This window comes from Engraulis encrasicolus, unplaced genomic scaffold (assembly GCF_034702125.1).
Source record: "Engraulis encrasicolus isolate BLACKSEA-1 unplaced genomic scaffold, IST_EnEncr_1.0 scaffold_28_np1212, whole genome shotgun sequence".
NCBI classification, from domain to species: domain Eukaryota; kingdom Metazoa; phylum Chordata; class Actinopteri; order Clupeiformes; family Engraulidae; genus Engraulis; species Engraulis encrasicolus.
Genome location: NW_026945577.1, coordinates 1,735,948 through 1,807,721, shown reverse-complemented (window position 1 = coordinate 1,807,721; position 71,774 = coordinate 1,735,948). Strand labels below are relative to the sequence as shown.

Genomic DNA, 71,774 nt, shown 5'->3' with positions numbered 1-71,774 from the left:
GACATAACAACGCCTTCGGGGTTACCGGACAGACCTCTTGGCGTGTCTTTGGGGGTCAGAGTTTCAGCTGCGTCCGGCTTGTGGGCTGGCGTCTCAGCAGCATCAGGGTCTGGGTCTGGGTGAGATGGGTTGGCCAAGGCTGCTCTCTCTTCCACTGCCAGCAGAAGTTGTAATTGCTTCTCATGAAGCTGCATGCTGTCCCTTTCGTCAGTGAGGCCAAACTCTAGGAGCCATGGCCTCTGCTGCAGGGTGTCGGTGAGAATTCTCACAGCCACCAGCTGCCTCTTTGTGTTCATCACAGAGTTGAGGGCTGGAGTCAACTTCTTCCTCAGGATGTAATAGTCCTCCACATGTTGGAGGCAGGTAGCTATGTTAGGCTGCTGGGTTGGAAGGACAGATGAACAGGGTTGAGTGGACGGGGCTGGACTGGCAGGCAGAGTGGACGGGGCTGGACCGGCAGGCAGAGTGGACGGGGCTGGACTGGCAGGCAGAGTGGACGGGGCTGGACCGGCAGGCAGAGTGGACGCGGCTGGACTGGCGGGCAGAGGCAAAGCATTCCGGAGGGCAAGCAGTTCCGTGAGCTTGTCAAGTTGTTGTTGGTTCTCTCGGAGTTGCTGTTGTTGTTGTTGCCATTGGATCAACTGCATGGCTGTAGGTGATTGGGGAGTCTGGCTGGTTGAGACGTGCGCTGGGTCCATGTTGGTCGGATCGTACTGTCACGGATGGAAAGATGAGGACCCAGTTGCGTCACGTTTCGTGCTTTTATTTTAAGGTTTGTTGGGGAATTGTGAGTGATGGAGTCCAGGTGCCCAGGGACCTGTGTGTGTGTGTCCCCCAGTGGCAGAGACGCGTCCTTTGGAGCTGGTGATGGAGGTGCCAGAAGTCCTGGGGGGGAACACACACACAACAGGCAAATTAAAAGACAGAAGTACCATTCAGGGGAATTTCGGAAAGCGTAGTCAAAAGGCAGAAGGCAGATCAGGTTTACCGGGGCAGGAGAGCAGAGGATGTCAGACGGGTCCAGGTCAAGATCGGGAAGTCAGGCAGAACAGGTTCGGGTTCAGGTATGGGTCGGGATCAGGTGCAGGATAACGGAGGAGGTCAGGAACGCAGACAAACCGGAACAGAGAGACAGAGAGACAGAGATACAGAGATACAGAGATACACAGGAACACAGGAGCCAGGTAGGCAGACGATCCGACAAGGACAGACACAAAGACAGGACTAGATATACACAGAGGAATCACGAGGGAGATGGGATACAGCTGGGAGGTTAACGAGACACAATAAGTAGAGACAGGTGAGGACAATCAGACAGAGCAGAGACAGAACAGAGAGTAGAGTGGCAGATGATAGAAAGTAATTAAGGTAGTTAACAGGTAGAGGGAATCAGGTAGACAGAGACAACCAGATAGACAGACAGAGACAGACCAGACTGACAGAGAGAGAGACAAGACAGGCAGACAAGACAGGCAGACAGAGAGAGCAAGGCAGACGGAGAGAGAGAGAGAGAGAGCAAGAGAGAGAGACGGCTTCAGAGAGAGAGAGAGAGAGAGAGAGACGGGGTCAGAGAGAGAGACGGGGTCAGAGAGAGAGAGAGAGAGAGACGGGGTCAGAGAGAGAGAGAGACAGACAGACAGACAGAGAGACGGGGTCAGAGAGAGAGAGAGACAGACAGAGAGACGGGGTCAGAGAGAGAGAGAGAGAGAGACGGGGTCAGAGAGAGAGAGAGAGACGGGGTCAGAGAGAGAGAGAGAGAGAGAGAGAGACGGGGTCAGAGAGAGAGAGAGAGAGACGGGGTCAGAGAGAGAGAGAGAGAGAGAGAGAGAGAGAGAGACGGGGTCAGAGAGAGAGAGAGAGAGACAGAGAGAGAGAGAGACAGAGAGAGAGAGAGAGACAGAGAGAGATAAGAGCCAAGAGCTCAAAGAAGGATGCCAAGGAGCGAGCTCATGACACTGGAGTGTTTTGGTGTAATAGATGAGGAGTTTAGGAGCTGCTCCAGGTTTCTGTTGGTACCAGGCTAAACAAGGACTTGATGATCCAGCATTATATACATTACTGCTGGTTCTACAGTTCAGAGTGACTGATCCTCCCTGTTGAACAGCTTTCACTGCAGGAGTCTGAGTCACAGTGACCTGTCCATATGACTCTGTAGAGAAGACAGAAACATCATCAACTTCAGACATGTCCACATGAAATATTACTAGCTAAATTCTAAATGTGAATATAAAATGAGTAATGTTTCACCTGTAAAGGAGGATATAAATATCCAGAAGACCATGAAGATGGGAGTCATGTTGTGTGATTATTTCTCCTCAATGATGACAAACACAGTCACTGTAGAGTTTGCTGAAAACACAAACACACTCATGCAAATCAGCATTGTCAAGTTCTGGTGTGTTCTTGATTTGGTTCCCTCAGTTATGCTTGAACTTGAAAAAAGCCCAGTCGTGCAAGGAACAACTCGAACAAGATGGTTCCCCTTTTTGTTTTTTATTAAAGTTCTTTTGTGTTGTTTTGTCGTTGCAGGGGTTCAATCATGCAGATAGGTTGAAAGTGTAGGGGTAGTTGCGTTTGGATTTACTCCTAATGCGACTATACCAGGAATTGAAGGCAAAATATCTCGTTTGGGAATTTAATTAATGATGAATTAATTATAATTAATAAACCAATTAATTAAAAGGTAATTAAAGGACCGTCTCATAAAATCCTTAAGATTATCAATCACAATATTCAACAATAAATTGCTAAACACAGAATTAATAACAAGTTTGTACTGGGATACTCAACAGGGCACAGTGAACAGTAAGGCCTATTCTCTGTGATCAGCTGGGTATGCAAGCACAAAGGCAGATCTGAAGGCAAAATTCTGATAATAGGTTGGTTGGTTGTACAAAGCAACAAGGACAACAAAATGCAATCAAATGATTTACTTTTATTAACTACTAGGATAACTAATAAAACATTACATTCAAAGTCGGATCAATGGGTAAACACAATAAGGCACAAGTATAAAAACAAGAAAGAAATAAAAGGGGAATTGTGCGTGTAGGGGAAGTGTGTGTGTGTGTGTGTGTGTGTGTGTGTGTGTGTGTGTGTAGGTGCGTGAGCGTGAACAAAGGAGGAGCGTTAGCCCCGGTTGCTATGGTAGCAAGATGGCGTCCACCACGTGGACTAGGTTGCTATAGCAATGTAAACAACACGGTGATATTAGCGTTAGCCTCAGAACCAAGAACAATGGGGGTAGCTAGCAGCTACTTAGCAAATAACCGGCGGGGGTTTTCAAGCATTAAAAGTCCCGTGAAGGGCACAAACATGTATCAAAGGTTCTGGAATTAACACTAACAGTTCCGGGTATGATGTGAATGGAATGTGAGCACAAAAGAAATAAAAGAGAGAGAATAGAGTACGAATGAAACGGCGAGCTTGAATGTTTGTCACTACAAAGATGGCCGTACACTCGTGTACTCAAAGCAATTAGATTCAGCGTGGCTACAGCTGAGCAGCAGTATTAGCTAGCAGAAATGTCCGGACAAAGGAGGCTATTCAATGAACAGTCTATTATCAGTTATGTGCAAAGTTGTACCGGAAAGGTACCAAAAGGTCCGGAGAAATCTACAAGTCTAACACTCAGAGAGAGAGATAGAGAGAGAGAGAGAGACCAGAGAGAGAGAGAGAGAGAGATGTGGGTGTAACGTGTGTGTGTGTGTGTGTGTGTCGTGCGTCTTGGCTAGCAGGCCGCTGTTACACAGGGGCTACTAGCGATTGTCCTTAGCTAACCCGTTAGCAAAGAGAATCTTTCGAATACGGGCGATACTGTATGAACGCTTGCGAATGCGGTTCACACAAATAATCGCGGCGTACAGAAGGGATTCACGTTGTTAAGGAGTATGCGAGGTAGAAGTTAGAAGCATGCAAACTAACTAAGCAAGAGAGAGAGAGAAGAGTTCAAAACAATGTCTACAGAAATTAAAGAACAACACATGTGCACATGAAATAAAGCTTCGAGCTAGATTCAAAGAAACACATCTACTAAACTCTACTCAGAATTAACTAGTCATTTGCCCATGAAAAGTGTCCTACTGATTTTGTAGAGGGGTCCCACGGGAAACGGGTTGTGCCGGCCAGCGACACTGCTTTCGGTTCCAGGGGAAAAAGTTCAACACAGACTCCTGTCTGGGTTGGATCAGGGAGGATTCTTGAAGTCGTCTGCTTCTTTTGTCCTCGAGAGCCGGTGGGCTCGGTCCGACGGAAAAATGTTCAAGATAGAAACGTTCAGATCTCGAACATGGAAAAACACTGTTCCTACAGTGTTGCTTGCAAGGCGGGATGGTTACAGCTGTGATCGGACTAAGGGGGTCTTTCACGAGTTTAAGTCGGCCAAACTAAAACTGGAGCGAAAAGTCTTTGTCCAAGGAGGGAAAGGGTTGCGCAGTTGAAATCTTCTTTGTCTTATCCGGGATAGGTACAGTCTTACAGAGGTTTGTCCTCTTCAAAGAGCAAGTTTCAGAGAGTGAGGGGTACCTGTGCGGCACTCTTTATAGGGATAACAGCAGGGGGTAACAGGAAACAACATACTTCAGTAGTACATTGCAAACAGTCTCTTTGGGTTCAGCGCCCTCTAGAGGCGCGGGGAGAAATGGCGAAAACACAGGGGAATATCACCTACAGTCCCCCCTTGAGGCACATTGGTGAGCGGATTGGTCCCGATGTGGCTCACGGTGTCCCTGTCATGAGACATTGTCCTTTGTAACCCACAAGAAAGTAGTCCACAGGAAAGTAATCCACAAGAAAGTAGTCCACAGGAAAGTAGTCCACAGGAAAGTAGTCCACAGGAAAGTAGTCCGATAAGTCCTTTCTGGAAAAAGTCTTTCAGACACAGTTCATGCAGTGAAAAGTTCAAACACAGTACACAATTCATGGGCAATGACTTAGGCACTTGGGCAATGACTAAGGCACTTGGGCAATGACTAGTAAAAGTTCTAAAGCTATCTGTCTAACTACATATGACATTTCACACAGCAAACATAATCAAAGAAAAAATCAATGAAAGGAAGGAAAAGAGGTTAGTTAGCGTTAGCAAGCCTACTCTCCAGGAAAGTTAATGTTGGCACTCTGTCCAACGGAGTACCGGACACGGGTGCGATCATAGTTCTCTGGCACATAGATCGCGTGGTGCAGTTTGCGGTGCATTGTCAGTATGTACCTGTGTAGTGTGATGGCTATGAAAACAGTGATAACCCAGCCACTAACGAGAAGTCCCAGAGAAATTTGGTAGATTAGGGAGCCTTGATCAGAAGAGGGGGTAGAACGATAGCGCAAAAACATAGTATCAATACCAGTGGGGTGAAGACTGAATTGTACAGTTTTGGTCCCTTCCAGAAGCAATTGCTCTTGGAGGGTGGCGTTTATCTCAAGTTCATGGCCAGGGAATGCGTTGGGCATTTCCACTTCGGTTTCGTACTGATCAGAGCTAAGGTGGTGTAGAGTGATGTCACCTACATGAACAGTGGCCCCTTCCACTAAGGAGGGAAGTCTGGTTGGGGAGCTTCATTCTAGTGGCTGTGTTATGCTGGTCGTATGATATCAGAATGTCAGTCTGGGGTGTGTTGATTAGCCAGCGATTACCGGCTCTCTCTACTCTAGTTTCCGTAACCTCGTCCTTTGTGGACAGTTGGGCGGCACACTTCTGGTCTGGGACCTTTGACAGTCCGCAGAGGCGATCAGTAGTGTCTCTGATAAAGGGATTACTGGGGCAGACCCAGTGAATATCTTTGGTTGAGGTGCACATGTCTAGGTTGGGAATAAGGTAGATAGAGGGGTTGTCATCGTGATAGGCTATAGTAGGGGGTGTTTGGAGACGTACGTGTACGCCGTTATTCCAAAAGCCTACATTAAGGACCGACTTAATTCTGTAAATGTTTTGTCGCTCAATGATGGGAAGATTAAGAATGAATCCTATCTCTAGGTTCTTAGGATCAACAAAAATGGGAATAGCACTGCCAAGACTATAGGCCAGGTGGATTTGCGATGAGTAAACTTTAGTGGTAGTCGTAGCTCGCAGTATATTGTCAACCATGCTAAGGGGTATTAGATATGGTGGAATTTTACCTCCACCCAGAGTACTGAGGGAGCTGCTTACTTCTCGCATCAGATCTTGCATTAAGTCTCTAATTACTCGAACGTACTTCACTTCGCTTCTCATGATAGTGGCTAAACGGTCTACGGCATGCACAGTATTGTTAATGAGAGTTGAATGCATATTAACAGCGAGTATGGTTCCCTGCAGGGTTTTGCCTAGGTCCTGCAGCGTCTCCTGTTGGGTTAGCAGCCTACTCTGAATTTCTGGCATTTCCTCTTTAAGTGTGCTAATTTCGCGCTTGACGGCAGTCAGGCTAACAGTATTAACGGCGGAGAGGCCTACTGAGAATAGGGAGCCGATAGCAGAAGCAGCGGTAAGAAGTCCACCTAGGAAACGCTTGGGGCGGGCTTTGCCGCTCAGTTCCTCTTCTGTGACGATGAATTTCTGCAGCTGTTCGAGCATGTGGCTAGTGGTACGCTTGGCGTGTTCGATGTTGGATCCTATCTCGGAAGTAGGGCCAGTTTCCAGGTTCATCTGAGAGGGTGACCTGAAATGCTTGCGGTACACGTCCCACGGGTCAAGGCGGGCATATACACGTTGAGTGTGGACGCGGCAATTGGTGAGAAGCAGGCCGGGTGCATCCTGGAGTACGATGCCACTCTGAGGGCCGGGTTCCACTATGTCGCTGGCCAGTGTGGTCTGAAGGGCAAGGAAGATGCAGAGGATCCAGAGAGGGGCCATTTCTGTAACACATAGGAGTTTTGGTTACTAGAGTTTGATGAGGGGAGTTACTTAGGAATGCATACTTATAGTGTTAAGAGGCATGCAGCTAAGTTAGGCAGACTACTGACTACTGCTCTTCCACCCCCCTATGGAGTGTGGACTGCTCGAAGAGCTTAATCTGGTTGCTATGGATCCATCTGTAAGAGGGCGTTTGGCTAAGCTTTGAGGTCTTAATACGATAGGGGACTGGGGACAGCTTGTCTGTGATTTCGAATGGCCCTGACCAGCGGGGTAAGAATTTCTTGGACACGCCTACCGGCTTTGTGAAGTTGAAGTAGAGGACTTTGTCGCCTATTTCGTACTCACGGCTCGTCGCTTTCCTGTCGTAGTAAGCTTTCTGGCCTTTTGCACTCTTTTCAAGATGTTCCTGGGCCCAAGCAAATGTAGTCTGTAGGTGGCGTTGCAAATCGGAAACGTACTGGTGTGCCGTGTACGCAGTGGTAACGCTCATGTCTTCTGGTTGATAGAGGAGGTGCAGCGGGAGAGTCATTTCACGGCCAGTCATCATTTCGAAGGGAGTGACTCCCGTCGAGCGATGGGGAGTGGCCCTGATGGCCATTAGCACCAGAGGGAGCTTGATATCCCAATCCTTTCCATGTCCCTGGACATACTTCCGGAGCATGCTCACGATGGTTTGGTTGGCGCGTTCGACCTGGCCGGATGATTGAGGGTGGTACGCAATGTGGAACTTCGCTTCGACGCCTAGCATTTCCCACAAGGCTTTCATGACATCCGCGGTGAAGTGCGTTCCTCGGTCTGAATCAATGGAGAGAGGCAGGCCCCAACGGCTGAACACGTGGTTCATGAGGAGGAGAGCGGTGGTCTCGGCGGTGTCGTTGGGAGCAGGGAGGCACTCTATCCATTTGGTGAAGGCACAGGTGACGGTCAGGAGGTATTTGTTACCTCGAGATGATTTTGGGACTGGTCCAATCCAGTCGATCTGGAGGTTAGACCAGGGGAACGAGATTCCTCTGCGCTGCAGGGGAGCTCGGTTCAGGGGTTGCGCAGGACGGAATTGGCAGCAAGTGAGACAGCCTTTGACGTACTCTGTTACATCTGTGATCATGAAGGGCCAGTAGACAACCGACTGCAGCGTGCTGAAAGTCGCGTTGGTGCTACGGTGTCCTCCGCATGGGCTGTCGTGGGCGTACTGTAGTATGACCCCCCTATGGTCCGTGGGCACGACCCACCGAGGAGGTCCTTTACGGCTTGTTGAGTACACCAAGAGTCCCTTTTCAAGTTTCAGGCTGTGCTTGAGATTGTAAAGGTGACGTAGATCTGGAGATTGTTCCAATTCTTCTTCGGAGATTGGGGAGGTGTCAGGGTTGGCAAGGAACTTTCGGATCCGGTGGATTGGAGGGTCCCTTTCCTGCATGGCTGCCAAGTCTGCGTCCTCTGGCTTTCGGCCGAGTCGCAGTGTTTCCGCCTGGGGCGTAGTGTCAGTTTGTCCTTCCTTAGCCTGTCGACGGGTGATCGCGTTCACTGTCTGTTCTGCTTTCGGGGGAAGCCAGGAGTCCTGGAATTCCCAAAGAGGGCCGTCCACAGCTCCGGCCTTTGCGAGGCTGTCCGCTGTGTCGTTGCCGTCCTTATCCGGGCCTGGGACCAGAGAGTGTGCTTTCACCTTTCTCCAGTAGACGGACATTCCCTGCTGGGTCACGAGCTGGTCACAAGCGAGGAAGAGTTCGGAGTGCTTCACATCCTTGTTCCTGGCATTCTTCATGCCTTGGGCCTTCCACGCCGGGAAGTGTGAGACGAAGCTATGTCTGGCATAATTCGAATCAGAACAAAGGACCAGCTGTTTGAGGTTCTCGTTGCTAGCTTGCTGCAGTGTGATGAGGGCGGCGGCGATCTCTGCATACTGGCTAGTTTTAGCGCCGATCCGGTGTTGGTATTCTCCACGTAGCGGGCCGTTAACCCACACAACACCGACGCCAGCTCTGACTTCGCTCTCGTGATGGAATGAGCACCCATCGATGTAAGCAGTGGGCAGATTGTTGCAGACATTCTCATCATAGTAGTGATGGTCAGACGGAAGAGATAGCGCTGTTGAGGTCTCCACTTGGATTGGTCCATCTTCGCATTCGCAATGTTGGCACTCCGCAAGGCCACGGCCTAGCGCCATCTTGTGGTTTTGGGCGTACTTCACCTCAATGTCGTAGCAATTCTGGCTGATGGCTGATTTCTCTGCCCAAAGTGCTAGCCTGACGGCTGACACGGTTACGCTGTTTACAGCGAACTTGCCAGACAATTGGGGGTAGTACCTCTCTGGTGGGGACTCACCCAGGGAGCATAGGAAAGCAGGGTGTTTGGAGAACACGGTGCGATTGGAAGAGATGCTGGGCGGATCTGGAGTCTCTCGTCCAGACTCTGTGTAGAGGGAAGTGAACTCGAGCTCCTCTGAAGGAGGACTCTGGGAGGACGGGCTCTGAGAGGGCGGGCTCTGGGAGGACGGACTCTGGGAGGGCGGGCTCTGAGAGGGCGGGCTCCCTTCGGACGTCGTTGAGGCGACTTCCGTGCTGATCTTATCGCAAAGAGCTTGGTCTTGGCGAGGGGGCATGATTGGAGTGGGGGTGACTTGGGCCCAGAGTTGACCTTTGCGGCAATCGATGAGTGGTGCAAGCCTGTCAAGCAGGTCTTGGCCAATGAGGAGGGGCTCGGCACCAATAGAACAGATGTAAGTGGGATGAATGATGGTCATGCCTTGGAACGTTAGTTCCAACCATGCGATGGTGGTCACGGGGGCTTGATTCTGAGTGAAGCTAACTAAGTTAACGTCACAGTCCTGAGTTCTAATGGGCTTTCCCTGCTTGCGCCGTGCGGCCGCCACTCTGGAGAAGATCTCGGAACACATCAGGGTTATCTCAGACCCAGTATCCAGGAGGGCTTGGAGGGAAACGTCACCTTCTACAACCACCGGGGTGTAGATACGCTTGGCGTTACCTTTCCGCACCAAGTCTCCTAGAAACTGTGTGAGAGGCGCATCCTGAGGATCCGGTTTCACCACCGGAGGGGGCTGCATGGCCCTATCGCCGTCTGACTGCAAGGGACGATCTCCCCACCCCACAAGGTAAACTCGCGGTGGCGGTGGGGAGGGATCCCGGCCTAGTCATGCCGACGAGTCCTTCCCTTTCTTGACTTTCATCTGATGCTGCAGGTCCTTTGTGAATAATTTCACATTATCACTTTAACAATTTCACTGTATTACCTTATCAAATTTACCTGAAAGAACACACAGGAAACAGAGGTAGCATTTAAAATCTGCGAGCAGATTTTATTGTTTAACGGCCGGAGGAGTTACTGCGTGGGGAAAAACCCAGCAAGTCCTGAAGTGTATACAGAAACAAACTTATTTAAAACAGTCCCAGTCCCCCCAGTCCATGACGTCATCTTTCCTATCATGAATATGTAAAACATAATATGAGGAACATATATGGTCTCGTCTCCCCCTGGTTCCGTGATGGGCTCTTAGTGGCGTCTGTTATGTGATTGATAGTCTTTACCAGCCTAAACAAAGTTCAGCAAAGTCGTCTGGGACAGACTGGGAGGGGAGAGATGTCTCTGAGACGTCACATAAATCAATGAGCAAGGGAGAGAGAGAATAACAGAATACCAAAGTATAACCAATAAACTCCTAACGAAAGGTTACACTTTTATCACATTGCATATTTTCAATAATACATGTATAAATTTATTAACATAATTCCCTCCTCTTGAAAATATAATCATTATCACTAAACAATCACCATGGCTTTTACGCATGGTGTGTAGAATGAAAATATTCAAATATAACGGTCAGAGTTATTCAGTTATTCAGAACCATTACACTGCGTTAGTCTGCTCCATATTAGTTATTAACAGTTCCAAATTGTCTCAGTTCTTAAACAAGGCTGTACCCATGCTTGTCCAGGAAACGTCTTTCTCAAAATCAGCAGTTTTCTTTTTTTTCATCCATTGGAATCACACGTGCATCTGCGTAGACAACGCAGAGTGTCACTTTGAATCAGACACTATAAAGATCTGTCATTCAGACAGGAGCACAAATACCTCCCCAACCTCGTTGTGGGCAAAGGTTTCAACTTGTCCAACCAGTAGACTCCTTTAATAACCAGGGTTACTGCTGAGAGAGAGAGCAGTGTCGATTTCCTGCCAATCACCTAGGTCAACATAAATATTTAAGTTCTGGACCAGCAGCTTTCACATGAGCATAGGGAGCAACTAAGGCATTCCTAAAAGATTTTAAATTGGTATAGCGTAGTCAAAACATCTATGGTGTCATTCTAATCACGTAAAATTAGGAAGAAATCATACCTATGTTTCGAATATACACAATGTTAAAACAAAATCATTATTTCTTGTTCTCTCAATGAAGTCTTAAACACACATAAGCCATGTATGACAGGTACAGGTACACGTAATATTCACTTCATCATCAGTGTCTATCAATCATCTTTGGATTTGTATCCACTCTCAAAGTCCATGTTCATAGAAAATGTCCAACTTGTAAGGAAAAACACAGTCTCACACTTGCATTCTCCATTGGCTCCTTGCTCACCAGTACTGAGACGGACGGTATGTAAACATGCAGTCCCTTTTGATGCAACCAGTCAGCTCTCTCCACTCCAAGTCTTAACGTGCAACCAAGGAAGCTGACAAGGGGGACAAAGGGAACAGTTGCCCCGGGCCCTGGGAGAAGGGGGGGCAGAATTGGGTCCTCTCTACATTGCATGTATTGGGTGAGGGGGGCCTTTCAGATGACTTTGTCCGGGGCCCAGCCAAATCTGTCAGCGGCCCTGCGTGCAACTTGGAACTTTTCCTGCTGAAAATGAAGAACAGCGAAAAGCATTCTACTCTAAACATTTATCATTCTCAATGTGTTTCTAAATATGGTTAGTGAAATCAACATTGTAAGTAAATGTGTTAGGTTTGGTTAGGGGTGAAGTTTCAGAACAAGATCTCATTTAACATGCATTTGTTTTATGCACTATTCATTAATTTGAGGAGTAGCACATTTCAAAAACAGTCATTATTCCATGTGCTTTAAAGAATTACCAAACAAAATAAAACATGATGCATAAAACATCTGTAAATATCCTAAAATGTCTCTCCTGTTTGAGGCATGTGTCATCCACATGACTCAATAACACTGAAGTCATACCTAAACAGGCTTTGAGCACAGTAAACGAGGAGGATAATTGTTAACACAAATCAAACCAAGTTGGAGAGAAAATAAAAACAAAATACAGCATAACCCAGAAAGTTGTAAACCAAATAAAAAATTAAAAAAGTAAAACACAAACACTTCCAAACACCCTGCACCCTCCATCACAGAGGTGCATACATCAATACAGGAAAAGGCAAACACAGTCAGCAATGTGCCGCACAGAAAGAAGCGCTCAGTGGGCATCTTAACCACACACAGACAGTAACCAGGAGACGGGTGCAGCTGGAACAGAGAAGAGAGCTATAAAATAAAAACAAACAAAAACCCATGTCACCAGTGCCGACAAAACAAAACCCAAACATTGTCGCATAACCAATACTTGAAATAAAATAGACAGCACTATTACATGAGGACAACATTTATCAAAAGTACAACAAAATGATGAAAAACAACTTTACTACATCCAGTAAAGCCCTGAAAATACTCCATGCATAGCAGAGTGGACCTGACGTCAATTAGTCAAGAAATGAATTATCAACTGTGGACTGCAATTGCATAACTACACCACTGGGAGAACCTCCCCAGAGGTAATAACCAGTACACCAAGGCACAACAGGTTCGGATAGATATGCACAGAGACGTTCCCTTTTGTTGACATAAAAAAAGTATTCGATGTACTGACACAAAACATAAAACAAATCACAAAATACTCTGAACTGGCCGTGCCGCTGAAATAAAAAGGAAGGGGGAAATCCAGAGTGTCTGCCCTAAATATTGCAGGAGTGCGTAAACACTCCGGACAGCCATCTAAATAGACGGGAAGGGAGGAGGCGGCCAGCACGACACAAACCAAAGAAAACAAACAAACAGAAAAGAATGTAAAAAAATATATATATGTTTGGGCAAAACAGCGATGGGCCAACTGCCCATGGTGAATTGAAATGATCAGACCCTCGGCGACACTCTCCTCACAACATGACAGGGCGAGAGGAGGTAGAACAGTTCGGATAACAGGGTCTGTCCAACCTAAACACAGACAAAAGGGACGTGGCCAGGGTGCTTGTCCGCGCGTAACCGGACCTCAGCACAGACCACAAAGGCAGAGGTTAAACCCCCCATAGACACTCAAACACCGGGAGAGCTCTAAAAGCCTTCTATTTCGGGGGTTTGTTAAAAAAAACCTTGGCCTAGTCGCCACTAACTAATTAGGCACTCAGTGGCCAAGCGTACAGCGTACTACAGCAAGACTGGGGGACACATTGTCTGGTGAACTGCACGGTTCAACCCGTTACACACAAATGGACAGAATCGGCACATGGAAAACAACAAGCATGCAACATAAAATGTAAAAATATAAAGCGACCTTGGGTTCCTTGAAAGGCGCTATATAAAACCAAGTTATTATTATTATTATTATTATAAAATTACTACAGCCACAGACATAGTTGGCTAGTAGTTAGGTCTGCATTAAACACTTCGCAACAGAACCAAACATATTGGCATGCAGTTCTCTGTCGGTGTTCATGAGGTCATGGTAGATGTAGGGGCTTAGCTCAACTCCCGTCAGTGAGGACAGCGCACTTAAAACAGGGAGAGAAAAAACAAAGTACGGGAACACGCCATCAAAACACAACACACAATACATCAAACTGGCAACACAAACCACCTTGCTGTCCACATCGTTACAACTAATAAGATAGGATGAGATTTGTCCTCACATAAACCTGTGGCACATAACCACTTTTAAAAGCAATAAAATTAAGTCATAACTGCGTCTCATAATATTTTGAAACAAGTAGGCTTAGGCCTATATAAAATGTAAGGTAAAATCTCACCCAACTTGTACATTTAGACATAACCAACCATAAACCATCCTTAAAGCAAAATAAAACCCAGACAGAGTCAAACAAAACTGACAAATAAAATAAAGAAATAAATCACAGTTGGGAGATAGCAAAAACAAACCAACTGCTTTAATGACCAGACAAGTGAGTCCAGTTAGGTAAACCCAACTTACGGCACAGTCGAGGTAGAACCCAGTGTGAAGAAGCGCCTTCATGCACACCGGACCTCCAGCGACATCCAGTAACAGTCATTGAAAAGTTAAGTACCACAGTACTGCAGGATAATGACATAACACAGTGTCGTGATCAATGCATCACAAAGTCAGTAGTGTCATTCAGGTAACAGGAAATTCATGACACTATGTCTGAACGGATTAAAAGAAAAGGGGAAAGAAAACAGAATAATCCCTCAGAAAAGCATAGACCTACGTTCAAACCAGTATAAAAACTCCAAAATAACCACACAAAAAAACAAACAGATTCATTAGGGCTTATGAAACATGTGAAAGTTTCAAAGACTACTCAAAATTAAATGGTCTTGGCTTCTAGAAAGTTGCAGGTTCACAATGAAAGTTCACAAACAAAAACAAATACATTGTGGAAAAAATGTATAAAAACAAAATGAAAAGAACAGAATGACAAACCACCATGGCGTCACAGCCTATCATATGCGACAGAACAAAAATGGTCCCCAAAAATAACTTTGCAGTAAATAAAAACACATACCCATTGTTTTGCTGTTTATACTCAGGAAAGTCAAATGTCTCTCGGACATTCTGGAGGATCACACCAACACGGACCAGACCGTCCTTCACTAGACGTCACAATCACTCATTCTTTACGTGCACTCAGTGAGGCAAATCACTCACATACCCAACCCGGGGAGTGACACACACCCACACACACAGCATTCACACAGCCGGCATTCAAACATAAACAAACATGGACATGGACATGGACACAAACATGAACATGGGCCCATTGAGACAAACAGAGACATACAGACAGGTAGCCTAACCTATCAATTTAGAAAAAGTGTTAAGTTATGTCACACTCACTGCTCATTGACGAAGTGGAAGGGATATTTCGCAAGTTATCGCCATTGCCAGCTAACTTCCACTGCGACAAGAGCAAGTTGGGTGTGCACACTAGACATTGAACAAATCAGTTCTTCTAGGTATATTTGTCATCTCCACTCGAGTTCTTCTTGTCTAGGGAACAATGTCGAGCCCAATGACCCGTCATACCACATGCAAAGCACAAATTATATTTTCGTCTCTCACCCATACACCCTAAGTGTCCTCTACCCCTCCCCCTCCTCTGGGCACGGCTGCCACGCACTGGATTCTCAGTCTTTGGGAAAGAGAGTGCTCGAAAATCATCCAATAAGTCCCAATCTGCAGTCTGGGAATAATTTTCCACTACTGAGGATTGGGAGCGAGTATTTGTTCTACTCATTGTAGGGGTGGCAGAATTGACCTCGAGGGTCATCACCCCCTTTAACACATTGTGTGAGTAGAGAGGAAATGGGACAGGCGTCCGTTCAACTCGTGCTACGGCAAGAGCGTCAGGCGGAGCAGGGGGAACAACTAGGCCTATAGTAGACCTACAAGGTGTTGTGAGTGGAGCTGGGTGGTCCTGATATTGACCTCCTTCCTCACACCTTGTAACAGTCAACACATGGTCATCAGACACATACACAACAGTATCATCGTCATGTACTTTGTCAATTAGCATATGCGTCATTTGCCTATTCCTAAGTTTTGCTTCAGCAAGCCACAATTCACACACTCTGGCTTCTTCTTCATACTCAGCCATTTTTTCTTTGTGGCGAAGAAGCACATGTTCTAATAAGGCCTCACAATTTTCAATTGTAAGGCTTCCATTAAAGCCATATTTTACATTCCATCGCCTCACATAAGCTGAGGAGCCAGAATGCCGTTTTTCCATAAATTCAATATCACCACCATGATCAGGCTTTGGATTTGTGGTACCCATGACATAAAATGAGCTCGCTTCAAGAGATATAACGTGGTGTGACAAATCACCAGTTAGACTCTCAAAACAAAATATCACAAAGAAAGAGTACCTCAGCGTCCTGCCAAGGTTGAAATGTCACCATATGTCACCGGCTGAGGCAACACAAGTGGCTAAAAATAATTTAGAAAAAAAACTTTCATCAATTTTGACAAAACAAAACAGAAAGATGTCCAACAATTACTGTACGACCTGCAGTCCTAAATTAATCACAGAGAAGTAAAATAGCACCGCATTTCGGGGAAGCATCCTCTGTCTCAACTATGACAAAATTTTGAAAAGTTAAATTCTAATTGCAGAGGTTTAAAATTGCCATAAACAGAATTTGTTCAGTATCCAACTATTACTTTACACATTCAGCTAACAGCCAACTGCGGGGAAGTACTGCTCATTCTCTGATATGCAATAAATTAAACCGTTCGTATGATGAGAACCCATTGTCTTGTAACAAAACAAGGACAGAATTCGGACAGGCTACCTACAGGTTCCAAATACAGGTAATTTCCCATGCCACATGGCAAAATTCCCGGAGACAACGCTCTATAAACAGGACATTTCCCATGCTACATGGCAAAATTCCCGGAGACAACGCTCTATAAACAGGACATTTCCCATGCTACATGGCAAAATTCCCGGAGACAACGCTCTATATACCGGTATGCTTGCCTGAAAAGGACTCACGTATATTACAGCCTGAAAAGGACTCACGTATGTTACAGCCTACAGGGCTTACAGCGTCAAGCCTAGGTCTTGATGCCCAACCAGCCACTAGCCAGGACTTAAGTAGTTCAAACTACTTACGCACGTCTGCGGAATGCCGTCAAGCCCCGGTCCTGGAGGAAAGATCAGAGCTCAGCCTTCGAGATCCACGGCTCTAACGTGGTGCGCACACTCTTCAGCATCAACAATGACCTGTCACCCCAGGAACGAGCTATCCTGGCAAAAATTTAGAAATAAAAAATCCAAATCCATACTACCTCTATCCTGCGGCTCCCAGTTGGTTCTTTACTCAGTCAGTCGTCGCTGAATATGAAGGCGCAGTGAGGCAAAGTCACCTACTTCAGGATCCCAGTGAAAACTTGGTGTCCAGGCATCCTTACGTCTCCATATATCAGGGAGGACAATTATTTGAGGTTGGCTATCGAAGGACCAAAACATGTGAATAATTTCACATTATCACTTTAACAATTTCACTGTATTACCTTATCAAATTTACCTGAAAGAACACACAGGAAACAGAGGTAGCATTTAAAATCTGCGAGCAGATTTTATTGTTTAACGGCCGGAGGAGTTACTGCGTGGGGAAAAACCCAGCAAGTCCTGAAGTGTATACAGAAACAAACTTATTTAAAACAGTCCCAGTCCCCCCAGTCCATGACGTCATCTTTCCTATCATGAATATGTAAAACATAATATGAGGAACATATATGGTCTCGTCTCCCCCTGGTTCTGTGATGGGCTCTTAGTGGCTCCTGGTCTGTGATGGATAGTCTTTACCAGCCTAAACAAAGTTCAGCAAAGTAGTCTGGGACAGACTGGGAGGGGAGAGATGTCTCTGAGACGTCACATAAATCAATGAGCAAGGGAGAGAGAGAATAACAGAATACCAAAGTATAACCAATAAACTCCTAACGAAAGGTTACACTTTTATCACATTGCATATTTTCAATAATACATGTATAAATTTATTAACATCCTTCATCATCTTCTCCATTTTGGCCATTGAAGCTCTCATCTCGGCTAACTGGCTATCTTGCTTAGCTGGGTTAGCGTTGGCCTGTCTGGAGTCCGGCCCCCCTCGAGGGCCCTTTGGATGAAACTCTGACCTATCACCCTGCTGGCCACCAGGGGCATGTCCAGGGGCTTGATTACCGTTTTTGCGATAGCCTTGCCCCTTGACGTTTTGCCCTGGCCCCCCTTTCGCTCCAGCCTGTTTACCTTTCCAGCTAGCCTGGTGTTGGTTTGAAGACTGGTAGTTGGGGCTCGGATGGTGCCAGTTGGGTCCCGTTTCCGGGGTTTCTCCTCCTTCTAGTCGCAGCTGTTGGTCTCCTTGTCCATGCAGCGCGTAGACACGAGGTTCTTCATCGACTTTCTGCTTCGGTTTGACGAGAGTTTGCCACGTCATGGTGGCGACGGCACGTATCTCCTTCATCGTGTGGAACTTCTGTCTACATATGATGTTCGTTTGATCCTTGATGGAGGGGTGGAGGTTGTTCAGGAAGAAGGACTTGAAGATCCGATCTTCTTCCAGTCCAGGGGCATGGGAGCCCTGGAAATACGCCTCCCGAAGGCGTGTGAAGTATGTTCGAGGGTGCTCGTGCTTCTGGTGCTTCACCTGAAGGGCCTCCATTGTGGCCGCGGTCTCGTCCGTGTATGTCGAATACTCATCGATCATGTGCTTTCGGAGTTTCTTGTAGTTGTCTAACTCATGTGGTGGGAAACCTCGAAGAAATCCGCGCACAGTAGTTGAGGAAGTCTTCCAGATTAGCCTTGCCTTCTCTAGGGAGGTGGCCCCTGGAAGCTCAAGGAGAGCTCGCTCGAGCTCGCAGAAGTAGTCGTTGACGTTACGTTCTCTCTTCTCGGGCTCGAAACGGTCAACATCTTTTGCTAGAATGTCTAGTTGGCGGACTCTGCATGGGACTCTGGGTGCGGCGGCGCCGGCGGCTCCTGTCCTCGGCTGGTACGGCGGCTCCTCTTCCTCGCTGTCGGAGCTGGACTCGTACGCCCTAGGGTCGTGCCATGAGCGTATGGGGTTCTCCACTGCGGTGGTTCGCTTTTTCGACTTGCCGGGAGGTCCAACACTTGACATTGCTGCGAAACTCGGGTAGAGTTTCTTTGGCTGATTTGGGTCCGTAGCTGGATGGGTGTGGCTAGGGGTCCCATGTGACACAGGTTGCAAACCTGCGTTGGCGGAGGGTGCTGCGCTCGTCGGGTGCGAGGCAGTCGTCCTAGTGGCGAGGTAGGGCGTGTTCGACATCGCCGGCTGGCTACCTTGAGCGCCGGTGAAGGGGATTAGAGGAGTTTGGATATCCGGGAAAGTGTGGCTGGGTGACCAGTCCAACAAGCTGGGTTCCTCCTTTTTCTCCTCTTCCTCTTCTTCGTTTCCCCGATGGGGATGATGGGCTGACACTGGTTCGGAACGCTGAGGCGCTTCCTGCTCATATTGTTCCACCCGGTATCGGAGGGATCTCATCTCCCGCTGGAGTGTCTGGTAGGCGGGGCCTATCTGATTCAGTTCACTTTCCAGGGCGTTCCCTCGTTCTTGTTCTCTACCTAGGTCTAGAAACAACTGTTGGTGTTTCCTCGTTAGGTCATGAATTTCTACTGCCATTGCTGCTTTCTCTTGATGCTCCTCTTCTTTAGCATATTCATATTCGCGGTGTAAGAGCATGAAGAGTCGGCTGAACCCGACTGGGGTTGTGATCTCCCTTGTGCCGAGTTTCTCGACCGTTTCGGTCATTTTCTGTCTGCAGGCTCTTCGGCTTAGCTCTCTGATCTGCGTCCTGTCGTCAGCACTCACGGTCGCTAAATCGCCTACGAGGTCGAAAAGAGATTGCTTGGTGTCTTTCTTGACTCCGGCCGCTGCTCCGCTACCGGCGGCTCCTGCTTCAGGCACTTCTTTAGCATCCATTGTCTTGCACGAATTAGTACGGGCTGTTAATTGGTTACGCTTAGAGTGTTATCCGATTACGCAATTAATTAAATGGGAGAGTAATTGTTTTCGCAAGGAATTTAATACTAACCTTTAAATAATTCGATCAGAATGTTATCTAGCGCGGTAATCAATTGGGCCTCGAGTATCAGATCCGCGTGTTAAGACTCAAGATACCGATTTGTCAATCAATTAAGTTAGAAAATTAACTCTACTTTTAAATCAATCAATTAAAATTTCAATTCGCTATACTGTAATCAATACCGGATGTCTATCAGTTAAAAGTAGAATTTAATCTAATTAATAACTAATTAACATGCGAGTATTAAGCAGTTCTATAGGAATTATCGCTTGTAATTAATTAATTTTAGCAGTTATTAATTTACTTTGATAATTAATTAACAAGGACGCATTTACTAATTACAATCGGACGCAAAATTTCAGTACGAAATACGGTTGACACAATTTCAGTACGAAATACGATTGACACACTGTTGTTCACTCACCGTTAAATCCACCTGTAGATTATAACTTGGCCGAGCTTGTGTTATTTTAAAACAGTTTGTTAATCATTGCAGTTTGTACACCAACCATTAAACCATTATCCTCACACGGGGCACCAGTAATGTAGGGGTAGTTGCGTTTGGATTTACTCCTAATGCGACTATACCAGGAATTGAAGGCAAAATATCTCGTTTGGGAATTTAATTAATGATGAATTAATTATAATTAATAAACCAATTAATTAAAAGGTAATTAAAGGACCGTCTCATAAAATCCTTAAGATTATCAATCACAATATTCAACAATAAATTGCTAAACACAGAATTAATAACAAGTTTGTACTGGGATACTCAACAGGGCACAGTGAACAGTAAGGCCTATTCTCTGTGATCAGCTGGGTATGCAAGCACAAAGGTAGATCTGAAGGCAAAATTCTGATAATAGGTTGGTTGGTTGTACAAAGCAACAAGGACAACAAAATGCAATCAAATGATTTACTTTTATTAACTACTAGGATAACTAATAAAACATTACATTCAAAGTCGGATCAATGGGTAAACACAATAAGGCACAAGTATAAAAACAAGAAAGAAATAAAAGGGGAATTGTGCGTGTAGGGGAAGTGTGTGTGTGTGTGTGTGTGTGTGTGTGTGTGTGTGTGTAGGTGCGTGAGCGTGAACAAAGGAGGAGCGTTAGCCCCGGTTGCTATGGTAGCAAGATGGCGTCCACCACGTGGACTAGGTTGCTATAGCAATGTAAACAACACGGTGATATTAGCGTTAGCCTCAGAACCAAGAACAATGGGGGTAGCTAGCAGCTACTTAGCAAATAACCGGCGGGGGTTTTCAAGCATTAAAAGTCCCGTGAAGGGCACAAACATGTATCAAAGGTTCTGGAATTAACACTAACAGTTCCGGGTATGATGTGAATGGAATGTGAGCACAAAAGAAATAAAAGAGAGAGAATAGAGTACGAATGAAACGGCGAGCTTGAATGTTTGTCACTACAAAGATGGCCGTACGCCCGTGTACTCAAAGCAATTAGATTCAGCGTGGCTACAGCTGAGCAGCAGTATTAGCTAGCAGAAATGTCCGGACAAAGGAGGCTATTCAATGAACAGTCTACTACCAGACAAAGTTGTACCGAAAAGGTACCATAAAGTCCGGAGAAATCTACAAGTCTAACACTCAGGGAGAGATAGAGGGAGAGAGAGAGAGAGAGAGAGAGAGAGATGGGGGTGTAACGTGTGTGTGTGGGTGTGTGTGTCGTGCGTCTTGGCTAGCAGGCCGCTGTTACACAGGGGCTACTAGCGATTGTCCTTAGCTAACCCGTTAGCAAAGAGAATCTTTCGAATACGGGCGATACTGTATGAACGCTTGCGAATGCGGTTCACACAAATAATCGCGGCGTACAGAAGGGATTCACGTTGTTAAGGAGTATGCGAGGTAGAAGTTAGAAGCATGCAAACTAACTAAGCAAGAGAGAGAGAGAAGAGTTCAAAACAATGTCTAAAGAAATTAAAGAACAACACATGTGCACATGAAATAAAGCTTCGAGCTAGATTCAAAGAAACACATCTACTAAACTCTACTCAGAATTAACTAGTCATTTGCCCATGAAAAGTGTCCTACTGATTTTGTAGAGGGGTCCCACGGGAAACGGGTTGTGCCGGCCAGCGACACTGCTTTCGGTTCCAGGGGAAAAAGTTCAACACAGACTCCTGTCTGGGTTGGATCAGGGAGGATTCTTGAAGTCGTCTGCTTCTTTTGTCCTCGAGAGCCGGTGGGCTCGGTCCGACGGAAAAATGTTCAAGATAGAAACGTTCAGATCTCGAACATGGAAAAACACTGTTCCTACAGTGTTGCTTGCAAGGCGGGATGGTTACAGCTGTGATCGGACTAAAGGGGGTCTTTCACGAGTTTAAGTCGGCCAAACTAAAACTGGAGCGAAAAGTCTTTGTCCAAGGAAAAGGGTTGCGCAGTTGATATCTTCTTTGTCTTATCCGGGATAGGTACAGTCTTACAGAGGCTTGTCCTCTTCAAAGAGTAAGTTTTCAGAGAGTGAGGGGTACCTGTGCGGCACTCTTTATAGTGAAAACAGCAGGGGGTAACAGGAAACAACATACTTCAGTAGTACATTGCAAACAGTCTCTTTGGGTTCAGCGCCCTCTAGAGGCGCGGGGAGAAATGGCGAAAACACAGGGGAATATCACCTACAAAAACCTTAAACATAAGAATAACGGAGACATCGTGTTATTTTCAAATAAACATAAATCACTGCATTAAGTTTGAAAACAAAATTAAGTATTTGGAATATAATGACTACGTAAGTGCAACTGTTGGCTTTGCAGAGCACCTTAGCATTTACAGTGACATGAAACTTCTAGTTTGCCTTTCCAAACAATTGCAATGCTTTGAGCCTTTAATCAATGCATTTCACAAAATGAGTTTTAGCTCTTCAAATTTAACATTCATGGTAATTCCACAGTACAAACTAAGGTACAACATTTAACTTTGCATTTAAGTCTTTAACTATTAAATTAAGTAAGTTGCCAACCTAGACCAAACATTTCACACGATGGATAAAAGTTCATCTTTCACCACATTCAAACAGGTAAGTAAAGAAAGTCAATTCTCCTACCAGTTGCGTCTGACCGGTTAACCGAGGGATTCTTTAGTTTTCTTTTCTAGTAAGTTTTGTTTGTTTCATCAGCTTTGCTTTCAACAAACTTTTGATCCTTTTGTCTTCAGCAGCATGGGTTGAAATGCCTTTAAAGATGGCCGTCCTAAAGGAAGTGGCTCTGATCAGACAGGAAGTCTGTTGAGGTGCTGCCTGCAGATGGTCTGCCCCCTGTAGGTCCGGCTGAAGTTGAGGTTGATGAGATTGTTGTTGTGAAGGTGATGTTTTGGATGTGCCGTTTTGAATTTTGGATGCTTGAACGGTTTGGATGTTTTGGTTTTCCGATAGTTGACGAAACACCTCCCACTTGACTTCTCGGTTCTGGAACCCAGAGAAGTCACAAGAGTTGGTGATGGTCATTGGTTTTTTTGTTTTTTTTTCCTTTGGTCAGATTTCAGGATGGGGACGGGTCTGATGTCAGTTTCTGCATCTTTTTCCACATCCAGACTGTGGGCGGTGGTGTGTTGGACTGATGCAGCCAGTTTGGACTTCGGCTGAATCTCAAATGGTGGAAGCCCCTCCCACTTTGGCCCACTTCTGGCTGGGGTTTTTGCCAGTAATCCTTTCCATATCTTTGCAGCTCTCCACGCCCAGGCAATGACTTTGGTCACCTTCGTGAGGCTGCTGAATTCTCCGTTATTAGACAGTTTTTTTCACTACGGGACCAGTTGGTGATCTTCGGAATTGAGTCTTTGGCTCATTTCGATCTATGGCGTCTTGGGGAGCATTGTAGTTTCTTTTGCCTGTGAACTTCACTGGGCTGCTTGCACCATTAGATGGCGCTTTGTGTCTGACTGCCTTGAGCTGTGCTCTGGTCAGTGCTGCGGACAAGAGCTTTGTCCTGACTAGAATGGCACCTTTCTGTTTGACAGGAGTGCTAAGTCCTATTGGGTCAGACAAGGTAGCCATTTGGCTCAGGAGCTGCTTTCTGGTCAGTGGTTTGGGTTTGAGAGTTTTCTCTCTCACCTCTTCCAGGAGACTTTGACCCGCTCTCATCTTTTCCCTCCTCATTGAGTTGGCTGAGATGCTTGGGTGCGGTTTGTCATTTTCGACAATGTAGATGACTCCCAAGGCTTTGTCATCCTCTTCTTTCTTTTGTTTTGGGAGAGGAAGCACTTTGTTTGATGCTGCTGCTGCTGGCGCTGGCGCATGCATGTCCCTCCCACTTTGACCTGACTGGATCCAGAGCTTCGGGATTTCTTCTCCTCCTCTGGTTTTCTTGTCCAGTTTTTCCATTTTTTTGTGTGAGGTGAGCACAAAATCAACACAAGAGTCTTCTTTGTGTTCTCTTTTTGATTCATGGAAGCTGGGCAGGCTGGTGGGCTTTATTTTGACGATCGGCTGCTGGACTGACTCGGCCTGAAGAGTTGTTTCCTGCCTCTCCTCCTCTGCAGTTCTCTGCACGGTCAGGAATTCGCCCTTCTTTGCCTCAAGGTTGTTCTTCAGCTTTCGTACGCCCTTTATCCTACCATCCAACTCAGTCTTCTCCTCTTTGGGAATCCACTCTTGCCATTCTTGAAATACATTCATTGCTTCTGCGACACGTTGCTTTGCTCTTCCCACCTGTCGCTCATATCCATCATGGTTGACCAGGGACACAGGGATTGCACCAGCTTGTTCGCATGCCGACTGCCTCTTCAACAGCGAAGGTCAGCTCCCCCTCAGCGTACCTTGACCAGAGACTGGACTGCACATGGTCCCTGGCTTCTTCCAGTTGGTTCATGCAGTCCTCCATGGTCTTTGAAAGGTCTTCTTGCTCCTTGGGGTTCAGCTTCTCCTCACCTTCCTCTTCGTCATTCTCCGCTAGCAGACCAAGCATGTACTCATCGTTTGCGTAGTTGACTTCTCTGAAGAGTGAGCAGAGTTTCCAGAATTCTTTTTGGATCTCTGGCTTCGTCAGGTGTACGATTTCTCTTGAGAGGTAGTTTGCCTGCTCTCTGAAGGCTGTCTCTGCTGAAGTCCTCTCCGTCTTCAGCTGTTTAATGGACTTTCCGGTGGCTTCTTCCGCCATTCTTGCAGTTGCTCTTTGCGTAGACAAGGTTTCACTGTAGGCCGTTTATCCTTTGTGTCTTGCCACGTTGGTTTTCAACTGTCAAGTTCTGGTGTGTTTTTTGATTTGGTTCCCTCAGTTATGCTTGAACTTGAAAAAAGCCCAGTCGTGCAAGGAACAACTCGAACAAGATGGTTCCCCTTTTTGTTGTTTTTTATTAAAGTTCTTTTGTGTTTTGTTGTTGCAGGGGTTCAATCATGCAGATAGTTAGGTTGAAAACCTTAAACATAAGAATAACGGAGACATCGTGTTATTTTCAAATAAACATAAATCACTGCATTAAGTTTGAAAACAAAATTAAGTATTTGGAATATAATGACTACGTAAGTGCAACTGTTGGCTTTGCAGAGCACCTTAGCATTTACAGTGACATGAAACTTCTAGTTTGCCTTTCCAAACAATTGCAATGCTTTGAGCCTTTAATCAATGCATTTCACAAAATGAGTTTTAGCTCTTCAAATTTAACATTCATGGTAATTCCACAGTACAAACTAAGGTACAACATTTAACTTTGCATTTAAGTCTTTAACTATTAAATTAAGTAAGTTGCCAACCTAGACCAAACATTTCACACGATGGATAAAAGTTCATCTTTCACCACATTCAAACAGGTAAGTAAAGAAAGTCAATTCTCCTACCAGTTGCGTCTGACCGGTTAACCGAGGGATTCTTTAGTTTTCTTTTCTAGTAAGTTTTGTTTGTTTCATCAGCTTTGCTTTCAACAAACTTTTGATCCTTTTGTCTTCAGCAGCATGGGTTGAACTGCCTTTAAAGATGGCCGTCCTAAAGGAAGTGGCTCTGATCAGACAGGAAGTCTGTTGAGGTGCTGCCTGCAGATGGTCTGCCCCCTGCAGGTCTGGCTGAAGACTGGTTGTTTGGATTGTTGTTGTGAAGGTGATGTTTTGGATGTGCCGTTTTGAATTTTGGATGCTTGAACTGTTTGGATGTTTTGGTTTTCCGATAGTTGACGAAACAAGCATCTACATGCAAATACTTCACCAGAGCAGCATTCACAGTGTTAGCATTAATGCCAATTAATGTAATGCACAATACAAATGGTTAGAATTAATACTATTGTTTTACAATAAACTTTTTTTTGCTGAATATAAAGTCCAATGCTGTCTAACACTGAACACTCAGCATGCCCTACATTTTAATATCTGAGTGTGTCTCAATAAGACTTGCAATTTTCAATAGAAATAAAAATGAATAATTGCCATTCAATAACAAAAGATGAGGATGTCAACCCATAAATCCATGAGCATCCAAAGTTTGAAATGTTTTGGTAAGCTGCTGTATGTTCCCCTCCCTGTAACGGCACAGTCACACAGTCAGGCCCAGTGTAGCGTGAAGAGGTTTTTGTACGGCGCCTCTATGAGTCTGTATCACTGTGGTGGACTTTCGGAGGAGGCAGCAGACTTGACGTGGGAAGTAAGTAAAACATTTAAAACAGTATTCAATTACAGGTCTCAGCTTCAAGTTGTAATAGTGTGTGATTTATGCTGTGAGAAAATGATGTAATTGAATAAGCTCATTTTAGCCCAATTTAAGGGGTTTTTTTTATTTATGAAAACTGGACTACAGTTTGCTTTTCTCAGATTTGTTTGTACTTTTAAGGGTATACAGTGACTTGTGTGCTTTAATAGTTGGTGTTAGTGAAATCATGTCTTTTCAAATGTAAGGGTAATTTACTGTAGCCCATACTGTGATGGTTTTGGTATGGGTGCAAATACTGTAGTGTCTGCTGCACTGGTACATATTTAGATGCAGCACTGATGTGAGAAGCAACTAAAAGACTATAGTTTATACATAACTTGGTGTGTGTGAGTTGGGGATTTGATGATATAAGGATATATTCATTATATTAATGATGTAACAGCTATTCTGTGCAAAAATCACACCATACTTGTGAGTAGAGCACTTTATAATGGTACTCCTAACATGGAGAAATCAAACTTGGAGCAGCGTTATGTTTTACGATATTGCGCATAGTAGTGTGACATTTATGCATCATAAGGAAGTTTCAAATTTTGCAGGCCCATTGCAAAACGTTTTAATTTTGTTTAACTTTATTAGCTGCAGTTTGTGGCTAGTGTTTGTCCTGTTGCTTGTTGGGCTTCTTCTTCAAAGTATTTGAGGTCGTATTGCATTGTATTGTATGAGCATTTATACAGATATAGAAATCTTGACATTTCTGTAGAGTGAGACCAAAGGCTAAACCATGCAACCTAAAACTCACTGTTGTTACAAGTCAGTGTGGAGCTCAGTCCCTTGAGATAAGAAAATATTAAACCAAAAATTACATTGGACAAGATGAAAAGAAGAACTTTTCTTGATCAAGGCACTCAATGAAAAAAGTTATTGAAAATTAAACAATATTTAATAATTCACCCACTCTCAGGGCTGGTCTGGGACCGGAAAATGTTCCGAGCATGTTTGGTACAGACAGGCCCCCAATACATACACAGGCCATTTTCATACTACATCTTGACTGGCTGAATACACTGTCTAAATTTAGGATGGAACATTGGGCCTCCCCCTCTAAATTGTGGACAATCCCCAGGAAAACAACAACAGTTTCGGCCCCTAGGGACTTCTTGCCCACCGGGAAAATGCCCTGTATGCCAGATTACCACTCCAGCCGTGCTCACTCTAGACACGAGGCCAATTTTTTATGTTTTTTTTCTTTATAAATAAAGACATTTTAACTTCATGTAGTGCCTTGATCGAGAAGAGTCCTTGTTTTCAGCTTTTGAACTAAACTTCACTGTGTTCTCTAAAATACATGTAATCTACATACTGTATACTACTAAATGTGTTTTTTCAGATTACAAAGTAACCAGTGAACAACACTATAATATAGTGATCTGTTATATTGGAAGAGGAATTTCCCCTTGTACTGATCATTATGACTCTCATGACTAGTTTGATTTCATCATCTCGTCATTTCTCTCGTTTCATCCCTGTTGTCTTTATTCCCCTGGTGACACCTTGTCTTTCATCTTACACGTAAACCCTAATTTGTCCCTCTTGTCTTTATTACCCAGGTGACACCACTCCCAAACTGACAGTGCTGCCCCCCCTGGACACCAGCGGGAGTTCGGCCACACTCATGTGCCTGGCTAACGGAGGCTTCCCGTCCGACTGGAGTCTGAGCTGGTCTGTAGCGGGGAGCAGCAGGAGCGGGGAGACCAGTCTCTGGGGCCCACAGAAGGACGGCCTGTACAGCTGGAGCAGCACCCTGACCCTCCCTCTCCAGGAGTGGACCCAGGACGTCCCAGTGACCTGCCAGGCAACACGGGGCTCCCAGACTGTCACCAAGATCCTGAAGAAATCAGACTGCTCCTAGGCTCTGCTTTAATGTCTGCCATTATTCTGATTTAGAGTGTGTCTGATAGGGACTCTTCCTCTCTTCCTCTCTTTCTCTCTCTATGTGGGTGCTGCTCTGAGTGACATTTTTAATCATCCCTTTGTTGTTCTTTCATATCATTTCAGAATTTGAAGTGCTTGTTACTTTGCGGTTTCCTTGCATTTTGACTATTTCTACAAATAAAGAATATTAATCAGATTTTAGAGTTGTTGTTATCATTGTTTTTGTCTTTCAAATGGTTATACAGAAGGCCTATTGGTTGTATTTCACTGCTACTCAATGATGAAAGAACAAAAAATTGGCAAAATAAATAAATGATTTAAAAAAGTACCAAGGGCTTGGCTTTTCACATACTCAAAATCTTGAAAAGGATCGGTTTAACAATTACAGACATATAAAAAAAAAACCTTCAGTCATGTCCTCTCCACTACCTCATTCAAATGTGTATCTTGTCCTTCATTAAGTTAATTTAATATTTACATTTACATTACATTGATATGATGTAGGCCCACTTCCATTCTAGATGAGTTCCTTATAAAATATAAGTTTTACTTCAACATATTTCCATCATACACAAGTTGTCCGCCCGTTTGAAATCTGGTGGGAACTCTTGAACATCTGGCAGTAGTGCTGCTCTATTCTGGGACTAGCAGACCCACTCAAGCCTGGCAATGCAAATACTAGTTTCCCCCACAGAGTGCACTGTTTCCTGGGTTACACCTAACTCCCCTGAGACATCTGTGCTTAGTCACACTCTTTCACTTTCACACAGGTTAACTCCACATGCACACACACACATGTACACATACACAAATGCACACAACCACACAGTGTCCTGTCTAAAAGCTCCCTCTAATGTCCCTTCCCTGTAGGTGAGTTCAAGTTTAATCGGTATCAGGGATGAACATTTAAAAATTGTTCCAGTATTGCTTTATATATTAACTTTGTTACAGATGCATACAAGTGCGCTTCCCAGTTCACTAATTTAATATGATTTAGGAATGATTATTACCATATTTTCAATCATTTCATAACGGGTGCATACTCTATATTTCTCCACTTATGCATGTTGCTGATTGCAATATGTCCTCTTCCCTGTCACCTCCATGGTTGTACAAGTGCAGGGCCCATACAAGAGGTGGCATGTTATTCCTGATATCCTCCACTAGGGGGAGATGCTTGATCAGGACCAGACTGTACCAGGCACCATGTGTCATGCTGTGTGACTGTGTAAGCTTATATTTGTGGTAAGAAATCTAGGCCTGACTACAGACCTTAATCCTGCATGTCTCCAGGTGTGTCAGGTCTTAAGACATTGAACCCACTCCTCTGAGAAATGCTCACTTCATCTGGTCAGTCCTTAGTGTGTGGATTACCCAGCTATTATCATGCTATATTTTCTGTCCCCTAAAAAGTTGTAATTTGCTGAATGTCTTTTTTAAAGGTAATGTTCAGCTAGTACTTATCAATGATATCATATCCTTTGCAGTGATATAATTCCTTTTTGTAGACATCTTCCACTTTGTGTCCACAGAGTGCATAATGGAGTTAAGTAGTCCACATTTCACAGCACATCGTGTAAACTGTGCATATGACTACAATAACCAGAGACCAAACTCATCCCCTCTACACACACTTCACATTACTCCCATCTGGCCGCAGGTATAGATCCATCAGATGGCGGCGAGCACGCTTCAACAAAAGCTTTGTTCCATATGCCATCACTGCACTAAACAACATCCCATAGCCACCCCTGCAATTGACCCTCCTGGAGTGTGTATATATAGTGTCTGTCATCGTGTTGTGTTCTGTGCTGTCTGTCAATGTCTGAGTGGGTATGTATCTAGTAGGCCTATCTGACTTGTCATCTATGGCTAGTATGTCAATGTTCAATTGGGTTAAATGTCTTGTGTTTAATGTCTTGACAAGACTGCTATGATGGCGAGAAAAAAATTCCCATTGGGGCCAATAAAAGTCTACCTATCATCTATCTGACAAAAATAAAATGTATTTGTATTAATTCTCTCTACTCTCCTTTCCCATGTTCCCCAAATGCAGAGAGTGGGGCTCTAACTAGTAGCTTCTGTACCCCCACTGTCTCCAGAGAGCCAATAGGAAGCTGCCTGCCTTTATCTGCACATGTAGCAGAGAGAAGCAACACGTCAGTGGAACACAGTCATTGGGAGTGGCCTACCACAGCTGCCAAGGAGAGGGATATAGATGATATTTTATTTAGTTATGTTGAAGGCCACTTACTTATCTGCCTGTGTTGGGGGTAAGGAGTAATCTGACTCTCTCCAGATGAATGTAGTGAGATTACATTCATTTGATGAGAGTCAGGTTGGGTAAAGACAGCCTGGAGTTATCATAACAATAGGAGTTTGGGGAGCTGTAATAGTAGGGTTTGTGCTTTGACATGTATTCCTCTCTCTGCTGCTCCAAATGAGTCCATCCTCCACACTGCTGTCCTGGGATCAGCACTGCCCCCTTTGGCTCCTCTTGGTAGTGTCCGCTCTACTCTACCTGCCCTCTCTCTAGTACTGCTGTCCATGGTGCTGAAGCTCCTGCAGATCACTCACGCTGATTCCACTCCATGACATTACCATACATTACATTTATTACAGGGTGTTGGATAAAGTCCCTAGAACAATGTGGGGTAAGGTACCTTGTTCTAGGGCACTTCAGCCATGGATGGAGGTATAGAAGTAAGGGTGGGATTTGAACCTGAAACCCTCTGATCTTAAGTTTAACTCCCTTATCATTAGGGCATGACTGCCCATATGGCCTGTAAGCTGCTTGTGAACACATGTGAACACATACAAAAGGTGTTGCACTTTGTCATCTCATTTGTATCTAAATTTGTGGTTTAAATTAGCAAAATTGAATATACATCTGAAATGCGATGTAATAATTAGCCCTACATTTGGTACACACACACACACACACACACACACACACACACACACACACACACACACACACACACACACACACACACACACACACACACACACACACACACACACACACACACACACACACACACACACCACAGCACCTGCAGTGAGCTCCAGCAGCAGCAGTGCAGTCATGTGGAGCCTGACTGAGGGAGGTTTTTGTACGGCGCTTTATCACTGTGTGAACACATTGCCCCTATGGCGACTCTGACAGTAGTAAACTCCTGCATCCTCAGCCTGGACATCACTGATGGTCAGAGTGAAGTCACTACCTTTAGAGGATCCTCCACCAACAAAGCGACTGGGGGTTGATCCATAGCGGTTGCTTATTCGATACATTAACAGTTTAGTAGCTTCTCCAGGTTTCTGAAGGTACCAGGAGAAGCTATCAGCAGTGAGGGGGCTGCTGGTCCTGCAGTTGAGTGTGATGGTTTGTCCCACAAGAGAAGCTTTCACTGCTGGAGTCTGAGTCAGAGTATACTGGCCTCGGCATACTGCAATAAATTACAAAAAATGCAGATTAATAATACATTTTGCTGTATGATGTATATTACATGTACAGTATATACCTACTATTTAATGTATTTGTTTTGAAACCACGGCTTTATAAATTAGCTGTTACCAGAATGGTAATGTCCAAGTCGTAATGTATTACTAAAGGCCCCGTGCACTGTCATAGTAGTGTAGTACTATAGTAGTTAACTTTCAATGTCTATTACAGCGTGCCACAGGAGGTACGGCGTGCATTAAGGGGGTACTGCTTGAAAGAATCTACTTTGCTCAGACACATTACCTGCGATACAGAGCAGGAGAGTCCAGATGAATGTGATGTTTGTCATTTTCTTCAGATAATGTCCTCTAGAGTTGAGTGCTCCAGTGTTCACCTCCCTCACATATAAAGATGTTAAGTAGCCTACATGCGTTTCTCAGTTTAGATATGCAAACTACACAGTACTTCCCTCCCTTATTCCCACAATACATTCTCATCAACAGTGTGTGTTCTCCATCCCCTGTAGACCCATTACCCAGTAGAGTTTGAGGATAGAGGATACTTTGACTAATCTACTGACAGTTTATATGCATCATCAACGTAACACAGTTTATGCATCAACAATGTAACAGCCTATGCTGTATGATGGTGTCAAATAACGCTGAGTGGAGTTTAATCATATCCATACCATATTTATGGTCTTGCAGTCATTCATCAGTCACTCATACAAGTTAACTAGATCAGTGAGTTAAAGCATGTCATTGCTTCTGTCAAGATGTCAGATAAATAATCTCTAATTCTGTCCGGCCAGGGAACCATGTCATACAACAATTGCTAATGTGTGTCTGTGTGTCATAAGAAATGCAATTTTCATTAGAAAAAAAACAAAACAAAAAAACTTTGACTTAAAATGGAAAATGATGAGGACCTTAAGCCTAAATTTATCATTGAGCATCTAAAATTATGAATGAGTAGTTTATCTACTGTATGTTCCCCTCCCTGTAACGGCACAGTCACACAGTCAGGCCCAGTGTAGCGCGTGAAGAGGTTTTTGTACGGCGCCTCTATGAGTCTGTATCACTGTGGTACACGTTTGGAGGAGGCAGCAGACTTGAAGTAGTCGTAAGTAAGTAAACCCTTTTTAATCATCTCAACCAGAATTCAATATTATGTTTCAATTTAAAGTTGTTATAAGTGTGCCTTATGCTGTGACAAAAAATATGTCTTTGAATTGCATTGAATGAGTCCATTTTATAGTCTTATAAGCCCCATTTCAGGGTCTGCTTCAGATTGATCTAAAACTGGACAACAGTTTGAGGGTTTTCTCAGATTAATTTGTACTTTTAATCGTTCACAGTGATTTGAGTGCTTTAATAGTTGATGTTAATAAAATGTCTTTTAATGGGTTCTTGAAATGTTTGGGTAATTTAATGTAGCCTGTGATGGGGTTTGGTATGGGGGCAAAAAGCGTACTTGCACTGTTGGTTATTGCACTGTGGTAGACGTTTAGATATAATTGATGTGAGAAGCGACTGAAGGACTTTAGTTTTATAGCCTACATAACTTGGCGTGTGTGGGTTGGAGACTTTTCATTGATGATATACAGTATACTGTATACTATGGATACATTACATCACACTTGTCTTGTGAGTACAGCAGAATGAGCATTTTATAGGGGCAGTGGCATAGCAGCCTGGGGCAGAGTGAAGGTTTCTGTGGTGTGACATTTATGCATCATGAATTGTTTTAGTGTTGTTCATAACGATTGCAAAATGTTTAAAATCTTGTTTTATTTTATAAGCAGTAGTTTGTTGCTAATGTTTGTCCTGTGTTGCTTGTTGAGTTTCTTATTCATCGTATTTGAGGTCGTATTGAATTGTATTGTATGAGCATTTATACAGATTCAGATTCAGATTCAGATAACTTCATTAATCCCATCAGAGGGGCTATCAGTTTGCGGTCCCAGATTCAGAAATCTTGGCATGTCTGTATGACCAGATTACAGGCCCAGACGTACAACCTGAAACTCAGTCAGCTTGGTTGAATGTTGGATCTTTGGCTGACTGGGGGGAAAGCTGAAAAGAAGAACTTTTCTTGAACAAGGCACTCAATGAAGTTAAAAATTATTGACAATTAAAAGTATTTGTGTCATTGCATATAATATAAATACATTTTAACTTCATTTAGTGCCTTGATCAAGAAAAGTTCCCTGTTTTCACCTTTTGAACTAAACTTCACAGTGTTTTCTAAAATACATGAAATTTACATGCTACTAAATATGCTTTCCCAGATTAGAAGTAACCAGTGAACAATACTATAATATAGTGATCTGTTATATTGGAACAGGAATTTCCCCTACTGATCATTATGACTCTCATGACTAGTTTGATTTCATCACCTCATTTCTCTCGTTTCATCTCTGTTGTCTTTATTCCCCAGGTGACACCTTGTCTTTCATCATACACATAAACCCTAATTTGTCCCTCTTGTCTTTATTCCCCAGGTGACACCACTCCCAAACTGACAGTGCTGCCCCCCCTGGACACCAGCGGGAGTTCGGCCACGCTCATGTGCCTGGCTAACGGAGGCTTCCCGTCCGACTGGAGTCTGAGCTGGTCTGTAGCGGGGAGCAGCAGGAGCGGGGAGACCAGTCTCTGGGGCCCACAGAAGGACGGCCTGTACAGCTGGAGCAGCACCCTGACCCTCCCTCTCCAGGAGTGGACCCAGGACGTCCCAGTGACCTGCCAGGCAACACGGGGCTCCCAGACTGTCACCAAGATCCTGAAGAAATCAGACTGCTCCTAGGCTCTGCTTTAATGTCTGCCATTATTCTGATTTAGAGGGTGTCTGATAGGGACTCTTCCTCTCTTCCTCTCTCTATGTGTGTGCAGAACTGAGTGACATTTTTAATTTTTAAAATCATCTTTAATCATCCCTTTGTTATTCTTTCATATCATTTGAGAATTTGAAGTGCTTGTTACTTTACATTTTGACTATTTCTACAAATAAAAAATATTAATCAGATTTTAGAGTTGTTGTTATCATTGTTTTTGTCTTTCAAATGGTTATACAGATGGCCTATTGGTTGTATTTCACGGCTACTCAACGATGAAAGAACAAAAAATTGGTAAAATAAATAAATGATTTTAAAAAGTATCAAGGGCTTGGCTATTTATCACATACTCAAAATTTTGAAAAGGATCGGTTTAACAATTACAGACATATAAAAAAAAGCTTCAGTCTTGTCCTCTCCACAACCTCATTCAAATTTGTAGGCTGTATCACAATGCATTATGACAATCTGCTAAGACCTTGTCCTTCATAAAGTTAATTTAATATTTACATTTACATTGATATGATGTAGGCCCACTTCCATTCTAGGTGAGTTCCTCGTAAAAAAATAAGTTTTACTTCTACATATTTCCATCATACACAAGTTGTCCGCCCGTTTGAAATCTGGTGGGAACTCTTGAACATCTGGCAGTAGTGCTGCTCTATTCTGGGACTAGCAGACCCACTCAAGCCTGGCAATGCAAATACTAGTTTCCCCCACAGAGTGCACTGTTTCCTGGGTTACACCTAACTGCCCTAAGACATCTGTGCTTAGTCACACTCTTTCACTTTCACACAGGTTAACTCCACATGCACACACACACACATGTACACATACACAAATGCACCCAACCACACAGTGTCCTGTCTAAAAGCTCTCTCTAATGTCCCTTCCCTGTAGGTGAGTTAGTTTAATCGGTATCAGGGATGAACTGATATGTGTCTTGCACTTTATGGCAGTCTGTAAAATGTCAGTCTTGTATATGTCTGTCCTGACATGCTAAAGAGAGACGTTATTTAATTTCCCTTGTATGACTAATGCACATGAAGAAAGTGACAATAAATGCTAACTTGACTTGACTTGACTTGAACATTTAAAAATTGTTCCAGTATTGCTTTATATATTAACTTTGTTACAGGTGCATACAAGTGTGCTTCCCAGTTCACTAATTTAATATGATTTAGGAATGAGTATTACCATATTTTCCATAATTTTATAACAGGTGTATACTCTGTATTTTCCCCACATATTGCATGTTGCTGATTGTGCCCTCTTCCCTGGCACCTCCATGGTTGTACAAGTGCAGGGCCCACACAAGAGGTGGCATGTTATTCCTGATATCCTCCACTAGGGGGAGATGCTTGATCAGGACCAGACTGTACCAGGCACCATGTGTCATGCTGGGTGGACCAGACTGTACCAGGCACCATGTGTCATGCTGGGTGGACCAGACTGTACCAGGCACCATGTGTCATGCTGGGTGGACCAGACTGTACCAGGCACCATGTGTCATGCTGGGGGTCTACCACAGAGTCTTGTCAGTCTCTACAACGAATGGAGGCCTGACTACAGACCTTATTCTGGCATGAGTCACAAAGTGTTTCAGGACAATAATCATTAAGTACACTCCTCTGAGGCATGCTTGCTCATCAATCCTAAGTGTGTTCATTATGCTATTATGTTCCTGTAAAAAGTCTTCATTTGGTGAATGTTAATGTATGCAATAGTCTTTATGAAGGCAATGCTACAGCTAATACTGCCCAATGATTTTATATCTTTTGCTGTAAAATAATACTTTTCATAGACCTCCTCCAGTTTTTGCAAAGTTATCTAGTTAACCAGTCCACATTTCACAGCAATTTGTGTAAAGGTATAACTGTGTACAGTACATGACAAAATAAAATGTATTTATAGGCCTACTTCCCCCCTATGTCCCATGTTCCTGAAATCCAGAGAGTGGGGCTCTAACTAGTAGCCTCTGTATCCCCACTGTCTCCAGAGAGCCAATAGGAAGCTGCCTGCCTTTATCTGCACATGTAGCAGAGAGAAGCAACACGTCAGTGGAACACAGTCATTGGGAGTGGCATACCACAGCTGCCAAGGAGAGGGATATAGATGATATTTTATTTAGTTATGTTGAAGGACACTTACTTATCTGCCTGTGTTGGGGGTAAGGAGTAATCTGACTCTCTCCAGATGAATGTAGTGGGATTACATTCATTTAATGACAGTCAGGTTAGGTAAAGACAGTCTGGAGTTATCATAACAATAGGGGTTTGGGGAGCTGTAATAGTAGGGTTTGTGCTTTGACATGTATTCCTCTCTCTGCTGCTCCAAATGAGTCCATCCTCCACACTGCTGTCCTGGGATCAGCACTGCCCCCTTTGGCTCCTCTTGGTTGTGTCCACTCTACTCCACCTGCCCTCTCTCTTCTGCTGCTGTCCATGGTGCTGAAGCTCCTGCAGATCACTCATGCCACTTTCACTCTTTGAATTACATCGCATTACATCACACTACATCACATTACATTACATTGCACTTACCTGACACTTTTATCTAAAGCGACTGACAGTTATTTACAGGGTTTTGGTTAGAGTCCCTGGAGCAATGTGGGGTCATGTGCCTTGCTTGTTAATGCCATGGATGGAGAGGTTCAATATAGTGAGAGGTAAGGGTGGGATTTGAACCGGAAACCTTCTGATCTTAAGTCCAACTCCCTAATCATTGGACTATGGTTGCCCATGTGGCCTGTAAGTTGCTTGTGAACATCTGAACACACATGGGAGTTCGACTTGCCGTCTGATTTCATGTCATTTTTGTACAAATTTGTAGTTGAAATTGGTAGCAGCGTTCTGAGAACATCTCAAATGTGGCAATATAATAATTACATTTGGTCCCCACCCTCAACAACCCCCCCTCCCCTCAACACAAGCTCCAGCAGCAGCAGTGCAGTCATGTGGAGCCTGACTGAGGGAGGTTTTTGTACGGCGCTTTATCACTGTGTGAACACACCACTACCACTAATGTGGTAACTCAGACTTGCAGTCCTCATAACAAGACTCTCCACAGCACCTGCAGTGAGCTCCAGCAGCAGCAGTGCAGTCATGTGGAGCCTGACTGAGGGAGGTTTTTGTACGGCGCTTTATCACTGTGTGAACACTGGGCCACTATGGAGACTCTGACAGTAGTAAACTCCTGCATCCTCAGCCTGGACATCACTGATGGTCAGAGTGAAGTCACTCCCATAAGTGGATCCTCCACCAACAAAGCGACTGGGAGTTGATCCATAGCGGGTGCTTATGAGATACATTAACAGTTTAGGAGCTTCTCCAGGTTTCTGGAGGTACCAGGAGAGACAGGTGGCACAGCTCCCATCAAGGCCTGTGCTGGTCCTGCAGTTGAGTGTGATGGTTTGTCCCACAAGAGCAGCTTTCACTGCTGGAGTCTGAGTCACAGTAATCTGGCCTCTGCATGCTGAAATGGAAAAATACAGGACAATAGTGACTTGTACAATATATAATTTCAATGTTTAAAATGGTTAAAATAGTCTACTTTGCTCAGAGCAGACACATTACCTGCAATACAGAGAAGAAGGGTCCAGATGGATTTGATGTTGTTTGTCATTTTCTTTAGATAATGTCCTGTAGAGTTGAGTGCTCCAGTCCTCGTCTCCCTCGCATATATAAGATCTCAAGCTCAAGTGGTTTTCAGTCCAGCATTATGCAAATATGCCTTCTCCACCTTTTCCCATGCGCATGTTTCTCCTCCTCAGCTGCTTTTGTTCTCCATCCCCTGTGTGCATGAAAACTAGACCAAAACGTTAACCCAGAAAGACACTTGCCTGGTGGTTACCACCAGACCTAATGAAAAAGTGTCTTTCAGATCGGAACGATTGTGTAGAACAGTGGTTCTCAACCTTTTTTGAACAAATGGCCCCTGAACATCATCATAAGCCTCTCAATGCCCCCCGTGGCCGCTAACGCCCCTTTAGTATTAAAAAATGATATAGACTAATATACCCCAATGGCAACTAAGTCCCTTAGCTGTGGCCTTCTCAACGCCCCCCAGCGCTCCCCAATGCCCCCTGGGCGGCTGTACCGCCCCCGTTGAGAAACACAAGTGTAGAACTAAAGGCAATATGGGAGTTCCCAGGCTAGAAAGACACAGCCCCTAGTTATCAATTAGCTGATATTAGAATGCCAATGAGCAAGTCCTAATGTGTTACGTAAGGCCCTGCATACTGTCATTGTGGTGCAGTACTACGGGCAGTCATGGGTAAGCGGTAAGGGTGTCAGACTTCGTAACCCAAAGGTTTCCGGTTTGAAAACCGACCTGACAGGTTGGTGGGGGGAGTAATTAACCAGTGCTCTCCCCCATCCTCCTCCATGACTGAGGTACCCTGAGCATGGCGCCCCTTGACATTGAACAGAGTTTAATCATTAGCATATACCGTATTTACTGTATTGCAGTCAGTAATCAGCCCCACAAACACGTAAACTGGAATAGGTGCATTAAAGCTTGTCATTGCTGTCAAAATATCATATAAACAACATCCAATGCTGTCTAAGACGAGTGACGAAAGACATGCAATGTTAATTAGAAATAAAACAGCATCATTTTCATTTATATGGTAAAGGATTGATTCCTCAACCCCACTCTTTACCCACTCTGATATTGTGTTTGATTTGGGACATGGGACATTATGTGCTGAATGTTGCTGAACCATGATTAAGATGTTGTTAAAATACATTTGTATTCTTCTTTCTGTTCTCATGTAGCTTCACGGCCGGCATATTCTCTCTGTTCATCCAAATAATCCAAATAATGACTTCTGCTGCTTTGGTCACGCTGGGTGTTGCTGGGCTGAAGATGAAGTGAGCTGTCTACACATACCACATTTGAAGTTGTAGCATGACATTACAATTATTACCTCTGCCAAGGATGTTTTTGGTCGCGTTGGTTTGTCTGTCTATGTGCTCGTCTGTCTGTTTGTGAGTCTGTTTGTTTGTTTGTCTGTCAGCAGGATAACTCAAAAACGTTATGAATGGATTTGAATAAAACTTTGTGGAGTTGTTGAAAATTGCCAGGAACAAGTGTTTATATTTTGGTGGTGATCCGGACCCAGGAATTTTTATAAGATTCTTCACCATTGCGGGATAGGGCGACTTTCCAGTTTCTAATTCCCCAAAAAGAAGGCAGACTTAAAAGAAAAGTGTAACATAGTCAAATGTTCTATCAAACAACTTCCTTGGCCAAGGTGTGCATTCTGTGAGTGTATTTCTAGTTTAATGTTTGAACAAGCCCTGCCCCATATACTATATCTGCATATTGAATTGAACATGTATACACTCGTAACACTAACAACACCTTGTGTTGCAGTCCTCAAAACAAGACTCTCCACAGCACCTGCAGTGAGCTCCAGCAGCAGCAGTGCAGTCATGTGGAGCCTGACTGAGGGAGGTTTTTGTACGGCGCTTTATCACTGTGTGAACACCCATTTACTGTTGAGATAGTGTTCACTCTGACAGTAGTAAACTCCTGCATCCTCAGCCTGGACATCACTGATGGTCAGAGTGAAGTCACTGTGAGTTCCACTGCCACTGAATCTGGATGGAGTCCCAGACTGGAGTGTTTTGGCGTAATAGATGAGGAGTTTAGGAGCTGCTCCAGGTTTCTGTTGGTACCAGGCTAAATATGAATTTCCTCCATAAACATAAACATTACTGCTTGTTCTACAGTTTAGTGTGACGGATTCTCCCTGTTGAACAGCTTTCACTGCAGGAGTCTGAGTCACAGTGACCTGTCCATATGACTCTGTAGAGAAGACAGAAACAAAATCAACTTCTATCCACACACAAACAGTCAACCTAGTTGAATATGAAATGAAATGAATGTCTTACCTGTAAAAGAGGATATAAATATCCAGAAGATCATGAAGATTGGAGTCATGTTGTGTGATTATTTCTCCTCAATGATGACACACACAGTCACTGTAGAGCTTCTTATAAGAACACACAAGGACATAAATGTCACCAACGAGAGCCGTTATCCACTCATGCAAATCAGCATCTACATGCAAATACTTCACCAGAGCTGCATCCACAGCGTTAGCATATGCCAGTTTATGTTATTCACAATACAAATGGTTAGAATACATAATATTACACAGTAAAACCATATCTTGCTGAATATAAAGGCCAATGCTGTTTAACACTGAACAGTAGAGAGCATAACCAGCTTTCTAACACCGAACAGAGCATCACCGTTGACCATTGCTAATATCTGAATGTGTCTCACTAAAACTTACAATTTTAAATAGAAATTAAAAATGAATTATTTCCATTCAATGGCAAAGGATGAGGACCTCAATCCCAAAATCATCATGAGCATCCAGAATTTTAAATGAGTTGTTTATCTACTATTTGTTCCCTCCCTGTAACGGCACAGTCACACAGTCAGGCCCAGTGTAGCGTGAAGAGGTTTTTGTACGGCGCCTCTATGAGTCTGTATCACTGTGGTGGACTTTCGGAGGAGGCAGCAGACTTGACGTGGGAAGTAAGTAAACCCTTTTTAATCATCTCAACCATTATTCAATGTTTTAACTTAAAGTTGTAATAGTGTGTGCTATATATTTGGGCTTATAAGCTCCAAATCAGGGCCTGCTTTAGATTGATGCAAAAATGGACAGTTTGATGTGATTCTCCGATTCAATTGTGCTTTCAATCGTTTACAGTGAATTGAGTGCTTTAATAGCTGGTGTAGGTGAAATCGTATCTTTTCATGGGTTCTTAAAAAGTGCAATGAATAAAATGAGTAATGTCCTGTAGCCTACTCTATAATGGGTTTGTTTCTGGATGTAAATACTTGACCTGTGGGTAGTTGCACTATGGTGCACATTTAGATGTAGGATTATAATTCATGTGAGAAGCAACTGAAGGACTAAAGTTTTTATGCATAACTAGGTGTGTGGGTAAACTTTACATAATTATATAGGACTACCTCTATGTATTCTTTACATCTCACTACGAACATTTTGCAGGGATAATCACATGGATACCAGAATGGGGTATTAAAACAGATTGGAGTTTTCCAATATTATGCATTGTGGTGTGACATTTATACATCATCATGAGCTGTTTAAAAATCGTACATAACCATTACAAAATGTTTAAATCTTGTTTTTTTTTTATTGGCTGTAGTTTGTGGCTAATGTATGTCCTGTTGCTTGTTGGGTTTCAAAGTATTTGAGGTCGTATTGCATTGTATTGTATTGTATGAGCATTTATACAGATACAAGTCTTGGAATTTCTGTAGAGCAAGACCAAAGGCTAAACCATGCAACCTAAAACTCACTGATGTCACAAGTCAGTGTTCAAATCAGTCCCTTGAGAGAAGAAAATATTAACCCAAAACCTTCTGATGGGGGCTCTTTGATCCAACTATATGCTAGTAACATAATAAAGATTTTTTTAAAAATTAAAAATATTTNATGATTCAGTTATAATCAAAAAAGGACATTTCACGCACATACCTTTATAAAGTTATTGAAAATTAAAATATGTAATATTTCACTTATAATCAAAAAAAGGACACGAGGCAATTTAAAAAAAAAAAAGATTTTGTCATTATATACTGTATAAAGACATTTTAACTTCATGTAGTGCCTCAATTATGAGAAGTTCTTCTTCACCTATTGAACTAAACTTCACTGTGTTCTCTAGAATCCATGTAATATTTGTAGATGTACTACTAGATAAGTTTCCCACAGTAAAAAGCAATCAGTGAACAACACTATAGTGATCTGTTATTTTGGAAGAAGAATTAGTCCTTGCACTGTGATCATTTTGACTACCATGACTAGTTTGATTCACCTTGAGTGCATCTTAATATGCGACCTTGCCTCCTCCACTTGCCTCCTCCACTTGCTTCTCGTCATGATGACATCACTGACAACAGCATTATATTTCATTATCTTGCAAAAGCTCAATTGTACAGTCTTTTTCTCATTTGCAATTGGGATGGTGAATGAAAAACAGTCCCTCAAAAGTTGTTGTGGCTAGGCTGACAGCTGGGAAACTTTATCGTTTTCTCCACGGAAGAGGGGCCAGGAGGCGGGACGAGGAGACAAGCGCAAGTGGAGGAGGCAAGGTCGCATATTAAGACGAACCCACCATCTCATTTCTCTTGTTTGTCCCTCTTGTCTTTATTCCCCAGGTGACACCACTCCCAAAGTGACAGTGCTGCCCCCCCTGGACACCAGCGGGAGTTCGGCCACGCTCATGTGCCTGGCTAACGGAGGCTTCCCGTCCGACTGGAGTCTGAGCTGGTCTGTAGCGGGGAGCAGCAGGAGCGGGGAGACCAGTCTCTGGGCCCCACAGAAGGACGGCCTGTACAGCTGGAGCAGCACCCTGACCCTCCCTCTCCAGGAGTGGACCCAGGACGTCCCAGTGACCTGCCAGGCAACACGGGGCTCCCAGACTGTCACCAAGATCCTGAAGAAATCAGACTGCTCCTAGGCTCTGCTTTAATGTCTGCCATTATTCTGATTTAGAGTGTGTCTGATAGGGACTCTTCCTCCCTTGCTCTCTTTATGTGTCTGCAACTCTCAGTGACTTTTAATAATATTCTCTTTGTTATTTTTTCATATCATTTCAGAAACTGAGAAACGTACTGCTTTGAGTTTTTTTCTGGCATTTTGATAATTGCTTAATAAAGACCTTTAATCAGATTTTAGACTTGCTGTTGTCATTATTTGTGTTTTTATGACAATCTGATCATCTTATCCTTCATAATATTCAATAATATAACAAGTGCATTTGCATTCATAGGATTTTATTTTAGGTTTTTATTTTACTTCAGTTCTTCAAAACAGTTCTACTTCTACATACGTATCTCCATACATCCTACACATAAGTGGTCTGTCATTCTCTAAAAAGTCATGATACTAATGCCGCCTTTTTGAAATCTCATGGGAACTCTTGAACATCTGGCAGTAGTGCTGCTCTATTCTGGGACTAGCAGACCCACTCAAGCCTGGCAATGCAAATACTAGTTTCCCCCACAGAGTGCACTGTTTCCTGGGTTACACCTAAACTGCCCTGAGACATCTGTGCTTAGTCACCCTCTTTCACTTGCCTATAGATAAACGCACACACACGCATGCACACATGCGCAGGCACACACACACACACACACACGCACACACGCACACACACACGCACACACACACATGCAGAGAGAGAGTGAGAGGGACAGACAGACAGAGAAAGAGAGAGACAGACAGACATACAGACAGTGAGAGAGAGAGAGAGAGAGAGAGAGAGAGAGAGAGAGAGAGAGACAGACAGACAGACAGACAGAGAGAGAGAGAGACAGAGAGAGAGAGAGAGAGAGAGAGAAAGAGAGAGAGAGAGAGAGAGAGAGAGAGAGAGAGAGAGAGAGAGAGAGAGAGAGAGAGAGAGAGAGAGAGAGAGAGAGAGAGACACACCCAACTATCCAAAAGCTCCCTCTACTGCAGGGGTGGGGAACCTTTTTCATTAGAGGGGCCACTTCAAATTCATCCGAGGCCCGTAAAAGTCCTCTGAGGGCCTTACTTTGAACACAAACCAGGATTTTCCACTTCACTTTAGGCCTATATTGAAGGCATCTACCTTTTAACCCTATTCAGACTGGGCTTTTTTGGCATTCCTGGGCCTGGGGTGGGGGCTCTTTTGACACCCACCCAACCCCCCCCATAACTCATGAACGCAATACAGTATCACTACGAAACTTGGGGGAGATGATCTACATATGGAAATCTATGAATGACATCATTTTTGTGTAATTATTTATTATTATGACATCATTATGACATCACTATCTTATTATGCCCAAAATCTCGCCATAATGGATTTTCCAACAAATTTAGGTCATGCACTTAAATTTTGATGATTTTATGCTTCAAACCACTTAAATGCTCACAAGGGTGTCTGATGCTAATGGAAATAACAAAAAAAAATGAAAATATATGGCGTCATAGATATGGTCATGTGATTTTTGGTCAGACATACCTGTCAGAAAACCGTTGCCATGGCAATGTCAAAAATTATAAACCTAATCTTTCGGTACCTAACTGTAGTCAACTAAATGTTAGGAAAAGTCACAAAGTTTCGTAGTCATAGCTTAAGTCGTTAAGGAATTATACGACATCAAAGTTGGTGCGGGCACTTTTATTATATTAATTTTATTATTATAACAAAAAATATTAAGAATAACGTATATCATCATCTTTTGAATACTTAGCTGCAGTTCTAAAATGTTCTTCTGACATACTGTTATTGACTATTTACAGACCTCCAAGACTTTCTGCACCACTCTTCTTAGAGGAATTTGGTGAGCTGTTGTCGAATGTTTGTGTGAACTATGATAGCTTGTTTATAGCAGGCGATTTTAATTTTTACGTGGACGACTTAGAGAATGTCTATGCTAAGGAATTTTTAAGTCTTATTGACATTTTTAGCCTCACACAGCATGTAACAGGACCAACACACAACCAAGGTCACACTTTAGACCTAATAATAACAAAAGGCCTTAATGCTTGTGCTAGTGTCAAAGACTATGGCTTTTCTGACCATTACTGCATTTTTTCTGATGTTTCTATGTACCCTCATGTTCAAAGGGAATCTGTTACAGTCAAAAAACGTATAATCAACTGTGAGACAGCCTCACTCTTTCAGCAAGCACTTTCAGAGATCCAAAGTCAAACCTCAGAGAGTGCAGATGATCTCATGGTTAATTTTAATTCAAGGATGACCCGTATTATGGATGTTATTGCCCCCGAAAAAATCAAAACAGTGGGACGTGAAAAAGCACCTTGGAGAAAGAATCCCACAGTTATATTGCTAAAGCAAGAATGCAGGAGGGCTGAAAGACAGTGGCGTAAATCCAAACTTGAAGTCCACTACCAAATCTATAAACACACACTCTCGAAATACAACCAAGAAATTTCTAAAGCTAGACAATCTTTTTTCTCTGACATAATTAACAGAAATATTAATAATGCACGTGTCCTGTTTGGCACTGTGGAAAAGCTAGCAAGGCCCCCAAATCTAATGCCCTCTGAGTTCCTCTCAGTCAGCAAATGCAATGAGTTCGCATCCTTTTTCAAAGGAAAGATTGAAAAAATACGTGCAAACATACTCACACATGTGCAACCGACCCAAGATTCAGACCAGCTTGCTATGGTGAAGTTAAATCCTAACCTCATGAGAAATTTTCATTTAGTTGATGTGGACATTCTTAATAGAACGGTACAAAGTCTTAGCTCCTCTACATCTGACTTAGATATTTTACCAACAGCCTTCTTCAAATCCATCTTAAATCTAATATCATCAGATGTACTTCAGATCATCAACACCTCACTACAAACAGACACATACCCAGGCTGTCTGAAAGAAGCAGTTGTGAAACCCTTACTGAAAAAGAACAACCTGGATGCACTGGTACTAAACAACTATAGGCCCATATCCAATCTACCATTCATGGGTAAAATAATAGAGAAAATTGTTTTTAACCAATTAACTGCTTTTCTAATCTCTAATAGCTATTTTGATAAGTTTCAATCAGGTTTCCGTGCCTACCACAGCACTGAAACAGCTCTTATTAAAGTTATGAATGACATAAGATTGAATTCTGATGCTGGCAAATCATCCGTCTTGGTACTTCTTGATTTGAGTGCTGCTTTCGATACAGTTAATCATTCTATACTACTACATAGACTGGAACACTGGGTGGCTTTACGGGCATAGTGATCGACTGGTTAAAATCGTACCTACAACAAAGAAGTTTTTTTGTCGCCATTGGAAGACATACTTCATCACCAATGTCTCTGGATTGTGGGGTCCCCCAGGGCTCCATTCTGGGACCACTACTGTTCAATCTGTATATGTTGCCACTGCGACACATTATCGAGAATAAGTCCATAAATTACCATAGCTATGCGGATGATACCCAGCTCTACTTATCTATGTCCCCAAATGACTATACCCCCCTTGAATCACTCTATCATTGCATGGACCAAATTAACAAATGGATGTCTCACAATTTCCTCCAGCTGAACACAGATAAAACTGAAGTAATTATATTTGGGAAAAGAGAGGAGAGACAAAAGATTGCTACTATCCTTGAAACGAAGGGACTGAAAGCAAGGGAAACAGTTAAAAATCTTGGGGTCCTCATTGACAGTGACCTAAACTTCAACAGTCACATGAAAGCTATTACTAAGTCTGCATTTTATCACATAAAAAACGTCTCTAAATTTAGGGGCCTGATGTCTAAACATGATCTGGAGAAGCTAATACATGCCTTTATTTCTAGTAAAGTTGATTACTGTAACAGTCTTTTTACTGGCCTCCCCAATAAAACCATTAAACAGCTTCAACTTGTACAAAACGCAGCTGCAAGGGTTCTTACAAAGACAAGGAAGTTCGACCACATTACTCCAATTTTAAGATCGCTGCATTGGCTCCCTGTAAGCTACAGAATTGATTTTAAGGCTATGCTACTTGTGTTTAAATCACTAAATGGAATGGGACCCACATATCTACTGGATATGTTTCAGCTGTATGCACCAACTAGGTCACTAAGGTCAACGGAGAAGAATTTGCTGGTGATTCCAAAAGTCAAAACAAAGTGTGGAGAGGCAGCCTTTAGCTTCTATGCTTCAAAGCTTTGGAACCAGCTTCCAGATGACATAAAAAATGCACCCACTATTGATAGCTTTAAATCTAGACTCAAGACAAAGCTGTTCTCAGATGCTTTCCCCTAGCTTAAATTACTTATTCTTATTATTTTAATTTTTTATTTAATTTGTTTCATTTTATTTTATTTTATTATTATTTTTACCTTATGTTTTATCTTAATGTTTTTAAATGCTTTTTGACTCTAATTCATTTCCTTCTTTCTTCCCTGTTTCCTTTCATTTACATTTGTTAACTTTGTGAAGCACATTGAGTTGCACCTGTGTATGAAATGCGCTATATAAATAAACTTGCCTTGCCTTGCCTTGCCTATAACTCTGTTACATGTTTGTACTCTGTATTTCCCCGCATATTGCCTGTTGCTGATCGTGTCCTCTGCCCGTGCACCTCCATGTAATGGTTTAGTTGTACAAGTGCAGGGCCCACACAAGAGGTGGCATGTTATTGCCAATATCCTCCACTAGGGGGAGATGCTTGATCAGCACCCAGTGACAGACTGCACTGCCAGGCACTTTGTATCTAGCCTGATTACCATCGACTTTCAAATCTCTTCGAGACTTGGTCTGACCAAGGGCATAACAATTAACATTTCCCAAACGGCATGGTTGACAATCCTCCTTTGGTTTGCTAATGGTTATTTGTTTCCCGACAAAGTGTGAGGAGTTCCCGATTTTTCGGGAGTTCAGAAAGTACTTGCCCTCTTGACCTGACCAGTAATAACGCTCAAGGTGTTGCATCAGCAGCAGGGGACGGCCAGGCTACCATGTATCATGCTAGCCTGGGAAGTCCCATACTGCTTAAGTTCTACACAATTGTTCTGATCTGAAAGACTCACTTGTGATTAGGTCTGGTGGTAAGCAGGGTCTGTTGTAGGCACAGAACTGGACGCCCTCACAACCACAGCCGACAAGAGGACACTTGGCAGATTGGACTCTATTTTGGACAACGACAAGCACCCACTGTACCCAGTCCTCAACAACCAGAGAAGCCTGTTCAGCTACAGACTGCGCGCCATCTCCTGCAAGACAGACAGGCTGCGGAAGTCCTTTGTACCCAGGGCCATTCAGCTTTTCAACATTGCACAGAAGGACACACAAAGAGAGATCATCATAGGGGACTGGACTGCATAAACAGATCCCACTCCTGCATACTCTTTTTACCTGGACTCTCTACCCTTCGACTCCTTTTCAGCGGAATGCACAGCTGAGTGTGTGTGTGTGTGTGTGTGTGTGTGTGTGTGTGTGTGTGTGTGTGTGTGTGTGTGTGTGTGTGTGTGTGTGTGTGTGTGTGTGTGTGTGTGTGTGTGTGTGTGTGTGTGTGGGTAGATACTCAGTCTGCGATGTGTGTAACCCCCCTGACTACTGATACTCCTGGACTATGTACACTTTATTTTTGGTGTGTGTGTGTGTGTGTGTGTGTGTGTGTGTGTGTGTGTGGGTGTGGGTGTGTGTGTGTGGAGTGACACAGGGGGTGACTTGTGTTTAACCCCCCATCTCTTTTTCTAAGGAATACAATGGACATTGTTCTAGGAAAGAGACTATGGACACTCCTGGACACTTTATGGCCACCTTGTCTTGGCTACTATGTGCCACTTAGCTAAGGCACATGTGAACACTGGACACTTTACACTTTATATTTTTGGTGTGTGTGTGTGTGTGTGTGTGTGTGTGTGTGTGTGTGTGCTGTGTGTGTGTGTGTGTGTGTGTGTGTGTGTGTGTGTGTGTGTGTGTGTGTGTGTGTGTGTGTGTGTGAGAGAGAGAGAGATGCCTTGGCAATAAGTATGCAACAGCGAGCTATATATGATTATTTTATTTTATGTGTAAATATGTGTGTTATGTCTTGTGGACAATGTCTTTATGTCTTTATTTATGTGTGTATGCTACTTGACACCTTAATTTCCCCCTGGGATCAATAAACGATACTCTACTCTACTCTACTCTACTCTATCATGCTGGGTGTCTACTCCAGAGTCTGTAGGTGGATTCCAATTTGCTGACTTAGCGTCCCGTGGTATCAGTTCAGTCCCCTGCAACAATCAACTGTCCCTTATACTGTATTTCTATTTCTGAAAGGTGGCAACCACTGACTTGTATACTATAACTAACTATATTATAGTGTACAAGTCAGTGGTGGCAACCCCTGTACATTTGTGGTAAGAGTTCTAAGTCACTGACCTATTCTAGTGTGAGCATCTCCTTGTGTTTCAGGAATGAGTGAAAGAACACACTCCTCTGAGGTATGCGTCATCATCATGTAGGCTATACAATAGTTTTGTTAAAGGCAATGCTATGTCTAATAAGCTACTGATTTATTTTTGCTGTGAAATAATACTTATTTTCAACTTCTTCCACGTTGTGAAAAGGTATGGAGTTAACCAGTCAAAATTTCACAACACCCTGTGCAAGGTAGGCTATTAGTCTGACTACATGTCAAAATAAAAACACAAACATGCACCTCTGACCTGAGGCCTATTACAAAGCTGGTTCAGGATAAGTTAAGGTTCAGTTTAGAGGTAAATCATCTAATACAAGACTCTTCTATTAGGTGATTTACCTTAACCTTAACTTGTCCTGGACCAGCTTTGTAGTAGCCTATAGGCCCCAGAACATGCCACAACTAGCCTAATAGCAAAGAGTTTTACACATCCGCAACAGTTGGTGGCGGTAATGCTCCACGTCGGTAGCCAACCGCGAATAGAAGTAAACATCTAGAAGAAGGAGGAGGAGGAAATGGGAGTAGCGCACCTCACAACAGTAGCTCCTCAATCTTTCTGTGGAGCTTTAACAATATATCTTTAAAGGGAAAACGGCAGTGTTTCTAAGGCACTCGTGTTATTAGATGGATAAATCGATAATTTCAGGTCCATAAACGTTATTCCCTAACAAAGCACGATTGAACAAATCTATCCGCTGGTAGCATCGTCGCCCGATGATTTAGCTGCTAAAGGTAACGGAGTCGGACCAAAACAATGGAGTGCGAGGTGAGTTTGCAACAAATGATTGAAGACAATCTTGTGGAATGTGGAAATATTCAAATGCGTTTTCAGTCAGATCAGAAAAACGTCAGTCATCATTAGTCGTAGACGGCTCTGGTCGTGCCCATTGATACAGTAAGTCGTTGGTCATTGGTCGTGCCCAAAACAATTCGGCTGTTCAAGTAGTGCTGTATTTTGATACATGTTTCTTTTTTGTCCTCTCCCCCCCCCCCTTTCGTACCAACGTATTAATTTGTTTATAGATAAAGGCCATTTTCCACCATGTTGATGGAAATCACAAACAGACTTGCAGCAACCTGGAGAGGGCCAGCCAACTCATCACAGAAGCCTTGCAGGTTGGTAACCCCACAGACTCAGTTCTGTCATAGAAGAATTTTATTGACCGGTTGTTATGAGAACATAAGTAAGTTTTAAAGTTAAATCCGTATTGCTGCATGTGCAGACACGAGTTTAGCAAAATGATCTCCCATGAAAGAATACTCTGTGTGTGTGTGTATGTGTATGTGTGTGTGTGTGTGTGTGTGTTTCAGTATGAGTTCCGGCAGAACACAACCCTGCACATGTTAATCCACCGTCTGGAAGAGAGGGCAGCTGAGAATGGAAGGAGCCTATCAGAGCAGGTGGAGTCAAACCGGCAGCTGAAGCTCCAGGTGGATGAACTACAGAAACAACTGGAGGATAAAGACAACTCACTAACACAAGCCAAACAGGTGTGTGTTTCTCTCCTTCACTCTTCTGTAAGTAAGAGATATTCAAAGAGAGAGGTTATCAATCAGGTAGTGAGACAGAGGCTTCACCTTACACCTTCATCTTGACCAACCAAAGCTTCTGTTTAGAAAATTGTGAACATTCCATTGGCTGACGCCTGCTGGCGCTGAGCTCATTACATTCTTTGCTGTAGTTCAACTTCTATTGGAACGCTTTTGACACCCTCCGCGCCAGAAACGCTTTTGCAGCTTTTGATGCGTCTCCCGCTTGCTCTTCCACACAAAGTCAATTACTTCCGCTGCCTCCCACGCGCTCGATGCCGGCGGTGTGAATCGCGCGGTGAGGCTTAATTGACGGCTTAATTGTCTTAATTGACTAAACTCTACTATGAAAAACTTAAGAAAATCCAAAACTGATGAAAAAGTTAAAAAGCCTTTATTGTGATGGTTTTGTCATGTTAGACATTTAAAAGACCCCAACGCGTTTCGGCAGACAAGCCTTCGTCAGGGAGTTTTTAACTTTTTCAAAAGGAGAGTGCCTCGGATTTTCTTCAGTTTTTCATCTTCAGTTTTTTCCCTATCCAAAGAGCACCTCCTAAACTAGCTTTTCTGATTACTAAACTCTACTAGTTGGCATCTGTATTTAATATGGACATTTTCACACCTAGACACAAGTGAACTGACAGCAAAAGGACTCAGTTCTGTTTTTGTTCATTTTGTGAGTGTATTAAAAAGAGGCTGTAAGTAAGAGGCTGTATGTAAAAAGAGGCTTTTCTTGTGCTTCAGTCCTCTTTTTGATCATACCCGGCCCTTTAGACCCCTTCTTAAGGGATTACACTTAGTCACAAGTGAAAGCGTGAAAGTGAAAGCCCATTGGGAAACTCCAACTCCCATTGTCATTGTGACACAGCACTCCACAGCACACAAGTGAACACTGCACACTGCACACAACGAAATTGCATTCATGCCTCACCCGTGCAAGGGGGCAGCCCTCAGTGGCGCCCCATGGGGAGCAGTGCGGTGGGACGGTACCATGCTCAGGGTACCTCAGTCATGGAGGAGGATGGGGGAGAGCACTGGTTGATTACTCCCCCCACCAACCTGGCGGGTCGGGAGTCGAACCGGCAACCTCTGGGATGCAAGTCTGACGCCCTAACCGCTCACCCATGACTGCCCCACAAGTGTAACTTGTCAGAACTCAGTCAGAACTACTGAGTACGATTCACTTCCAAGGGGTCTGGGTACACTTTGAAGCGTTCACATATGCACAGAAATACTGAGTCACAGGTCTGAGTTCACTTAAATGGCTGAAGGGGACCAGTTGTGAAAACCATGTCATGTCTGCATTGTATTGCATTGTAATGTCTGTTTGTTTCCTGCAGAGTATTACTATGCTGAAGAATGAACTGAGAGACATACGGCAGCAACTCCACAGCCAGGAGAATAGTCAAAGGTACACACACACACACACACACACACACACACACACACACACACACACACACACACACACACACACACACACACACACACACACACGTTATGTACTTTATTTGATTCCACATTACAAGTTAATACAGGGCTGATAGTATTCAGGCTCAGTGCCTGATTTCAGGCTTGGCAGAGTTTGTCTGTAACATATATTCATGACCCATTAGGTTTTTCTTTCAAAAATGGTTAACCCTAAAGCGACCGACTGGGGTCATTTCTTGAAATATCATATTTTTATGAAAGTTTTCCAATGATAGCAACATAAAATAAGATTAAGGGACTCCCGCATTATTTCAGTTATTATGCATCTGCATTCTGCACATGCGCTGCGAGACACCACAATTTGAGTTTGTAGCAACGTTGCAACTTTGCAACAGTTGAGCGGTCCGGAGCGCTTGCTCTTTCTCACAGCTAGAACTACTCCGCTTCGAGTTTGTCACTACTTCAAGCCTGTCCTCCATGTGCTCCATGTTCAATGTGCAAAGTTAGTAGGCTAGATACAATGCCTTTTACAAAACGGAGGTAAGCTGTCATTTCATTTGATATCGGCTAGCGTTCAGGCAAAGTTAACCAAACAGTCATGCAGAATAGCGTGGTGTCTGCCTACTTTAACAGCAGTTTGTTAATGGGGGAAGATCAACATCAAGTTTTGGAGTTCCGTCAATTGCTCTGTCAGAATGTGTAGCCATTTGGTTGCAGGTTACTTTTATGTGGGCTTAAACATGCCAGGAACGTATTAAAAGTTTTTAGACAGTAAGCAAATGGCAGGGATTCCTGCGTGTCCATCCCAGCTTTGCGTGTAGAGCAGTGCACCGTCTCTCTCGCGCTAGAATTGCTGCAGCAAGTTCCAATCTATTGCCGCCTTTTGCCAAAGTTATTGCTTTGCAAAAAAGCATTTACTTAATGCGACTGAAGTGTAATTAAAACATATGCACGGAGCGAGATAGCTGAACTAACTATACTACTGAAATAAGAACGCCCCATATAATCAGTCAGCCAAAGGGGCAATCTGTAAAGAAAAGACATGTCCGAGTGAGAAGATTCTCTGCAGACTCCGCCTGATTTAAAGTGACAGTGCACACTTTCACGCACTGTAATAGAACAGCATAGCCTTAGCATGCATTTTTATTCTTTTAACTTTGTTACTTATTAGGCATAAAACTTGCTATTAAATGCATGCTAAACCCATGACATTATAGGATAATTAAAATCAATCATATGATCTTTTAAAACAAATTGTTATTCACATCAATAATATGAGTTCTTAACCCTAAAGCGACCGACTGGGGTCATTTATGAACCCGGGCACATATTTTCATACACCGTTTCTGCAATTTTCATCAGAAAAACTTGTCCTTCTAGGAGTTTGTCAATACATATGTTGTGCATGTTGTGAATGATTTTCGTGAGATTTGGACCATCTATATGGGATTTATAATCAAAACACCTCTGGGGTCATTTATGACCCCGAGAGGATCCATGAGATACTCAACGATATAATATCCATTGTTGTTGTAATTTTCAAACTCTGGTTTTTGTATTTTGTGTCTTGGGGCAGGCCATAAAGCAGCAGACCTAAAATATTCATATAAACATTTATAGTATTAAAATAAAATACATCATATAAATAAGTAGGGCACCCCTGCAATAGCCAACGAAGCATATTGTGAGGGCACCCAGGTAGCATTTCCTGTGTTATTGCTCCATATTTGTTGATATCATGGCACAGTGGTCCTAGACACATGATGAGAATATGAAATGGAAGTCATCCTGATGAACAAAGAGGGAGGAAACAAGTCATCAGTGTAGAAATCAATGGCGTTTTTAGAATGTTCCTTATTATATGGCTAGACAAAGGCTGAAGCACCAGTTGAATCATTTCTCTGGTCTAATACATATGGAAAAGACACCTTTTCACAGCTACAAAGTCCAGAAAACATTTCAGAGAAATTTTGAGTGTGCATAAAGTTATATGTTTGAGACGTGGTTTTGTCTATGTCAATTACCATATTCTCTGATCTTGTGATTTCATGAACCCAGAAATGTTGAGTACCCTAAAGTTTTATTGTAAAATTATCATCTATGGGCCTAATGGATAGAATTAAGCTTGGTTTCCCAAAGTTTCACTTTGAGTAATTTCCATAATTAGCATAAATATACTGTATTATTATGGTGAGACTACTACAAGTGAATTGGCTAAAAAATGTAAATGATAGATATCACCATGAAACTTTCTCAGTTGATTACTGATGATGGGAGAAGAAAAAAATGTTTTTTGTATTTTGATGTTTACATATGCAAATGAGGGCATATATCATATTCAGCATATACGTATTTAAGTTTGAGTCATTTTTAGTAAAACAATAAAATGTACAAATTCACGTTTTTTTTTGCTTTAGATGAAGGACAAGTATATGCAAGTATGTAAATACATTTGAATGAACCCCCAAAAATATTATAAACTCCTTGGGGTCATAAATGACCCCGTACGGACAGATTAGTTGCAAAAACAGGCCGGTCGCTTGAGGGTTAAAGGTTCAGGCTCAGAATACTTTTTTACTATCAGGCCTGTTAATATCAGTAGGAACCAAATATGATGAATGATCCAACAACTATTTTGATCAACAAACACATCTCATAATGGGAATGCATCATTAAGGATTCAGGAAACCTTAAACCTTCAGGAATCTCCTTTTCCAGATGAACATGCTCCCTCCACATACCGCATGTGCACACACGCACACGCACACACGCACACACACACACACACACACACACACACACACACCGTTGTTATTATGAAATACAGGTAGTTCGGGCTGTCAATGTGCCTTATTGAGCCCTGTGTAATTATACCCAGCTCATTCATCATGGCATAATCAACACACACACACACACACACACACACTATGCTCCAGTATAGACTGGAGAACTTCAACTTTCACCATCAACAATTTTTTTTAAACGCTGACCTCCAAGATCTGTGTCTCTGCTGCAGGACGATTCAGGAAGTGACTGAGTGGCTGCAGGATGGAGAGAGCCAGCCCAATGCTGTGGTACGTCAAAACACACTCTCGCTCTCTCTCTTTCTTTCTCTCTCTCTCCCTTTCTCACACACACACACTCTTTCTGTCTCTCTCTATCTCTTTTTTTCTCTCTTTGTTTCTTTCTTTCTTTCTTTCTTTCTTTCTTTCTTTCTTTTTTTCTTTCTTTCTTTCTTTCTTTCTTTCTTTCTTTCTTTCCGTCTTTATCTCTCTCTGTCTCACACACCAACTCTTTCTCTCTATCTCCTTTTCTTTCTCTTTCGTTCTATCTCTTTTTTTATTTTTTATTCTTCTTTCTCTCTCTCTCTCTCTCTCTCTCTCTCTCTCTCTCTCTCTCTCTCTCTCTCTCCCGCTCTCTCGCACACACTTAATTCAATTAAAGTATTTAGTTATTTAATATTGTTTTGATTACCCAGGCTGTCCTGACGTGACTCTCATATGTTGTTGCATGTTCTTTTACCATGTGCTGGACTATGCTGTTGTAACTGTACACTTCGCCTAGATGTCTTTGTTTGTTATTTAGATTTTTCTTTTAGCACTTGTTTATGTATCTTCTCATGTTATGCTACATTTTATTTTTACCATGTGTTGCACAATCATATCAGTGTTGCAACTGTACACTGCACCTAGATGTCTTTATCATCTAAAATTGCCACTAATTACTTGTATACTGCTGTACTGTAACCGCACGAATACACCGGCCACGACCTGAGCGAGGCGAACAACGGAAATAATTGACTTTGTATTGAGTCGTGCGACAAAAGCAATTCGGAAGACTAGAGGCGGTCCGTGCGACGAAAGCGACAGTTTGTAGTTGAATCCCTGGGAATTTTATGCAAATTAGTTATACGTGGTTCGACGACAGCCGCCACAGCCAATGAGAATGTTGGAATGCTTGCCTTCTCCTTTTAACGAACATGCTTTAGTCGCTTCAATCACTCGTATCGCTCTTGCTGCACAGAAGCGATTCTCTGTCGCTTGAATCTCGTCACGGCCGGTGTATTTGCCCGGTAAGTTGCTTTGGTCAAAGGCGTCTGCTAAATGTAATGTACTGTACTGTAATGTTCCAGAAAGAGGAGGGCAGTGTGCTGCCGAATACAATCGTTGGAATTAAAGAAGAAGTTGCTGATGATGGATATCCGTGCAATCAGTCAGGTGTGGCTCGCTCACTCACTCACTCACTCACTCACTCACTAATTGATCACCCTTTTCGCTCAATTGCTCACTCACTCACTCACTCACTGTCTCACTCTCATGCACACGCTCTCTCTCTTTCTCACTCGCGCTCTCACTCTTACTCACTCAATCACTCACTCAATCACCCTTTTCGCTCACTCACTCACTCACTTCCTCTCTCTTACTTTCTTTCATTCACGCCTTCCCTTTCTCACTTACTCACTCAATCTCTCTCTCAAACACATACACTTACTTACTCTCTCACTCACTCTCTCACTCACTCACGCGCTCTCTTACACTTTCACACGCTCTCTCTCTTTCTCTCTCTCACTCACTCACTCACTCACTCACTCTTTTCTCTCACTCACTCACTCACTTTCTCTCTCTTATTTTCTTTCATTCACTCCCTCCCTTCCTCACTTACTCACTGAATCACTCAATCTCTCTCTCAAGCACTTACTCTCACGCTCTTACTCACTCACTCACTCGTGCACTCTCTCTCTCTCTCTCTCTCTCTCTCTCTCACACACTCTCCCTCACTCCCTCACTCACTCACTCACTCACTCACTCACTCACTCACTCACTCACTCACGGGACGGGCATTGGGAATTAGCCAAGGCTATAAATGCTATGATGCTATTCTGTTGGGCTTGCTTAGCCTACATGATGTGTATCTGTCCCTATCAAATAAACCAAACTGAACTGAACTTTGGACAAATGTCTGCTGTGTAAACATAGTTTATACAATCTAGTTTTGCTTTTAAATGACGATTGAAATAAGTCTCCTTTGTTTTTTCTTGTCCAGTAGATGACACTGACGACTCCACAGAGCACACCGACCTCTCATCTGCAGATATTAAAGCTGAAATAGTGAAGGTAGAGTCTCAGCTTTATTTGTTTTAAAACTATAGTACCCACTCCTTGTTAAGCATAAGCATTAGTTATGCATTTGTTAAGCATTGTCCAAACCTTAGACAACCCTTCGTAAAACATTTGTTAACCCTCATCTCTTTATTATTTCCCATTACTTAATCATTAACATGCAATTTTTCATTTTTCATCCAGTTTTGTATAGGTTTTGACCAAAATGGTTTTAAAATCAATATATTGTGTCAAACTTTCCTCAGAATTGAATTTCATAATAAGTCCAAGAAGCAACTGTTTAGTGGTGGTAGGGAGCCACAGTCTGAAAGCAATATTATATTATTGTCCAACTATGTACACTCTGGTTCTGGAGAGCCCTGTCTTGCGACCGTTTAGCCCAACGCTGCATAACCGGAACTCCAGGGAGCCACAGTTCAGACTTGAAAGTGTTTCCTTTTGTTTATGATTTTTTTAGGAGGAAGTGGAATTTTTTGACATTGCTCCAATGGACCGTTCTAATGAGATGAACCAGTCGCCTCCAGATCCAGAGAGATACTTGAGACTGTCAGTGCAGTTAGTGGACTGTGGTGCAACGCAAGATCAGCAAGCGACGACCAGCAATAACGATGAGGATGGAGAACGACTAAATACCGGTAAGAGATATAGACGTGTCCATGCACGCACTACATGTAATATGTAATATGTCCATACTCTACTAAATACCGGTAAGAGATACAGACGTGTCCATATGTACGCAATAATATGTAATATGTAATAATAAGTCCATACAGATCCTGGCCATATAATTAGAATATCATGAAAATATTGATTTATTTCCATAATTCCATCAGTAATGTTTAACTTTCATGGATTTTATAGATGCATTGCCCACCTTTGGAACTATTCCAATCATTTATTTGTTTATTTTGGTAGTATGTACACATTACTTTGGATACTGTGGCTCTTGATACATCACAAGTATTTGCTGTCTTGGTAAAAGATGCACCAGCAACACACTTGCACCAAGAATTTCTCCTTTTTTGAACTCTGATATGTCACCCATAATATCATCAATGTGCATTGCAATATTTTGAGCAAAACTGTGCTCTTAACCTGTTTATTGAACCTTCACACTGTGCTCTTACTGGTGCTATGTGCAATTAAGGAAGACTGGCCACAAGGGTGGTCCAATTTATCCATGAAACTTCGCACACTAAAATGACAGGTGTTTCAGTTTCATTGTACACCCCCCGTGCATTGATGTAAGTACGACACCAGCACATGTTACATATTACATATTACTACTAGAGATGTACAGGATCCAAGATCCGGTTCCGGATCCGGCAGGATAATAGGGTTTTTCAGACTATCCGAATCTGGCAGGATCTTAAGCAGTGGATCCGGTATCCGGCAGTTACCTAAAAATTACGTAGCCTAGGCTTTTCAGTCAGTCTTTCACAACCCCAATCGCTGCATAGAGTGAAAGCCCTTTGGAAGCGGCCGTTGAAGGCAGTGTGGCAGTAAGCCAATGAGTCTTAAAAATAGTTTGCGCCAACCCTTTCGTAGGATCCGGTATCCGGTTCCGGATCCGGCAGGATCTTAAGCAGTGGATCCGGTATCCGGCAGGATCCTAAAAATTAGGATCCGGTGCATCTCTAATTACTACACATCTCGCTTGGAACCACACGGCTACCTTGCAGGCCGGGTATCCTGTGCACCCATATGTGCGTTCCAATATGCAACCTTGTGGCCTCGTATCAGGAAGTAATACCTTGTGATGACGTCACTGACAGCAGCATTATATTTCAATATCTCACAAAAGCTCAATTGTAAAGTTATTTTCTCATTTTCAAACAGGATGTTTAAATGAAGAATAGTCCACCAAAAATTGTTTTGGCTAGGCTGACAGCGGGGAAACTTCATTGTTTTCTCTACGGAAGCGGGGCATCAGCAAAACGTGAGGCCACAAGCCCAAGTGGAGGACGCAAGGTCTCATATTGGAATGCAGCCAAGGTGTCGTAAGACAGAGAATTTGTCCTTTCTCCCCCTCAAGAGTCAAGACACCAATTTGAGGTCAGCTTTCAACTCCGCTCTCAGGTCTGGGGTGCATTTCTGAAAAGTGTAGTTCCTAACGATGTTAGCTACTTTGTTGGTTGCAATGCAATTTCCCATTGGCAACTACCTAAGTTGCTAACTGCTAACAACTACGCTTTCCAGAAATGCACCCCAGGCTTGGACATCTCGTAGCCCATGGAGTTATAGCCTTCCACCAATAGAATGGGACTTGCAGGACAGTGCTAGCCTGATGAACCAACCTGGATGTGAGATTGGATGTGTAATTTAGTCTAGCTCCCGATGAATAGCACATCTGAAGATTGTTGATGGGAACAACCCGTTGTCTTTCAAACCGTGCCTGTGCCTATAGGCCAACGCTCTGACCAATCAGCGCCGCCATCTTTCTCGTTGATGTGCTTTCCCAGCGTTGCGAGTTTCGTCGTCACTCCCTGAAAACCCCCTCAAAACCCTGCCCGATTTCATTCAAATCAAATCTCTGCGCTGTGATTGGTTTCCCCGATTCAGGGCAATGTATTCAAAATGTTCGACTGTCCAAGGCCAGACCACTCGCTGACAAAAAATTTTGGCGTCCAGCGGGTGGCGCTGGTTTACTAGGCTAGGACACAGCCAAAGGCACCCAGAACTGCCAGTCAGCAAACTGGTGCTGTGGAAGATATCACATGGGCGCCGGCTAAGAGGACGTCCCACACTTGCTGCATATGTGGACATACTTAAGAAGGACGCCGGAGCCCAGAGTACCAGCGACCTGAAAAGATGTATGGAGAATCGGGATGACTGGAAGCAACGACTGAAGACTCGTCTGAGGCCGACCTAGAGAGAGACCAACCCCCATCCCAAGCTCTCCTGGAAGGAACCGCTGGTCAGAAGTCAGCCCCACATACATGCATTCGGCTCAGTTTCAATATGTTGCGCATGTGTTGCATCGTTGCCAATGCCATGCTTCTCCATGAGGCAGATGAGGTCAGCCTCTGTTAGTAGCTGTGGCAGTCTTGTTTGTCTATCTACCATCTCTATGGCTGTCGGCGAATGGGGGGGGGGGGGGGGGGGGATGGGCCTGGTCAGATTTGTTTTCATTTCGTGGGTTGGGTACATCTCTGTCCAGAATGCCCTATGCAAAAGCCCCCCAGTCATTATCTTGCGTTTGCTGTGCAGCAGTGTTGTAACTTAAGGTTTAAGTCATTTCAAGTTCTCAAAGTCAAAGGGTCCTTGTCTGCCACTAGGCCTCTCTGTTGGGTTTAGAGATGGGGCAGCCTGTTCCATGGCAAGGGTGTCTATAAACTCATTTCGCCAGTGGTCCATACTAAAGCAGCTGTTCTTGCGTTCTTTCCAGTTCATGAGAAAAAAATGTTTTGCCACTAAGAACGCTAGAGACAGTACATGTTGTATTTTCCTTGCCTGTACTCCATCTATCCCATTTCCAAGCAAACACAAAATTGGGCAAGGGGTTATGCATATATAAATAAAGAATTCAAGATGTTAACAATGCCAACAAGATGTTAACAAAGAATAAGATGCATTAAAAGTGGCAAAAAGTAAACAAAGACATCAAGGTGTAGTGTGCAGTTGCAACACTGACAGCATTGTCCAACACAAGGTAAAAGATGCAACATTAAATAATAAGAAGGTAACAAGGCATTTTGGATAATAAAACAAGACATCTAGGCGCAGTGTACAGTTGCAAGACTAGCAACAATGTCCAACACATGGTAAAAGATTTAAAAGGATGTTAAGCAATTTAGGTATATAAAAGACGCTTAAGAAAAGAAATGAAAAACTAAGGAAAGAGACTAAGAAACTAAGGCCCCGAGGTGAGAATTAGTTATGTTAGAGTGTTAAGCAGATTCTTAGGTTCTGAGATAGATTATCTTTTCTTCCAAGCAGCTCGGTACCAACCAGTCCCTTCCAACGCCACGGTGTGCAACTGCGGCCAGGACGCCATCCTCTTCACCGTGCAGGAGGCGGTGCCCAACCAGGACCGCCAGTTCTACAAGTGCAACAGCGGGACCTGTAACTACTTCCTGTGGGCAGACGAACTTCCTGTCTGCCAGGGGGCGCAGCCTGGAGGAGGAGCAGGGAGGAGGAGTAACCCACAGCCTCCTCCTCCGAGGACGTCCTTTGGGTTCGACAACACCAACCAGGGCTTTGGGAATGTAGGAGGAGTCGTCGGGAGAGGGCCAGGAGGTGGTGGTGGTGGAGCAAGAGGAGGAGGAGGAGCAGGAGGTGGTGGTGGAGCAGGAGCAGCAGCAGCAGTAGTAGAAGGAGGTGGTGATGAAGGGCAGACCATGTATAACTGTAACGAGTTGGCTGTCTCCAAGACTGTGATGATGGAGGAGGGCCCCACTAAAGGCCGCAAAAGGGGTAGAAAGCCGGGAAAGACGTTACCTTCCTCCTCGGCCAAAGCACCTGCAGCCAAGAAGCCGGGAAAGACGGTACCTTCCTCCTCGGCCAAAGCACCTGCAGCCAAGAGATACAGGACTTGTGGCGTTTGCAATCAGCCTGGACACACACGAACAACATGTTCACACACCTGCTAAAAGAGAAATGGCTGAAATTAGTTAAAGCATACCGTAAACAATGAAATGGGTCATTGTACAGAAAAATGTCAGGGGTATATTGCCTTGCCTTCACACGAGATACCAATGATCTAGAAGTGTTCTTAAGTGTTCTTCAAGTCTTCTTGAAGAGGTCGGTTGAACTGGTAAACAATTGTATGTGTATGGTTTTTCACAATTTCTATATTATATATTATAATATTTAACATTGTATCAATGGAAAAAAACAATGGTAAAAGGTACATGTGATTATTGATTTCTCTGACTCTACATTGTTATTTACTGATTAAATATAGGTATGACTATTTAAAATGTCACGCCCTGCCACATTGATTTGTCCTATAATACAATGGTATTATGGCATATACAGCCGCGGCAAAAATTGAGACCACACGTTTTTATTATATTTTATTATGGATAGGTATGGGTTTGAGTAAAACAAACATTGTTTTTTCATTCTATAAACTACCTACAACATTTCCTCCGTATTGCGAAAGGAAATATTGTTATGTAGATCATTTATTTGCGGAAAATCTCAAATGGTCAAAATAACACAAGCTGTATGCTCCCAAGCTGGAAATACAGTGCAGTTCAAGAAGAACCGGTGTTACGTACGTGGAAAAGATGGAAATCTTCGAGTAGAAGCTAGCAGCTTTCATAGAAACTTTCGAAGTTTTGTAGTCTTCTTCTACAGAACACCATATAAGGCGTACCAATCTATTTAGAACTGAAGTAAAACATGTCTGCCCCCTAATGGGGCAAAGGTTAAACTACATTTGAATTCCTATTTGAAAAAAACCTCAGCTTCATTCAGTACGTCATCTCGTCGACAAAAGTCGACACTGGCACCCAGAGAGTTAAAACATCTCCTAAGTGATTCAAGTAAGTAAAAGAAAGTAAGACTTAAGTTTATTGTAAAATTAAGTGGGAGTGTTGTAATAAAGTAATTTGACAATGCAGGTTAAGATAGGAAATACTGCCACCTTGTGCTCTGTATGCCCTGTGTTTTCAGTTCAATAAATGCACGTAAAACTTCAATAATATGAAGACCTACATGTTCTTGCCAAAAAAAAAAGACAAAAAATGTTTCCTCTAAGGATGAACTTGTGTTTATGTGCTAGCATGTTAGCAGGCAGACATGTGGTCAGTCGAAAATGACTGACCATCAGGTCCCGTCATGTCAGACCCTGTCAGTGTATGAAATGTACATGTATGTAAATTCATTGATTTGTCTGACTCTACAATGTTATTGACGAAGTTTGACTAAATTGTCACGCCCTGCCGTCACATTGATTTGTCCAAGAATATAATAGAATACATTTTTCTCACAAACGGCTTTCAAAAAAGTAAAAAAAATGTTTCCTGTCAGGATGGCCTTGTGTTTATGTGCAGTTTATGTGTTTATGTTGAAAGGCAGACACACGTTCAGTTGAAAATGGCCGACCATCAGGCCCTGTCAGTGTATGGACATAAATGCAGTGCCTGCGCTAAATCTATTGTGAAAATTAATACGTACATGCAATACCAATAATAATTCGTATGATTTACACAGATTGTTGGTACATGGCTCCCGGTCCTGTGGCAGAGAGACAGAGGCTATGTCGAGCACGGCGAAATGCAGACCCAGAGAGGACGGCACAGCATCTTCAGAGACAGAGGGAGAACTGGAAGGAGAAGAAACGAAGGAAGAAGACTATTAATGAGCTGAGTGAGAGCGAGCAAAGGCATAGACGCAAGTTATGGAGAGAGCATCAGAAAAGAAGTAGGCTCAAGAGGAAGGCTGCCAGGGCCCTAAATTAACTTTTTTTCCACCACCAGCCAAAATAGTAAGTAGATGTAAATCTTACTAGCCAAACACACACTCACTAAGTAATGAGTAAACGTGGCTAGTAAGTACATCTTTTGTGCCAACCAAACTGAAAATTCAAAAGCATTTGGCCGGTTGGCTGGTGTTAATATAGAGCCCTGAAGGCTGCATCACCAATAGCCAAGTCCTGCACCACCAGAGCCAGATCCTGCATCACTTATAGCCTTGCCAGGTTACCACCAGACCTAATCACAAGTAGGGCTGCACAATTATCGTGGCAATAGTGACCTACCTTTGAGAGCGTACTTGAAGCCAGAACATACTGACAGGCTGGTGTTTCTGGCCAGAAATCTGTCCACCTGAGTTTCATGCTATTGCCTTTACATAATTATTACAATTTATTTTATTTTGCTCATCCCGTATATAATTCATTCTTGGTTATATTTCATCTTGTTATAATTTGCAAAAAAATCAATAATCGTGATTAATAATCGTGATTAAGGTTTTGACCAAAATAATCGTGATTACGATTTTTTCCATAATCGTGCAGCCCTAATCACAAGTGAGATTAGGTCTGGGGACCTGCCTACTGTAAATTCCGTAGGGGGCGGAATACTTGGCTATTATGACACATTGCCCTGCTCTCTGATTGGACAGAGACACTGTAAAGGTCGGAATGCTGCTTGGCCGTTAAGACACACCAGCCCCTCTCTCTGATTGGACGGAGACCGGGACCATGATCTTGTCCGTTATGAGTCATCGTCCCCAGACTGTCTTTCAGATCGAAACGATTGTGTAGAACTAAAGGCAGTATGGGAGTTCCCAGGCTACCAATAGCCAAGGCCTGCACCAACATTAGCCAGATCCAGCACCAGAGCCAGGTCCGGCAACAGTGTCAGAGCTACGTCTTTCAAGGTTAGAGATGACTGATTCAAAGTGGTGCATCTTGCCAATGTGTGCATCTAGGATATACTTTTACTTGTGGTTGTGTCATTACTACAGGGTGACCTGGTGAAATTGTGCCCTGACCAAAACCATCCATCTCTAAACCGAACCTGTCACAGGGCGTTTGTACAGCACACCTTACCTTGCAAAGGTGCATTGGACACACACGATAGGCCAGCCGCACATTGGCTCCGACAGCACTGCGGCGCACTTTCGCTTCCGACATAATTCGGACCCCCAAACCCAATTTCACACGAACATAGCATTGAAAGTCAATGGGTGGCGCCGACAAAATAGAACTCGTCTCTAATTGCTATCCGACATCGGCGAATGTCCACGGACATCGACGCCAGTGTGCGGGGTTCTATTCAAAACAATGGAATCGAACTTTTGCGGAGCAGTGCACAGCACTTTGTCGGAGCCTATGTGTGGAAGCCCATAGTCGGTTCAAATCAGCGTGTCATCTGTACACTCGTCATAATCAGGGCTGTACCTTCCATCTGGCATAGCAGGCATTTCTCGGTGGGCCCTGCACCCTCTTGGGCCCCTTTTTTATATTATATATTTATATATATAATTATATATTCCGTCATGCGACGCTTTACCGTCCTAGTGTGTATACTGTACACTTTGTTGTATTGGCCTTCATACACAGGCACAAAGTATCTTTTCATCATGTCTTTACAACTAAAGCATCTCACACCAATATGTGTGTGTTTTCATTTCATAAATTACAATAAATGAAACATTGTTTGAAAATGTGTGTTCTCGTGATGTTATTAAGCCACAAATGAATACTGTATTTAGTCTGCAATACTATACAAATACTTTTCTTTTTCATTCTATTAATATAAATATATTTCTTTTAAGAGTTACAGGGGTTGGACAAAATATCTGAGACGCCTTTCATTTTAGTGTGGGAAGTTTCATGACTGAAGTGGACCAGCCTGTTGGCCAATCTTCATTAATTGCACATTGCACCAGTAAAGTGAAGTGTGAAGGTTCAATTAGCAGGGTTAGAGCACAGTTTTTCTCAAAATGTTGCAATGCACACAACATTAAGGGTGACGTATCAGAACTCAAGAATGAGAAATTCTTGGTGCTTGTGTTGTTGCATCTTTGACCGAGACAGCAAGTCTTTGTGATTTATCAATAGCCACGGTATCCAAGGTAATGTCTGCATACCACCAAGAAGGATAAACCACATCCAACAGGATTAACTGTGGATGCAAGAGGAAACTTTTTCACCTCCCATGCATGAGGTGTTTTTGGCAGCATGCAGACTAAAAACTACCAGGTTCAGGAATAGCTTCTTTCTGACCCACCACATTGAATACCACTAAAATCCAGGTCATTGTAATGTAATTGTAACTTAAGTTATTTAGCATTGTAACTAAGTAAATATTATATATAATATATTATTTTTTGCTATGTAGTGCCTTGCATTACTGCATTACAGCAAAAAGAAATGCATTACAGTAATTAATTATTAATTTTGTAATGCATTACCTCCCAACACTGCGAACAAGCAGTAACCTATTGGGGTACGATTGCTGCGGCCTCATGTCATTTTCTGGACAGACACGTGCCCTGTGTATTAGGGCTGCACAATTAATCAAAAAATAATCAAAATCGTGATAAACTAGTGAAATCGAACTCATGATTTTAATCGTGATTTAATTGTGGCAATAGTGACCTACTTTTGAGAGCGTCCTTGAAGCCAGAACATACTGACAGGCTGGTGTTTCTGGCCAGAAATCTGTTTTATGCTATTGCCTTTACATAATTATTACCATTCATTTTATTTTGCTCATCCCGTGTGAAATTCATTCTTGGTTATATTTCGTCTTGTTATAATTTTCAAAAAAATCTGCAAAAATCAATAATCGTGATTAATAATCGTGATAATGATTTTGACCAAAATAATCGTGATAATGATTTTTTTCCATAATCGTACAGCCCTATTGTGTATGCAAGTCGGCTCACTTGAAGGGCAAATTTGCATAAGAGTAATGGAAATGTGTGATTGCTTTACCATGAATATTTACAAAGTAAATCAACTTCAGGATTGTACAGGAAGATGTTAATTCCTGCTTGGCACTGCTGCCTGTCGCACCTCCTCCGGTGCCCATGGGTCAGCTGCAGGGTCGTCAGTCAGGAACCACTGCTTTATCAACGTTTCGTTCCTTTAATCCTGAAACGTCTAGCGTGTGGCGGAGCAGCGCCAGGGACGTCTCCCTGTCACCCCCTGCAGCTGATAGGTAATATGTACTGGTCTGACCAACGTAGGTTTTGTAGCTGAAGTACGCACTAGGCAGTAAAAAAAAGATTTACGGTGGTTTAGTTATGGTAGGGATTCTGAACAAAAATATACACAGCTTTACAGGTTGCATTTTTGTTTCTTTTTTGGTGGGTGTTGTAGGAGGAGGATCACAACCGTCATTGTCTGCAGTCCCCAAATTCCCAGCCATTGGCGACAGGAAGGTGGAAAAGAGGAGGTCATACAAGTCTGGAAAGGATGTCTCCACAAGGTGTGCAATGGAAAAGGACCAACAGGTGGTGCACGTACAAGACGAGCCCAATCTCGAACAAGAGCAGCACACACACACACAGGAAAAAACGCCCCGCCAACACCACCGCCACCGCCAACATCCTGGCAAGCGTGTTACGAGGACAACAAATTCTCTCTCCGCACAGAAGCTCAAGCGCCACCACTGTGACGAATGTGGCAAGAATTTCACACAAGCGCGAAACCTGCGGAGGCACAACCTCATTCACACGGGAGAGAGGCCTCATCAGTGTACACAGTGCAGTCTGTGTTTTAGACAATGTGGAGATCTGCGAGCGCACCTCCGCATCCACACAGGTGATAGGCCTTATCGTTGCCCATGTGGCAAGACTTTCACACAAGCGTCCAACCTGAGGAGGCATCAGCGCGTCCACTTGGGAGACAAACCACACAAATGTACTGTATGTGACAAAAGTTTTGCTCAGTTAGCCCATCTCACAAAACACCAGCGCCTTCACACGGGGAATGAGCCCCAGTGTAGCCAGGCTTTCACAGAAGGGAGCACTGTCAACGAATATTCGAAGTTCGAATTCGAGTTCGAATAGTGTTTAAAAAAAAGCACAAATTCAAAATGTGTAAATTAATATTCGAATGTGGGAAAAAAAACGTGCCTGCTAAAGGTAACTCTGGCTACGCTGACTGAAAGCAGGAAGTGTAGCCCAACTGAACGGCAAGATAAAATATTTAAGCTCCCAAATCGTTTTGTACTTTTCAGCTACTTGGACAGTTGTTGCTGCATTTCTATGAAGTTGTCAGTTCTAACTTCTAACTGGAGTGATGTTAATTGTTCATGGTCTTGACTGACTCGCAGCGCGGCTGCTCCTTTAAATTATCCACGCTGGTTTTGTTGACAGGTGGAGAACTCGTCTTTTGTTTGACGAGCGCACCTCCACATCCACACAGGTGATCAGCTTTATCGTTGCCCTTGTGGCAAGTCTTTCACACAAGCGACTACACTCGGGAGACAAACCACACAAATGTACTGTATGTAACAGAAGTTTTAATCAGTTAGCCCATCTCACAAAACACCTGCGCCTTCACACAGGGAATAAATAAGCCCCAGTGTAGCCAGACCGTGGGTAGTCATGGGTAAGCGGTTAGGGCGTCAGACTTGTAGCCCAAATGTTGCCTGTTTGACTCCCGACCCACCAGGTTGGTGGGGGGAGTAATTAACCAGTGCTCTCCCCCATCCTCCTCCATGACTGAGGTACCCTGAGCATGGTACCGTTCCGCCGCACTATTCCCTATAGGGCGCCATTGGGGGCTGCCCCCTTGCACGGGTGAGGCATGAATGCAATTCCGTTGTGTTCAGTGTGCAGTGTGCACTTGTGTGCTGTGGAGTGCTGTGTCACAATGACAATGGGAGTTGGGAGTTGGGAGTTTCCCAGTTGGGCTTTCACTACACTTGACTTCACTTTCACACAAGCAAACACCTCCCCCAACCACTGTGAAGTGTGGCGAACGTGTGGTTAGAGAGTTGGTCTTTCTATCTAGAGCAGCGGTGGGGAACCTTTTTCATTCGGAGGGCCACTTCAAATTCACCCGAGGGCCGTAAAAGGCCTCCGAGGGCCGTACTATGAACACAAACCAGGATTTCCCCCTGCACTTTAGGCCTAAATTAAAGGCATTCACCTTTAAAACAGACCCCACCTTCTCTACGTTCCCTGAATATAACTAAATTGTATTGCAAAAGCATTTTCTAAGGTTCCTTCACAAAATATGTCATATTTCATGTGAAGCTGCATAATATTAAAATTATCTCAGGGGGCCGGATAAAACGGCCTCAAGGGCCGCAAATGGCCCTCGAGACATAGGTTCCCCACCCCTGATCTAGAGGTTGTCGGTTCGAACCCCCCCTGACGTCTCCATACATCTCCATCCATGGCTGAAGCGCCCAGCAAGGCACCTAACCCCACATTGCTCCAGGGACTGTAACCAATACCCTGAAAAATAATAGTTGTAAGTCGCTTTGAATAAATGAGAGCGTCAGCTAAGTGCAATGTAATGTAATAATGTACTGTAATGTCGCCGGGCATCCACATTCAGACATGCACATTAGCACATAGGAAGAGTGGCAAACGTGTAAGGGATGATGTAGCCCAAGGCTATTCAATTAGAATTTCATCTGGGCCAGAACTACAGTCGGGCCACACATTTTCAGACATCACGACCACTGAAATTACACTTGAAATCAGTAGTCCACGAACAAATTTTAAACATAGTTCCTCTAACCTAAAACTTAACCACATTGAATGTGAATGTGTAAGAGAAGCAGAAGATTCACAAGCAATAATGTGTTGTACTGCAGTAACAAAACTGAAATGTATACTGCTTCATTTGGGGGCCATGCCTGGGCCGCATGTGGACTGCATCTGGGCCGCATGTGGCCCTCGGGCTTCCAATTGTATAGCCCTGATGTAGCCTATTGTCCAAATCTGATGGTCGCTAAATATTTCCAGACGGGGTGAACAACACCCAGACGCTGAAGGGGGCTTCAGTCAGGCAGCCCCGGTCACTACGCGATGTCTCGCCTACTAAACTTAGGTTCATTACAGGACCCTTTCTGTCTAATCAGTGACAGTAATTCCAGAAACTTCATTGGCAACACAAACAATGCTGAGCCCTGACCATCATTATCAATCCTGTTACAGGCTTCAGCAGCTGTGCTTATTTGGGCGCAGCGGCCACTATCGAAAAAAAGTTGACTACAGAACGTTGGGGAAGCCCATTGAAAGTGAATGGGAGCCCTCCCAACATTCTAGAGCAGTGTTTCCCAACCAGGGGTACGTGTACCACTAGGGGTACGCGAGCACACCTCAGGGGGTACGCAGAAAAAAGTAATAATAGCAAATATATTGAGTGTAGTCACATTGGGATAGAGGATCAAAGCATGAGTGAGGGCAAGGGGGTACTCATCATATGACAAAATGGCTTAGGGGGTACGCAGGACACAAAAGGTTGGGAAACTCTGTTTTAGAGGGCTGTATTATAAATGTACTACATCTCGCCACACATCCGCATTCACACATATCCGTTAACACATGGGAAGAATTAGACCAACTTGCCAGGCAAAAAAAATTTTTTCGGGTTCATCTACTTTACCAGGGTGGTTCTAAATTTCTGTTCTGACAATGCACAGAATATCTCGTAAATAACTTGTAAATGCATGTATGTAAGGTTATTACATTGTATAAACTTGCAAAGGCTTGTCGAAAGATCCAAAATCATACAGTTCTATTTCTGTTCAGTTCAGTTTCTATTTTAATGAAATTCGTGTACACTATTGACTTCAAAGAAAACATTAAAAACATTGTCTGATTCATTGTCAATTCTTTCTGTTTCATTATTTTGCTCATTATTCTGACATTAGAAACTGTAAATAATTTGGAAACACATTTGGAAGTAACATAGAAGATTTAATAGACTGAGAGGTTGATTAAATGTCAGTTGGGGAGGTGAAAAGAACAATTGAAGAGTTCAGATGGAAAACCTAATAAGTCCCTTTCCAGAAACACATCACAATTCATTTGTATGTAATACTAATCTATCAGAATTGCTTTTTTTAATTCATGTAATTTAAATATTGATATGTATTATCAAGTACATGCATTTAAACCAAACCAACAACGGGGTTCCCTTAAAATATAGAAGTGCAGGTCTTCAGAAATTGAGATATATTTGGGGTGTTTGCATCTGAGCTCTTCAATTGTGTGTCTGTTGGGATACATCTCATTACCTAACCTCACGTCCTTGTCTTGTGCTTGTGGCATCGTGATGCGAAGCAAGTTATCATGGAATATAGAAGGTTTGTGTTCAATATCTCGCAAAAGCATGATTCAAAAGTCATTTTCACATTAATTGTAATCGGGCTGTCTAAATGGTAAAACACCCTCAAAGGTTGTTGTGCTTAGGCTGACAAAAACATATTTTTTTCTCTACAGAGGCAGGGCATCAGCAAAACATGAGGACAGGAGGTTAGATATTGAAAGTGACCCTCAATGTGCTCAGACCACCATCCCCACTCAGGAGTCATAAACCCTGGATCAAAGAATATACATCTCTAATAAGAAGCGATAGTCAGGTCTTTTATGGGAAACAGTCAAAAGGGGGCGTTTTGAGTCATTGAATGCATTCCAATGTAATCTGTCCGACATTCATTCCAGAATGGTGGCCATGGCCGAAAATCATGGGGCAGAGAGTGTTGCTATGGGACGTACTACCTGTCGCCTCTTGTTAGATCCACCTTCTTTGCCTGGATGTCATTCTAGTTCATCCTGTTAGTTCCTCCTAGCCAGGACGTGCCCTCCTAGTGACGCAACAGCTTCAGCGTTGCTACCTGTCTGTCAGGTCAGGAGCAATCGCAAGTACT

At 43.4% G+C, this 71,774-nt stretch overlaps 3 protein-coding genes and 4 gene segments (V, D, J or C); 6 read left to right on the top strand and 1 right to left on the bottom strand.

The window, feature by feature from the left end:
• The first annotated feature begins 26,138 nt into the window (after window positions 1–26,138).
• On the top strand, window positions 26,139–28,445 carry LOC134443196 (immunoglobulin kappa constant-like). The segment is given in 2 exon segments: window positions 26,139–26,223; window positions 27,840–28,445. A coding segment is annotated over 1 exon segment (237 nt).
• Window positions 28,446–30,188: 1,743 nt separating this feature from the next.
• On the bottom strand, window positions 30,189–31,958 carry LOC134443110 (Ig kappa chain V region 3381-like). The segment is given in 3 exon segments: window positions 30,189–30,295; window positions 31,392–31,613; window positions 31,913–31,958. Coding segments are annotated over 3 exon segments (375 nt in total).
• A 742-nt stretch (window positions 31,959–32,700) lies between these two features.
• LOC134443137 (immunoglobulin kappa constant-like) lies at window positions 32,701–34,633 on the top strand. The segment is given in 2 exon segments: window positions 32,701–32,735; window positions 34,113–34,633. A coding segment is annotated over 1 exon segment (237 nt).
• An 8,027-nt stretch (window positions 34,634–42,660) lies between these two features.
• Window positions 42,661–43,153, top strand: LOC134443183 (immunoglobulin kappa constant-like). The segment is given in 1 exon segment: window positions 42,661–43,153. A coding segment is annotated over 1 exon segment (237 nt).
• A 6,733-nt stretch (window positions 43,154–49,886) lies between these two features.
• LOC134443109 (myosin-3-like) lies at window positions 49,887–57,725 on the top strand. Its single transcript, XM_063193041.1, has 8 exons — window positions 49,887–50,159; window positions 50,417–50,509; window positions 50,705–50,884; window positions 52,264–52,334; window positions 55,371–55,428; window positions 56,487–56,571; window positions 57,401–57,468; window positions 57,720–57,725. Exons 1-8 carry the CDS (start codon window positions 50,148–50,150, stop codon window positions 57,723–57,725), a joined length of 573 nt encoding a protein of 190 aa, XP_063049111.1. The 5' UTR covers window positions 49,887–50,147.
• Window positions 57,726–57,935: 210 nt separating this feature from the next.
• On the top strand, window positions 57,936–62,386 carry LOC134443135 (DNA topoisomerase 3-alpha-like). The gene is made up of 2 exons (XM_063193050.1): window positions 57,936–58,109; window positions 61,414–62,386. The coding sequence occupies exons 1-2, from the start codon at window positions 57,962–57,964 to the stop codon at window positions 62,064–62,066; spliced, it is 801 nt and encodes a 266-aa protein (XP_063049120.1). The 5' UTR covers window positions 57,936–57,961; the 3' UTR covers window positions 62,067–62,386.
• A 1,355-nt stretch (window positions 62,387–63,741) lies between these two features.
• On the top strand, window positions 63,742–70,734 carry LOC134443136 (zinc finger protein 239-like). The gene is made up of 2 exons (XM_063193052.1): window positions 63,742–64,806; window positions 67,259–70,734. Exons 1-2 carry the CDS (start codon window positions 64,704–64,706, stop codon window positions 67,948–67,950), a joined length of 795 nt encoding a protein of 264 aa, XP_063049122.1. The 5' UTR covers window positions 63,742–64,703; the 3' UTR covers window positions 67,951–70,734.
• The last annotated feature ends 1,040 nt before the right edge of the window (window positions 70,735–71,774 follow it).

Excerpts from the sequence above, each read along its gene's own strand:
- LOC134443109 (XM_063193041.1), top strand. Across the intron at positions 50,885-52,263 it reads CACTAACACAAGCCAAACAG|AGTATTACTATGCTGAAGAA; the intron begins GTGTGTGTTTCT and ends TGTTTCCTGCAG. Across the intron at positions 52,335-55,370 it reads AGCCAGGAGAATAGTCAAAG|GACGATTCAGGAAGTGACTG; the intron begins GTACACACACAC and ends TCTCTGCTGCAG.
- LOC134443135 (XM_063193050.1), top strand. The coding sequence starts at position 57,962 with ATGGACCGTTCTAATGAGATGAACCAGTCGCCTCCAGATCCAGAGAGA. Across the intron at positions 58,110-61,413 it reads TGGAGAACGACTAAATACCG|CTCGGTACCAACCAGTCCCT; the intron begins GTAAGAGATATA and ends TCTTCCAAGCAG.
- LOC134443136 (XM_063193052.1), top strand. The coding sequence starts at position 64,704 with ATGGGAGTTCCCAGGCTACCAATAGCCAAGGCCTGCACCAACATTAGC. Across the intron at positions 64,807-67,258 it reads TCAGAGCTACGTCTTTCAAG|GAGGAGGATCACAACCGTCA; the intron begins GTTAGAGATGAC and ends TGGGTGTTGTAG.